The sequence below is a fragment of the Papaver somniferum genome, chromosome 1 (genome assembly GCF_003573695.1).
Source record: "Papaver somniferum cultivar HN1 chromosome 1, ASM357369v1, whole genome shotgun sequence".
Lineage (NCBI taxonomy): Eukaryota > Viridiplantae > Streptophyta > Magnoliopsida > Ranunculales > Papaveraceae > Papaver > Papaver somniferum.
This window is the reverse complement of record NC_039358.1, coordinates 6126551-6198639: the sequence shown is the minus strand read 5'-3', so window position 1 is coordinate 6198639 and position 72089 is coordinate 6126551. Positions and strand designations below refer to the sequence as shown.

Here is a 72089-nt window from a genome sequence, read left to right as displayed (position 1 = left end):
TATTGATGATATGATGGGCCATTGTGCATTACAACATTTCAACTGTTCTTTTTCTTTCTTCTTATTTGTGGCATTTATATTTCTCTTTCTTGAAGTCAGCCAATATTGGAGTATTTCTATACATGAAATGCGTCTATTAATTCTTGAAGTCTTGGCACTTATGTTTCAAAGGTAGCTTTGATGGGTCTATTAATTTGTGGTTCACATATACTAGGTTGAGCTGTACATAATCTTGTCATTCTGTTTTCTCAGAACGAAATACTCGGAGGTCTGGGTTCTAAAGACCCTGAACAGCAGCATGTACACGTGCATATCACCCACACATTGCTAATTCAGCAACAGAATCATGCTTCACTAGGTCGCTTCCATTTGGATCATGGAAACTTAGTAAGTAGAAAGAAGTGTCTAAATGAGAGCCTAGATTTACTGTCCATTCTGTGTTCTAAATACTTAGATATGAGTACGTGAACATTCACTTGATGAACTTCCTTAACAAGACTCAATCCTTCAGCAAAAATGGAAGGCATGAGCAAAACTGTTCCTTTTTATTGTACAGGAGTTCTCTTGTTATCTTAAACCACTAGGCCTTTAATGTCTGTTTTATGTTATTCTTTTTCTGAAGGTGCTTTTGCTTCACTTGTACAATATAGGTCATATTGGTCTGATGAATAAGTTGAATCCACGATTGAGATTGGTGGAAATTCTTCTGCTAATTCAACCTACGACGCTTTTATACCGATATGAATATTTTCACGCTTTCGTTGGATCTGCTTTTGCTTTCTCCATCTTCGGCAGTCAAAAACAGTGTGCTTTCAGTGGCAGCGAAGTAAGTTGATGAATTTGATGCGGTATTTTTTGTTGGTGTGGTTGTTCTGGTGGCAGTGGACAAAGAGATGTAAAAAGGGTGTGGCTGGAACTATGGGATAACTGGTAATTCACCTACAAAATTGCCTGAAAGTGCTTCTACTACTCATTTCATGGTGGGTTGCAGTTGTGGGGGGAATTTAGTGAGCATAACATACCAAGATGCACAAGCCTCTCAATATCAGAACCCCTGTAAGATCCTGTTGGTGAATTGCTTATTAGGCCTTGTCAGTCTGTTCCCATGTTCTGATAGAATTACAGTTGTTCGCTGTTTTTAGGCATACCTAAATCTTTCTAGGCATACAAAACAATATTTCCATCTTGGGTGACTTTAGAAGGGATATCCTACGGGTAGTTCAATTACCCATATACCCTTAATACAAAAATCTAAAATCATTTTTCTAAAAAATCAAAATCAGTTTTCAAAAAAATCAAAATCTAAAATTAGTTTTCTATCCACTTTTGTTGTTTTTCATCGATTAAATGACGGTTACGGTGTTAGGTTCGGTTCAAAATTGAGTTGTGTTTTTAGCCGAACTGTTCTTTACAAAAGCTTCCTTTAAGAGTATATGAACAGATCGGCATGAAATTTCAAGCCGAACCTAGTCACGGATACAGATGCATATGGGTTCGGCGTATTCGATAATCATAATATAAGCCTAAGGGCAACTGCAGTGGTGCGAGTATAACCAAAGATCAAAGAGGAAAAAAGACCAAAATTTGGGTTTAGTCTGGTGTATGACGCTACGGGTGGAAGACTAAATTTGGTCGAGCGTGCAATATACGTCCGCCTGGTGCGGGGAGTGCAATATCCGTTCGCCTGGTGCAGGGGAGATTCGAAAAAAAAGAAAAAATGGGGCGGAGGTATTAAGCCCGCCCCATTATTAAGTGAATTGAGAAAAGAGTGGGGCGGAGGTATAAACCACGCCCCACATTAAAGAAAAAAAAAGACCAGGCATGCACTATACGTTCGCCTGGTGTGGGACATGGACTATACGTTTACCTGGTGGTGGGGCGTGGACTATACGACCACTCGATTATATTTGGGTTTAGTCTTGGTCCCAGACCAAATATAGTCTGGGATTTAGTCGATGGTCAGGATTTAGTCGGTAGTACGTCCCACTACATCTCGTTAATTTACCAAATATTTGGGTTTAGTCACCCACTGTGGTTGCTCTAACCTCACATAATTTTTCTTCCAGATCACACAGGATTAGGTTCGGTTCATTATGACATTTTTAAACAAGCCGAACTAGCTGGTTCGGCTCATAATAATAACACTTTCAGCTTGCCGAACTGTTCATTAGTTGTCAATATCCAGGTTGGTTCGGCTGATATATTAAGCCAAACATATTCCAGACTCGCCAAACCTTAGTGAAAAAACACAAACTCTTTATGATTTTAAGCTACAAAAGTGAGATTAAACATAAGATAGAAGTGTACCCTCCTCATCCATTGAATCAAATACAAGCTTTTTTCTCATTTTCCCCTTCTTCTTCTTCCCTCATCATCCATTGACAAAAACTTTTTTTTAAATGATCAGGTTCGGCTATTGTGTAGAAAAAAAATTCATCGTCGTGATTAATCGTCGATTCACGAAAATAAGTAAGTTCCATAGGATAAGAAAGCAAGTCCTACAAACCCAATCTCTTATTTAATGTTTTTAATCGATTCAATAGGGTTAATTCCATAAAACTTAAGGTTTTAGACGGTTTCAGATCAAGGTTCGGCACATAATTTAGATGCGTTTTGAGCCGAACCTAGGTTCGACGCATAATTAGGTGCGTTTTGAGCCGAATCTAGGTTCGGCGCATAATGTTGTTGTTATTTAAGCCGAATTGTTCTTCAAATTTTCAGCCTGAAAGTGTATATGAACAGTTCGGCTTGTTGTAAAATATTGAATTTAAGCCGAACCATGCTCTGTTAGTCTGCAAAATAAACTAGGTGTAGGTTCGGCTCACATTGTGTTTTACGGGTTAGCCGAACCCTTAACTTAATGTGTTCGGCTTGTTATCAATTTCCATTATAAGCCGAACTAGGGTCTAAAAAGTGGGTTCGGCTCATATTATGTTTTACGGGTTAGCCGAACTGTTCATTAGTTTTCAATAACCAGGTGGGTTCAGCTGATAAATTAAGCGGAACATATTCCAGACTCGCCGAATCTTAGTGAAAAACACAAACCTTTTATGATTTTAAACTACAAAAATGAGACTAATCCAGATTATTATGAAAATTATCTTAATCACTAAACAAAAATTTTAATCACTAATCCAGATTATTAACACTAATACATAAAGGACAGATTTGTCATTATAAAAAAATTTGGTTAAGGGGCTTGCTGATTTTATTATTTGACATCCCTTTTTGTCTTCACTTGGTATGCCCAGAAAGTTTTTGGTATGCCTAAAAACAGTCTTCTTGCGGTATACAGTACAAGTTGATAAAAGAAATCAGTCACTCTGAACTTACAGTATTCATTGAGATCTCAACTAACTGCAAATTTTAACAGACAGTTTTTGATTTCCATTCAATTTGGCGACAAAAATTCTACCTCAGCAACTCCTGTATCACACTTCTTCATATCCACCACCTCTCTTAAAAAAACCTACCCTGCCCTTATCCACGGGCTACTTATAAATATTATAACAACAGCATGGGCGGAGGTTACCACACAATTTCCTAACCCTACATATAAAAAGAAAGAGATTGAGAGAGAGAAGATGAGACGATTCGATCTAGTCTCTTTTCCCTCTTCCATCTTACAAGATCAAAGATCTGAGTGAGTATATGGAAGGTGTTAGAAGAAAAGGTAGTAAAGAGTCTGGGTTGTTTCTTAAGACTCGGAAAAGGAAGAAAAAGAAATGATTTATCTACTGATCTTTATAATTTTGGTATATGCGGAGTCGGAAATATTAACAATTTTGGTGCCCTCCGGTGCATCCTGAAATGATATGTGCAGAGGTAAGGGTTTGATTTTAACTGCCATTAAAACTGAGTACTTAGTTTTCTAACAATGCCCCAAGTCCCGTAACCATGATTTGAATTAGCTGCTTTACTAGTTATTTTATGTAGAAAATTACCAAAGTTGTCCACTCAGTTCCTGCCAGTTTTGAAATTTGCTTACACCCCAAGAGACTCTCTCTCCTTTTGTTGTATTGAGCTAGTGGTCAATTAGCTTACCTATAACAATGATGGTGTTAACTGAGGAAACGTTTTATACAGGATCAAGAAAATGGGGAGCAAGGTGCGCACTCGAAGTCTCCATCTACCAACCATGTGATCCTAAAACATGGTAAAACATCAACCATTTCTTTAATTATGTTTGCTTGTTTTGTGTGCCATATGATTTGTTTGTGGAACTTATGCTCTGAATGACAAGTTCATTGTTTTTATCTATTTCAGGATTTCTTCATCTACCATGTCTATCGCCTGTGGAGCATTTACGACAAGAAAGCTATATGGAAAAGACATCACTATACACCCCACAAAGCAAATGAAAAGCGTTTTGCAGATAAAACGTTTTTTTGGACTATGGAAGAGCATCAGGTAAATTCATAACTATGTTATATGTTCTCCTTGTTGTATTCTTCTTTGAATTCGTTTCTAATTAATTCTGATTTGTGTATTCATAATGTACTTCCCCGTACCAATATCAAGAGTATACAAGTCACCAGAAAACCGAAAAAACTTTGTTTTTGTCCTATGTCAATGAACTATCTAGTTCCTGAGAGACATCTTCAGTTGCCATAGGTAAAACTAGGATTAGTATTTAGTTCCTCACTTTGTCCCAGTGGAAACCATTGACTAAAGAACAAAATTTGGACAGAGTTCCTCACTTTGTCTACCTTGTGGAGGAGGTAAAGAAGCCAAGGATTTGGGTCCTAGCAATGACTCTTTTGGGCAGAGGGAAAAGAATCCCCACACCCAAGAAGAAGTTCCAAACATTGGATATATGCGTTGTTTAGCTTGTCTAATCTGTTGTTGAGCAGTTGTTCTCCCATTTGTTTTCTCGTGCAGCTTTGTGTTGGATCGGCTTTTTCACCTTCCCTTGTTGCACTTAGGCATCCCTCAAAAAAAAAACAAACAAACTATGATTAGTATTTAAAAATCTTATAATTGGCCCTTTCCGTCTACTTTTTGTGTGTGTTAAATCGAGTATGAAATTTGCAAACCTTATGAACTTTATGGGTCTAATAATCTGTTACTGTAGAGTATTTTAGGTACTTCTCTTCATGTATCTTTTGTAACGTCTTCTGTTTTTTCTTTAGAATCTTGTATCCTGCTTACTAAACTCACAGCTTCACTTCTGGTCTCGGTGTACATTGATTCTTTGTTGATTTCATTGTAGGTCAACGGCAAAACTGCGTTTAATATAAATGGTTATGGAAAGTGAGAAGAGAAATATTTCAACAGTTCGGTTTAACATAGTTTAAGATTCCTGCCTCGATAGAGAAAAGTGAAATGAAAATTAAAACAGTTCGGTTTCATCCTATTTTCTGAACTGGAAGTCTGATACTACAGAACTTCTTGGAAGTCTTGAAGTGATGTATGAGAACATTCCTGAAGCACAGGGTAAGAATATAAACTTAATTTCTAGAGAAAGTTTTCCTTATTGCACTTCAAATTTTAGGGACGTGTTTGTTCTTATGCCCAAGATTTTATTTTGTTGGCTCCCAAATCTTATTGGTTCTTTGTTTGTGCTATTGACAGAAAGTTCGGTGAACTTATCATCATATCTCAAATTTCGGGAGGATGTGTGTTGTGTTTGGAGCACCATTAACTATTGGAAATTTTATGAACAGCAAGAGGTATTTTTTATTGAGTTTTTGTTAGTCAAGCCTTCTTCTTTTATTCTTCTACAACAGTTTTTCCTGTAAATGCTGCACTGGTAACAGCAATGCAGCAGAACCAAGACTTACTCAGGCTGATGTTTCTGCAGGTTCCGTCGGCTGAAACCAAACATGTGGGGAATTGGGTTCTAATTACATTCCTCCAAGGGTTCAGGTCAATAATGTTGACTATCTGCGTTCTGCATTGTACGACGAGGAAGAGGGGACAAGATCTTTTGAAGCTCATACAAACTACTGCTACAGGCTTTTTCCAATTTGTGCTGCTGAAGCTGACTATATGCGGAATGCTTGAGTTTGAGGAGCAGTTAGAAAGTAATATTGATTGAATCCAAAAGCCCCAAAACCTACCTGCTATGCCAAATTTAGGTGCGTTATCACCAGAAGATAATGACTAGGCCCTTGAACTTTTAAATTACAAGCCTAATGTAGTTGAGGAATCGCAACTGTACATGGATGAATAAGGATGTAGGTTCTGTCTTAGGCTCAGGTTAACTACTGCTACATCTAATCATCTATACCCTTGGTAGTAATAAACAGAAGACGTATGATTGAATGTCTACTGTCCACAGCCTTGTTAATAGAGTGGGCTGTTACAGAGGGTTTTAACAAACACATTTGACAAAACACAGCGACCATTGGATTACATATATCCAACGGTTGCCATCTTTCATGACATGGCAACATTTTTTTTAAAGATTGTGTTTGTTCGGAGTTAAAGGATTAGCCTTCTCAATTCTCATCAAGAAAATAAAAGTCATCAATCGATCAACAATTAACACAATAAGATATCATCAAGTTCAAAATTCTTCTTTATCTCTTTTAATGATCTGACCTTTTTAGTTCTTTGATTGTGTTATTGTTTCCTTCGTATGATAACTATTTTTATTTTGAGCATTTTTTTATTTTTTTTGATGAGAATTGAGAAGGCTAATCCTTTAACACCATTAGTAACCCTTAGATTTATCAAATCCCATTTTTTTTAAGATGGTTACTACGTTACTAGCTAGTAACCCTTAGATTTATCAAATCCCATGGTTACTACGTTTTGTCGGCCGATCCTGACCCTTTATATAGACCGATCTGAATCAGCTCAGTCCAATTTTAAGGAACGATTTTTTGGGGACAATGATTTTTTGTTGGGGAACCATGGTTTTATTTTGGGCAAGAAATTAGAAGTAAATCTAAGTCACCCTTGATCTAAATATTTATATTAATACCTAAATTACCCTTCCGATTAATTTTGGGTGATGATTAGTAAGATGATTAAGTTAAAGATAATTAGTGAGATTAAAAAACCAAATGAGTTTTTTTTTTAAAAAGAAGTAGAATTATTGAGAGAATAAAGTTAGAGAAGATGAAGAAGGAAAACATGAAAAACGACGGATTTTACTAACCACAACCAGAGGAAGGGTATTTGGATACCCAGGTATGTTTCAAACTTAGATAATATTGGTTGAATTGCTCCAAATTTTCAAAAAACTGTAAATTTTTAGAGTAGATTTGGGCTTGTTCGGTTACCTTATGTGAAGAACAGGCTACCAAACTCATCTGAAAGTGTAGTTCGGTTACTTTTTCCAAACACACAGGTTACCGAACTCACTCTTTAATGGAGGTTTTTAGTCGTTCGGTTAACAGACATGTTACCAAACTTTGTTTTAGATTTACAGAGTCATGTTCGGTTGGTTCGCAAACTTTAACGCAACATCATATCTAACCGAATTCCACGTGTATGCAATTAGTGAAGAGTTCGGTTCATCAAGATTTTTTGCGAACAAACCGAACATAGTGGGATAAGTTCGGTTAAATTGAAACTCTACATAGTAGGAAAAATAACACAGTTCAGTTAAATTGATTTTTTTTCTTTTTTTAATATGGGTAGAGTTCGGTTACTAGATAGTTTCAGAAATTTTTGCGAACCAACCGAACAGAGTATGAATAGTTCGGTTAAATCATAACTCAACATAATGGGACACAGTTCGGTTACATTGTTCTTTTTTTTTTGTATTATGGGTACAGTTCGGTTACTTACTAGTTTTAGAAATTTTTGCGAGCCAACCGAACACAATATATTGGTTTTCAATGAGGAGTTCGATTAAAACTATTTTTCCAAAAAAAAAATTAAATTCGTGATAACTGAAGTGTTCTTCGTATTCTTGGTTTCAGAATGTTCGGTTACAAAACTAGTTTTCTAAAAACTATTCCTAACCGAACATGCCACTTTAACTTCCATTTAAACCATATTTTGATGATTTCTACTCAATTTTCCCAATCAAAAAATGAATTAAAAAAATTGATGGGTTTTTCAATCGAATGAGGAACGTCAAGCAAAGAGAGAAGAAGAGAATTTTTTTTTGTTTTAAATTAAGCTATATATATAGAGGTGGTGGTGGTAATCAGAGGTGGTGTTGGTAACCGGTGGTTGGTGGTGGTGATAATCGGAGGTGGTGGTGGTGGTAATCGGCGGTGGTGGTGGAGGAGCTGGTGGTGATAATCGGTGGGTGGTGGTGGTAGTAATTGACGGTGGTGATGGTGGTAATCGACGGTGGTGGTTATATATATAGGTAGTTTTTAGGTTGGTTTTAAATTAAATTAAGTTAAGGATAGGTTAGTCATATCAATGCTTTAGGACACCCCTTATAACTATAGGAAAGGTGGCCTAATAAAACCACGGTCCCCTCAAAGAAACCATGGTTCTAAAAAATCATCCATTTTAAGAGTCAGGTAGGGGTGTGCACAAAAACCGAAACCGCCGATTTCACACGTAACTGTCCGTAAAATTGCGGGTGAAAATCAATCCGCAAGAGCCTATAAACCGGTCACGGTTGAGTTTTCAAATCTGTAAGGTTTAGCGGTTCGGTTGAGGTTGATTTTGTAAATCCGTGGATTCACCCGTACCATAGGGTAGTAAGGTTTCCTTCTTAAGTCATGCTGAAAAATGTTCACACTTTGATCACTTGGTTACTGGTTACATGAAGCTTACAATGGGATTAACTATAATCAATATCTATTGTTGTATAGACTTGAAAAAAATAAGTTGATTTAATTTTAATCAACACACAAACCAAAGACATAGACTGTAAGTTGAACAAAATTACCTCAACAGAGCTAGAACTAAGTTGGATTAGATTAAAGGCGTAATTCCTTGGTGTTAACAAAAATATTTCGCTTACTTACTGCCTACATATATACTATTATGAGAGTTATATATGGGCTTAAGACTGTTGGCTTGAGACCCAACTTCACAGTCTAATGTCTAAACTGTTATGGACAGTCCAATGTCAGGTCGAACACTAGGGTTTAAAACTAGGGTTGTGCGTCTTGTATAAAGTGGAAGTTGAATGAATGAAAGAGGCACGAACTCATTATTGTACGTGTTTGAGATTATACAAAATCTAACATGGCATCAAGAGCCAGAGTTGATTAACAAGAATAAGAGAACCCTAGACCAGTAAACATGGCGGATGATACAGAATCATCTAAAAGAGGAAAAGAGGTAGAAAACAGTATGCAAAAGAAGAAACCAGAATATCATCTGGGATCAAGTGATGGACCAGGGATTGTCATCACACCGATTGTGTTAAAGGGAACAAACTATGATGAATGGGCTAGAGCAGTGAGAAGATCATTAATAGCCAAAAGAAAATTTGGTTTTGTTGATGGAACCGTCAAAGAACCAAAGGAACCCGAGGAGTTGGAGGAGTGGATTGTAGTGCATTCAATGCTGGTTTCTTGGATCAGCAATACATAGGAGACATCTATTAGATCAACGTTGGGGGATTATGATGACGCGAGCTTGTTATGGACGCACTTGAAGAGAAGATTTTATGTTGTAAGTGGAACTCGGATCTGCCAGTTGAAAGCTGCCTTAAGCGAGTGCAAACAGAAGAAAACTGAGGAAGTTGCCGTGTACTATGGGAGATTGAAAAAGATATGGGATGAGATAGTGACGTACATGAAGATACCGAAGTGTAGCTGTGGCCAGTGCACGTGTAACATTGCGACACAGGTTAGTACGTTGAGAGAAGAAGATTTCTTACACTATTTTTTGATTGGTTTGGATACTGTGTATAGATCCCTGCGTGAACAATTACTGGCAAGAGATCCACTGCCATCTATAGATGTGGCTTATCAAGCATTGGTTAATTTGGAACGTCTAAAATTGGGGGACGGAGTTGTGGCGTCTCAGACACATGACAATGTTATGGCGTTCAAGGTTCAGTCGGATCAGCGTCCATACAATAATATGTATGATCCTAACAAATATTGCAAGCACTGTAGCCGAGAAGGGCACTCATACGAAGGGTGTTTTCAGCTTATTGGATACCCGGAATGGTGGGGTGACAGACAAAGAGGTGGAAGAGGATATGGTCGAGGAGGAAGAACTGGTGGTCGAGGACGTGCTGGTGCCGGGTTTGTGAACAACATAGGATGTAGAGGACAAGGCAATATACATGTGCATAATTTGAACATCTCGGCAGAAACAGCATCTCATCATGCCACTGGGTCTTCAGGAGATGCATCAGGACTGACAGGCGTGACTGCAAGTCAAGTTCAGCAGGTTCTTGAATATTTAAATTCAAGAAAATTCAGTACCCATCTCCAAGGTAAGACAAATCAAACACCCTGGATTATAGACACAGGAGCTACAAATCATGTCACGTGTAAAAGAGATGATATGATAAATGTGAAAGATATTAGAGCATGTTCTGTGGGACTGCCGGACGGAAATATGCTCACTCTGAGAAAATAGGAACAATTATTCTTCCTGGTGGTCTGAGATTGGACAATGTGCTTTATGTGCCACAGATAACTTGTAACTTGATTTCAGTTACACAACTCATTGATGAGGTAGTATGCAATGTTCAATGTACTAACAATTTATGTCTTATACAGGACCGGTTGACGAGGAAGGTGATTGGAGTGGGTGAGCGACGAGGTGGACTATATATGTTCTGTGGTGTGCCTCCAGTTAAAGTGCTTGCGGTGAGTGATGATACGTATGAGCTGTGGCATCAGCGATTGGGACATCCATCAGAGAAAGTGTTACAACAGTTACCGGGTGTGGGTAGATTATTGAAGAAGAATAATGATGCGTGTGATATTTGTCCGCGTGCAAAACATCGTAGAAGTAGTTTTGCTAGTAGTTTGAGCAAATCCAGTTGTAGTTTTGATTTGGTTCATATAGATTTGTGGGGTCCTTATAAGACGCGTTCGTCTTCTGGAGCACAATATTTTCTGACAATAGTAGATGATTTTTCCAGAGGTGTGTGGATTTATTTAATTCAAAGCAAAACTGAGGTTGAAACAATATTTCTTAACTTTATTGCGCTTGTGAAACGTCAATTTGGTAAAGAATCAAAATTGTTAGAAGTGATAATGGAACTGAATTTAATGCATTGCGTGGCTATTTTAAGACTAATGGAATAGTTTTTGAGACATCCTGTGTAGGAACACCTCAACAAAATGGAAGAGTTGAGAGAAAACATCAGCACATAATGAATGTGGCAAGAGCTTTGAGATTTCAAGCAAATTTACCGATCCGATTTTGGGGAGAATGTGCTTTGACAGCAGCGTATTTGATTAATCGTACGCCTACACCGGTTCTAAACAACAAAACTCCATATGAAGTTCTATTTGGGAAACCGACACCATATAATCAGTTGAAAGTATTTGGTTGCTTGTGTTATGCACATGATCAAAGTAGTAAAGGGGATAAGTTTGCAAGTCGAGGAAGAAGGTGTGTATTTCTTGGTTTGCCTTTTGGGAAAAAGGCATGGCAAGTATATGACTTAGACAAAAGACAATTTTTGGTTTCAAGGGATGTAGAGTTTCATGAAAATCAGTTTCCTTACATATCTAGGGTACCTGATAAGCCAACTGAGATAGTTCGGGCTAATAATGACGTGTGTTGGAGTGATGATGAAGAAATAGTGGAGAAAGAGAACCCAGAAAGCGTTACTGAGAATCCAGAATATGTTTCTGAGAACCCAGAAGACATTACTGAGAACCCAAAATACATTACTGAGAACCCGGAAGACAGTACTGAGAACCCAGAATATATTACTGAGAACCCGAAAGGTATTACTGCGAACCCAGAAAACATTACTGCGAACCCGGAAGACATTACTGAGAACCCGGAAGATGATACTAAGAACCCAGAATATATTACTGAGAACCCTGTGGTCTCGAAGGAAGAAGTGACGGAAGCTAGTATGGGTAAAGGAAGGCGACAGAAGACTCCGTCTAGTCGGCTCAAAGGTTTTGTAACGCACACTGTACGAGAAAATAGTCCATCTCATGCTCACTCTCCACAGTCATCATCCTCAGGTACGCCGTATCCTTTGACATATTATGTTAGTTGTGATAGATTCTCTACAGTTCATAAAAAGTTTCTTTCAGCAATTACAGTTGGGTCTGCGCCTAAAAATTTCAAAGAAGCCATGAAGCATCCAGGATGGCGTAAAGCAATGGCAGAAGAAATACGAGCTTTGGAAGAACAAGGAACATGGGAACTAGAATAATTACCGCCGGGAAAGAAAGCTCTTGGCAGTAAATGGATTTACACAGAGAAGTATGATGAGAATGGACAGTTGGTGCGGCTCAAAGCTAGACTTGTGATCTTTGGGAATCATCAATTAGAAGGGTTGGATTACAATGAGACATTTGCACCAGTGGCGAAAATGACGACAGTGCGGACTTTCCTAGCTGTGGCAGCAATTAAGAATTGGGAAGTGCATCAGATGGATGTACATAATGCATTTCTTCATGGAGACTTGGAAGAAGAAGTGTATATGAATATACCACCCGGATTTGCTCAAGGTAAGTCTAATATGGTGTGTAGGATGAAAAAATCATTATATGGTTTAAAGTAGGCTCCTCGGTGTTGGTTTGCAAAATTGTCAGCAGCTTTGAAGAATTATGGGTTTCAGAAATCATATTCCGATTATTCTCTTTTTACTATGACTAAGGAAAAAATCCAACTTAACGTTGTGGTCTATGTGGATGATTTGATTGTTGCGGGTAATGATTTAGTTGCGCTTGATCAATTCAAACTTTACTTGGGACAATGTTTCAAGATGAAAGATTTGGGGAAGTTGAAGTATTTTCTGGGTTTGGAGGTGGCCCAGAGTGCACAAGGTTTTTATATATGTCAACGCAAATATGCGTTGGATATCATCATGGAAACAAGTTTATTAGGTGCAAAACCTGCAGAATTTCCAATGGAAACGAATCATCGTCTTTCTTTGGACAAAGGAGATTTGTTCACGGATGTGGAAAAATATCGAAGACTGATTGGGAGTTTAATCTATTTGTCCGTGACTAGGCCGGACCTAGCGTATTCCGTTCATATTTTGTCTCAATTCATGCAACTGCCGAGAATAGCACATTGGGAAGCGGCTCTTCGTGTGGTTCGATATTTGAAGAAGAATCCTGGGCAGGGAATTCTGTCGCGCTCTGATAGTGGTCTTAATTTGAAAGGATGGTGTGACTCAGATTGGGCTGGTTGTCCCTTAACTAGACGCTCATTGACAGGATGGTTTGTTCTTCTTGGGTATTCTCCAATATCCTGGAAAACTAAGAAGAAACATACCGTTTCTCGTTCGTCAGTTGAAGCGGAATATATATCTATGGCGGCGGCTACGTGTGAATTAAAATGGCTGAAAAAATTACTGGGTGATTTGGGAGTTCATCATCCACATGGTATGCATCTTCTATGTGATAGTCAATCGGCTTTGTATATTGCTCAGAATCCAGTTTTTCATGAACGAACAAAGCATATTGAAGTTGATTGTCATCTGGTTAGAGATGCTATCATGCAGAAGATTATTACTCCTTCTTACACTCCTACAACAGTGCAATTGGTGGATATTTTTACTAAATCTTTAGGGAAAGCTCAGTTTCAGTATCTTATTTCCAAGATGGGAATGTGTGATCTCCATGCTCCGTCTTGAGGGAGGGTACTATGAGAGTTATATATGGGCTCAAGACTGTTGGCTTGAGACCCAGTCTTGAGACCCAACTTCACAGTCCAATGTCTAAACTGTTATGGACAGTCCAATGTCAGGTCGAACACTAGGGTTTAAAACTAGGGTTGTGCGTCTTGTATAAAGTGGAAGTTGAATGAATGAAAGAGACACGAACTCATTATTATACGTGTTTGAGATTATACAAAATATAACATATACTCAAAACACTCTCACTCACACAGGTATATATATATACACACACCTCAGAGAGATTTGATCAACCATGTAAAATTTGTTATAGTTTTCTCGGTTTTAATCTTTTCTCTCTTCATTCTGGGTGAAACTTCTACTGGTAAATGGAAGCTATTAAAGAAAAGTATTGGAATTTCAGCAATGTATACTGTATTGTTTCCAAATGATCGAGTTATTACGTTTGACAGAACAGAATTAAGTCAATCAAATATTTCGCTGCCTCAGGAAAGATGTAAAAAACTTGCTAATGATGTGAAATCCGCGGATGATTAAAACAGACACTGCTTGATTTCCCAAATCCACAACTTAGACGGTTTGGACACGGGTGATTTCTAATCCGCAACCATCCAACCGTTGCACACCCCTAGAGTCAGGTGAATCAGCTTACAAGACCAGGCCCAATTTCAAACACAACGGATCAAGCTAAGGCTCATTAATACGTCTTCTTCTTCATTTTTGTTTTTCCAGGGTTTGTTCTGTATTTCTTTTTCTTTCTCTGTGACTTCTCTCTCTCAAAAAAAGATGAATCAGTTGATTAGGAGATCATGGAGTTTAATGGGTTCTTCTTCATCTTCTTCAATTGTGTTGAAGCAGCAGACACTGAATGCTTTGATGAAATCACTTCATTTGTTTCAATCATCTCAAACTAGTAGTAGTAATGGTTATTGGGGCTGGTTAGAGGATTTCAGTTTCAACTCCATTACAAATCAAGTCTTCTCCTACTGTTACAGAGGGTTTTAACAAACACATTTGGCAAAACACAGCGACCTTTGGATTACATATATCCAACGGTTGCCATCTTTCATGACATGGCAACATTTTTTTTAAAGATTGTGTTTGTCCGGAGTTAAAGGATTAGCCTTCTCAATTCTCATCAAGAAAATAAAAGTCATCAATCGATCAACAATTAACACAATAAGATATCATCAAGTTCAAAATTCTCTTTATCTCTTTTAATGATCTGACCCTTTTAGTTCTTTGATTGTGTTATTGTTTCCTTCGTATGATAACTATTTTTTATTTTGAGCTTTTTTTATTTTTTTTGATGAGAGAATTGAGAAGGCTAATCCTTTAACTCCATTAGTAACCCTTAGATTTATCAAATCCCATTTTTTTTTTAAGATGGTTACTACGTTACTAGCTAGTAACCTTAGATTTATCAAATCCCATGGTTTACTACGTTTTGTCGGCCGATCCTGACCCTTTATATAGACCGATCTGAATCAGCTCAGTCCAATTTAAGGAACGATTTTTGGGGACAATGGTTTTTTTGTTGGGGAACCATGGTTTTATTTTGGCAAGATATTAGAAGTAAATCTAAGTCACCCTTGATCTAAATATTTATATTAATACCTAAATTACCCTTCCGATTAATTTTGGGGATGATTAGAAGATGATTAAGTTAAAGATAATATGTGAGATTAAAAAACCAAATGAGTTTTTTTTTTTTAAAAAGAAGTAGAATATTGAGAGAATAAAGTTAGAGAGATGAGAAGGGAAAACATGAAAAACGACGGATTTTACTAACCACACCCAGAGGAGGGTATTTGGGTACCCAGGTATGTTTCAAACTTAGATTATATTGGTTGAATTGCTCCAATTTTCAAAAACTGTAAATTTTTTTAAAGTAGATTGGGCTTGTTCGGTTACCTTATGTGAAGAACAGGTTACCAAACTCATCTGAAAGTGTAGTTCGGTTACTTTTTCCACAACACACAGGTTACCGAACTCACTCTTTAATGGAGGTTTTTAGTCGTTCGGTTAACAGACAATTTACCGAACTTTGTTTTAGATTTACATAGTCATGTTCGGTTGGTTCGCAACTTTAACGCAACATCACACCATATTAACCCAACTCCACGTGTATGCAATTAGTGAAGAGTTCGGTTCGTCAAGATTTTTTGCGAACAAACCGAACATAGTGGGATAAGTTCGGTTAAATTGAAACTCTACATAGTAGGAAAAATAACACAGTTCAGTTACATTGGAATTTTTTTTCTTTTTTTAATATGGGTAGAGTTCGGTTACTAGATAGTTTCAGAAATTTTTGCGAACAACCGAACAAAGTATGAATAGTTCGGTTAAATCATAACTCAACATAATGGGACACAGTTCGGTTACATTGTTTTTTTTTTTTTTTTTGTATTATGGGTACAGTTCGGTTACTTACTATTTTTTTTTTGCGAGCCAACCGAACACAATATATTGGTTTTCAATGAGGAGTTCGATTAAAACTATTTTTGCAAACAAAAAATTAAATTCGTGATAACTGAAGTGTTCTTCGTGTTCTTGGTTTCAAAATGTTCGGTTACAAAACTAGTTTTTTAAAAACTATTCCTAACCGAACATGCCACTTTAACTTCCATTTAAACCATATTTTGATGATTTCTACTTAATTTTCCCAATAAAAAAATGAATTAAAAAAATTAATGGGTTTTTCAATCGAACAAGGAACGTCAAGCAAAGAGAGAAGAAGAGAATTTTTTTTTTGTTTTAAATTAAGCTATATATATAGAGGTGGTGGTGGTAATCATAGGTGGTGTTGGTAACCGGTGGTTGGTGGTGGTGATAATCGGAGGTAGTGGTGGTAATCGGCGGTGGTGGTGGAGGAGCTGGTGGTGGTAGTAATCGGCGGTGGTTATGGTGGTAATCGACGGTGGTGGTTATATATATAAGTAGTTTTTAGGTTGGTTTTAAATTAAATTAAGTTAAGGATAGGTTAGCCATATCAATGCTTTAGGACACCCCTTATAACTATAGGAAAGGTGGCTTAATAAAACCACGGTCCCCTCAAAGAAACCATGGTTCTAAAAAATCATCCATTTTAAGAATCAGGTAGGAGTGTACACAAAAACCGAAACCGCCGATTTCACACGTAACTGTCCGTAAAATTGTGGGTGAAAATCAATCCGCAAGAGCCTATAAACCGGTCACGGTTGAGTTTTCAAATCTGCAAGGTTTAGCGGTTCGGTTGAGGTTGGATTTGTAAATCCGTGGATTCACCCGTACCGTAGGATAGTAAGGTTTCCTTCTTAAGTCATGCTGAAAAATGTTCACACTTTGATCACTTGGTTACTGGTTACATGAAGCTTACAATGGGATTAACTTTAATCAATATCTATTTCTGTATAGACTTGAAAAAAAATAAGTTGATTTAATTTTAATCAACACACAAACCAGAGACACAGACTGTAAGTTGAACAAAATTACCTCAACAGAGCTAGAACTAAGTTGGATTAGATTAAAGGCGTAATTCCTTGCCGTTAACAAAAATACTTCGCTTACTTACTGCCTACATATATAATATTATGAGAGTTATATATGGGCTCAAGACTGTTGGCTTGAGACCCAGGATTGAGACCCAACTTCACATTCCAATGTCTATACTGTAATGGACAGTCCAATGTCAGGTCGAACACTAGGGTTTAAAACTAGGGTGTGCGTCTTGTATAAAGTGGAAGTTGAATGAATGAAAGAGACACGAACTCATTATTATACGTGTCTGAGATTATACAAAATCTAACATATACTCAAAACACTCTCACTCACACAGGTATATATATATATATACACACACCTCAGAGAGAGTTGATCAACCATGTAAAATCTGTTATAGTTTTCTCGGTTTTAATCTTTTCTCTCTTCATTCTGGGTGAAACTTCTACTGGTAAATGGAAGCTATTAAAGAAAAGTATTGTAATTTCAACAATGTATACTGTATTGTTTCCAAATGATCGAGTTATTACGTTTGAAGAACAGAATTAAGTCAATCAAATATTTCGCTGCCTCAGGAAAGATGTAGAAAACTTGCTAATGATGTGAAATCCGCGGATGATTGAAACAGACACGCTTGATTTCCCAAATCCACAACTTAGACGGTTTGGACCCGGGTGATCTCTAATCCGCAACCATCCAACCGTTGCACACCCCTAGAGTCAGGTGAATCAGCTTACAAGACCAGGCCCAATTTCAAACACAACGGATCAAGCTAAGGCCCATTAATACGTCTTCTTCTTCATTTTTGTTTTTCCAGGGCTTGTTCTGTATTTCTTTTTCTTTCTCTGTGACTTCTCTCTCAAAAAAAAAGATGAATCAGTTGATTAGGAGATCATGGAGTTTAATGGGTTCTTCTTCATCTTTTTCAATTGTATTGAAGCAGCAGACACTGAATGCTTTGATGAAATCACTTCATTTGTTTCAATCATCTCAAACTAGTAGTAGTAATGGTTATTGGGGCCGGTTAGAGGATTTCAGTTTCAACTCCATTACAAATCAAGTCTTCTCCTACTGTTACAGAGGGTTTTAACAAACACTTTGGCAAAACACAACGACCATTGGATTACATATATCCAACGGTTGCCATCTTTCATGACATGGCAACATTTTTTTTAAAGATTGTGTTTGTCCGGAGTTAAAGGATTAGCCTTCTCAATTCTCATCAAGAAAATAAAAGTCATCAATCGATCAACAATTAACACAATAAGATATCATCAAGTTCAAAATTCTTCTTTATCTCTTTTAATGATCTGACCTTTTTAGTTCTTTGATTGTGTTATTGTTTCCTTCGTATGATAACTATTTTTATTTTGAGCATTTTGTTATTTTTTTTGATGAGAATTGAGAAGGCTAATCCTTTAACACCATTAGTAACCCTTAGATTTATCAAATCCCATTTTTTTAAGATGGTTACTACGTTAATAGCTAGTAACCCTTAGATTTATCAAATCCCATGGTTACTACGTTTTGTCGGCCGATCCTGACCCTTTATATAGACCGATCTGAATCAGCTCAGTCCAATTTTAAGGAACGATTTTTTGGGGACAATGGTTTTTTGTTGGGGAACCATGGTTTTATTTTGGGCAAGAAATTAGAAGTAAATCTAAGTCACCCTTGATCTAAATATTTATATTAATACCTAAATTACCCTTCCGATTAATTTTGGGTGATGATTAGTAAGATGATTAAGTTAAAGATAATTAGTGAGATTAAAAAACCAAATGAGTTTTTTTTTTAAAAGAAGTAGAATTATTGAGAGAATAAAGTTAGAGAAGATGAAGAAGGAAAACATGAAAAACGACGGATTTTACTAACCACAACCAGAGGAAGGGTATTTGGGTACCCAGGTATGTTTCAAACTTAGATAATATTGGTTGAATTGCTCCAAATTTTCAAAAAACTGTAAATTTTTAGAGTAGATTTGGGGCTTGTTCGGTTACCTTATGTGAAGAACAGGTTACCAAACTCATCTGAAAGTGTAGTTCGGTTACTTTTTCCAAACACACAGGTTACCGAACTCACTCTTTAATGGAGGTTTTTAGTCGTTCGGTTAACAGACATGTTACCGAACTTTGTTTTAGATTTACAGAGTCATGTTCGGTTGGTTCGCAAACTTTAACGCAACATCATATCTAACCCAACTCCACGTGTATGCAATTAGTGAAGAGTTCGGTTCGTCAAGATTTTTTGCGAACAAACCGAACATAGTGGGATAAGTTCGGTTAAATTGAAACTCTACATAGTAGGAAAAATAACACAGTTCAGTTACATTGGATTTTTTTTTTCTTTTTTTAATATGGGTAGAGTTCGGTTACTAGATAGTTTCAGAAATTTTTGCGAACCAACCGAACAAAGTATGAATAGTTCGGTTAAATCATAACTCAACATAATGGGACACAGTTCGGTTACATTGTTTTTTTTTTTTGTATTATGGGTACAGTTCGATTACTTACTAGTTTTAGAAATTTTTGCGAACCAACCGAACACAATATATTGGTTTTCAATGAGGAGTTCGATTAAAACTACTTTTGCAAACAAAAAATTAAATTCGTGATAACTGAAGTGTTCTTCGTGTTCTTGGTTTCAAAATGTTCGGTTACAAAACTAGTTTTCTAAAAATATTCCTAACCGAACATGGCACTTTAACTTCCATTTAAACCATATTTTGATGATTTCTACTCAATTTTCCCAATAAAAAATGAATTAAAAAAATTAATGGGTTTTTCAATCGAACGAGGAACGTCAAGCAAAGAGAGAAGAAGAATTTTTTTTTTGTTTTAAATTAAGCTATATATATAGAGGTGGTGGTGGTAATCAGAGGTGGTGTTGGTAACCGGTGGTTGGTGGTGGTGATAATCGGAGGTAGTGGTGGTAATCGGCGGTGGTGGTGGAGGAGCTGGTGGTGGTAGTAATCGGCGGTGGTGATGGTGGTAATCGACGGTGGTGGTTATATATATAAGTAGTTTTTAGGTTGGTTTTAAATTAAATTAAGTTAAGGATAGGTTAGCCATATCAATGTTTAGGACACCCCTTATAACTATAGGAAAGGTGGCCTAATAAAACCACGGTCCCCTCAAAGAAACCATGGTTCTAAAAAATCATCCATTTTAAGAGTCAGGTAGGGGTGTACACAAAAACCGAAACCGCCGATTTCACACGTAACTGTCCGTAAAATTGTGGGTGAAAATCAATCCGCAAGAGCCTATAAACCGGTCACGGTTGAGTTTTCAAATCTGCAAGGTTTAGCGGTTTGGTTGAGGTTGGTTTTGTAAATCCGTGGATTCACCCGTACCGTAGGATAGTAAGGTTTCCTTCTTAAGTCATGGTGAAAAATGTTCACACTTTGATCACTTGGTTACTGGTTACATGAAGCTTACAATGGGATTAACTTTAATCAATATCTATTGCTGTATAGACTTGAAAAAAAATAAGTTGATTTAATTTTAATCAACACAAAAACCAGAGACACAGACTGTAAGTTGAGCAAAATTACCTCAACAGAGCTAGATCTAAGTTGGATTAGATTAAAGGCGTAATTCCTTGTCGTTAACAAAATTACTTCGCTTACTTACTGCCTACATATATACTCAAAACACTCTCACTCACACAGGTATATATATACACACACCTCAGAGAGAGTTGATCAACCATGTAAAATCTGTTATAGTTTTCTCGGTTTTAATCTTTTCTCTCTTCATTCTGGGTGAAACTTCTACTGGTAAATGGAAGCTATTAAAGAAAAGTATTGGAATTTCAGCAATGTATACTGTATTGTTTCCGAATGATCGAGTTATTACGTTTTACAGAACAGAATTAAGTCAATCAAATATTTCACTGCCTCAGGAAAGATGTAGAAAACTTGCTAATGATGTGAAATCCGCGGATGATTGAAACAGACACTGCTTGATTTCCCAAATCCACAACTTAAACGGTTTGGACACGGGTGATCTCTAATCCGCAACCATCCAACTGTTGCACACCCCCAGAGTCAGGTGAATCAGCTTACAAGACCAAGCCCAATTTCAAACACAACGGATCAAGCTAAGGCCCATTAATACGTCTTCTTCTTCATTTTTGTTTTTCCAGGGTTTGTTCTGTATTTCTTTTTCTTTCTCCGTGACTTCTCTCAAAAAAAAAAAGATGAATCAGTTGATTAGGAGATCATGGAGTTTAATGGGTTCTTCTTCATCTTCTTCAATTGTATCGAAGCAGCAGACACTGAATGCTTTGATGAAATCACTTCATTTGTTTCAATCATCTCAAACTAGTAGTAGTAATGGTTATTGGGGCCGGTTAGAGGATTTCAGTTTCAACTCCATTACAAATCAAGTCTTCTCCTAATGGTAAAGTAATCGAATCAATCAATCCTTTTTTTTTTCCTTTTTTTTTTTCTTCTCTCCCTAGAGTTTTGTTTGTTTGCTCGATTTAGCCTTAAATGTTTAATTCAGGAGTAATCCAAGTAATATATTCTGCTCAATCACTTGTCTAGAATGTTAATCACAGACATTTCATCATCATGAACTGTATTCTACATTCAACTGTTTCAATTTACAAGAATTTCTTTTTGAAACGGAGGTAGTAATAAGTTAGATTATCTCTGGTTACTGTATTGACTAAGTATATGCTTTGCCTTTCATTTAATTATCTCTGGTTACCTTTTATGTTACTAAGGCCTACTATCCTTCTCCTTCTCCTGATTTATCGATCATCTCCCGCTTTCACCTTGTTGTTCTGATAGAGTAACTTAACTTTCGTACTTTAATTCGAAGAGAGAAATTTACTTTGTCCGAATTTTACTTCACTGTTGTCAGATTAACACTGTTGTTGCAGAGAACGTGAATCTGAGAAATCTCCCACCTGCAGTAGAGGATGTGATAGATAGGCTTTCATTATGCTTTCATTTAATTATGTCATTCCTGAGCTTGTGCATTATGATAGCACACTGGTTAGAATAGGAATGGAAACATCTTTGAAATTTATCTCAACTCTGCATTTGTGTAAATTAGGAGCCTCCTGCTGAATTCTATAATTTTTCTACTAAATTAAAATTCATGTGATTGCCTCATTCGCGTGTTCGCCTTCTGTGTGAACTTCTTCTCAAATTGTTTGAAATTGATTTGTTCATTGTGAGATTAACTGATGTCCTTAGTGGAGTAACGTATCAGCCAGGCCTCGACTACTTATATGCAAACACATGCAGCTCTACCTTACAGTAGTATTAAAGAATTGATCTTCTCTTGTCTTGCATAAAGTAAACAAATTTTACATGTGATTATGTATCAACACTTTTGTAACTCGTACTGAATATGTGTCAGAGCTAGGCTTAGCTCTTGGATGCTGCCACTATACTGTCAGATAACAAAATTGTTAAGTTTTTAATTTTTTTGGTGAATCAGGAAATAATTAGATGGGGGAATGTCTTTGTTTGCTTAGTGTCCGTATCCATGGCATCCTAAATTGTTTTATTAGTGTTCTTGATTCAGCGTGCATAGTCGCATTACCGTCCTGCAAGATGAATCTTCACTATCTTTTCTGATATTTCAGGCATCATTAGCATACATATAAAAACACATGCATCACTCTTGGATCCCAGCTTAATAGAATGCGCTACTAACTCAGATTTTTTTATATGAATGCAGGGGACAACCAGATACCGAAAACATTTTAAAGGAACAATGAAAGGAATATCTCATCAAGGCAATCATGTCAGTTTCGGTAGTTATGCTCTTCAGGCACTTGATCACTCTTGGATCACAGCTAAACAAATAGAAGCAGGGAGACGAGTAATGACACGGTATACTAAAGCTGGTGCAAAACTATGCATATGCTGAAAAACCTGTTACACAAAAACCTGCATAAGTGTGTATGGGTAGGGGAAAAGGAAATCCAGCATTTCGAGTAGCTGTGTTCAACCATGTAGGATAATCTATGAAATTGGTGGAGTTACAGAAAATGTAGCCAGAGAAGCTATTAAAATAGCTGCATCTAAAATGCCTATAAAGACTCCATTTCTTATCGGAGACAAACGCCCCAACATCTGATGATCCCTTGGCAGTTTTAGTCGCAATTCTGTATGTCATTAGCTGCCATGTCTAGAAGGAAACAAATGCCCCGAAAGAATAAAACTACAGATAATTTCATAGATAATCTCTTGTGGCGCACCTTTTTTTGTACAAGCATTTTTGTATATTTCATTGCTTCTTTTGTGCAACTCTAGGGGGAACAGCTTTGCCTTTAAGGCAATGTATTTACTATCTGGTAATCCATTTCAGATAGATTTTTGGGTTTTATGCTCCTCATAAATTTAGCTTGAGAAAGTATAAAAGAAGCAATGAAAGAAAAGTATAGATTTTTGGGTTTTATCCATTTTTCTTCTGAAAATGTGGTTCCTCAGGTATAAGACAATGACTCATGTTTCCATCATTTTATAAATGTGCACTGATCCTTGCAACGACGAAACACGGAATTGGTTTCAGGTATGCTGGTTTCTCCTTTTAGTTTAGTTCATTGTCAGGATAGATAATAGTCTTGGTGTATACTGGTATTATGTATGTTCAGTAAGATCCCATAGATCCGACCTGTAAATTTTTAACTGTCTAAAGGTTGAACTTAAATGAGTGTTATTGTTGTAGGCTTCCAAATAATATTAAAGTAGGTGATCCTGCTGAATAAAATGCGTAATTCTATGATTACATTCTCGTATATGTCCAGTTGCGCCCAAAAATCTACTGATAATTATTGCAATAGTTCTTGACTTCGTAACTTGCAGGCATGGTTGAATTTATTGGATTATTACCAAAAGTCAAAGTGCTATAGGCACAAACTTAGAAGATCAGAATTATGTTATCATGTGATAGTTTTGGGTATGGATCTCCAGTCTCCCCGCAGTTAGATCATTCTGGCCGAAATCAGCTGTTTCGTTCTACATAGAATAAATGAAAACTAGGTCGGACATTCAGATGTAGAAATAATATGTTCACATTTTTGTAATATGCCGACTTATTGAACTTTCCAACTGAAGGAAGAATTTACTCGGTTGTTTAGCTTGACTGCAGCTCTGTGTTGGTTTACTCAATTAACTGACTTTTTGCAGGAAAGATCAGTTGCTGAAGCTGCGGCTGCTTTACCTTTATTCTCTTTGCTGTTGTGTGACTGAAGACTGTTTTCCATTTTCAGGACTGGTCAATATTCCCTGTTAAAGCTGTATCTGATCAAAATTACTGCATTTTGAGTCCCCAACCCCAACTACCATTATTTTTGTACTGAAGCAACAATGATGGCTAGCTCAATCACATGGTCTGGCAGATTTGAAGTTTGGGCATGTAACACGTTTATCCATAAAATAATTGAGAGTTGACTATTTTTCTCAATAAATAATGGATTGCTAGTCTATAAATCTGCACACCAGTCCTATGCAGATTCACCATCACGAGAGAGCATTTTCACTGTAATCAATCGAAGAGAATGAACACCCATCAGTCAGTTTTGACTCCGGTTAAGCGGTCATGGTGCAATGGAATGACAATTTTGAATATCATGGTTGTAGTAATAATACTAGTGGTACAAATCTCTTCAACCTGTTGTTTAGCTTCTTCACAGCACCAGAATCTGGTGAGATGGAATCATCCAAAGCGTGAATTGCTCGACAGAATCAATCGGAAAGGACCTTATATCGGGGTGGTGATGGCTTACTCTACTGAAGAAATGGCTCTTCAAGCTTCTGGTGTGTTCATCCCCAACTGTCACAACCCTTCCGTTGACTTGTCTGGTAGGCGGCATCCTTTCTATCTCCATTATTATTGGATCTTACAGTTGCCACGTCACCTTTTTCTTTTCTTTCTTTTATCTTTGATTTTTCTTTTTTCTTAGCAAAAAACAATAGATTAAAAAAAAATCACTTTATTCAAGTTCCAAACTCGTTTATTCATTTTCAGCGTGCAATAACAAAATCCAGAATTGATGATCCAAAAATATGTTTATTACCATCTCATGAATCATGCAACTGTTGGTAGGTAGAAAATTCAACATTGGAAGCATTAAAGGGACAAAGGTTATTTACGTCATGTCGGGGCAGCGCAGGGTAAAATCTCAATTCCCCGCCAAAAAAATAAAGGCAAAATGGTTCTAGTTGTCTTGCTTATTTAATAATCATGGTTCTTCTGAACTGTGTGTCATGTATCACCGATTCAGGCAAAGGGGTTTCCTGTATACTTATTAAAAGAAAAAAAAAAGTCTTGCTTATTCAATACGATTCATGTTTGTAGTTAAATGCCGGAATCACTGTACAAATCCTTCTGGACGTATTCGATATACGAGGAATTGTTCATTACGGTATAGCAGGGAGTGCTAATAACTCCTTATCTTATGGGGATGTTAGCATTCCAAAATATGTTGCCTTTACGGGTTCCTGGAATTGGGAGGTAAATTCTGAATTAACTTGTTCATAGTTTCGTTTAGTATTTGCTTTCGGATTCTTCTGAAGTGACTTGTTGATTATAAATTAGTATAAAAAATCTAGCTAGCCGATGTCGGTGTAGTACAGTGATAAAATCTATAATGACACGTAATGTGTTGGTAACTCGTTATCAATCAAACGTAAAAAGAGTCTAGTGAAATAAATCGACAATAATATTTTCAAAACTTATCTGTATTCATATTATGTTGCAGAATTTGGGATCAAAAAATGTGGATAAATTTACAGAAATGAAGATTGGAAATTACAATCTTCCGAAAGAGGGACAAAACCTATTGGGGGAAATTGCATTTAAACCGGAGGAATTTTTTTCTGTTGGGCAACCCATGAAAGAAGTGTTTTGGCTTGAAGTAGACAAAACTTGGTTCAACCTTGCAGCACAGCTGAAGGTGAGAAAACTTCACAATTATGCCTGGAAAATCTATTACAGATACTGTTCAATTGAAACAGTTGCTTGCATACGACAGTGTTTGGAATTTCAACGATGTGAGAACGCTACCTCGTGTTTGCCAAGAGTTCCAAAGGTAGAATATGGATTGAGAGGTGCTACAGCTGATATATTCTTAGACAATGCTGCTTATAGAAATTTTCTTTTCAAAGAATTCCAAGTCTCAACTGTTGATGAAGAGAGTTCTGCCATAGTAATGGTGAGTTTAAAAATATAGTAATTTTTTTTCTTCTTACTAATAATCTTTTATTATTGATTGATGAAATGACTGACGGATATTACAAATACAGACGGCCATGTCAAGTAACGTTCCATCTATCGTTATTAGAGGGGTATCAGATTTGGCAGGTGGAGAAGGAACACCAGTATCTACATTCCTCAGTTCTTTGGCAGCTGTTAATACTCTTAATGTTACGATCAAGTTCATCGAATTGATTGGAGCATCAAGAAATACTCTTGCAAAATGAGAAATCATCATAGGTGATCAGTCAAAGCGGTTGATGATCAGTCAAGTTTTATAATTTTCTTAAGTTGTAGCTTCCTAAGGTGTTAATCTTTTATTACCGAATTTACTGCATGTTTCAAAATTTCCAAGGTTTTAGAATTTACTGATGCTACAAAAATATGTTTATTTCCATCTCATGAATTATGGAACTGTTGTTAGGTCGAAAATTCAACATTGGAAGCATTAAAGGGACAAAGGTTATTTACGTCATGTCAGGGCAGCGCTGGGTAAAATCTCATTTTAATGCCAAAAAAAAAAATGAAGGCAAAATGGTTAAAACCAAATCCCTTGCTTAATACAATGCATTCTTTGTAGTTAAATGATGGGATCACTGTACAAATCCTTCTGGACGTATTCGATATAGGAGGAAGTGTTCATCACTTGATAGCAGGGAGTGCCAATAACTCCTTATCTTATGGGGATGCTAGCATTCCTAAGTATGTCGCCTTTACAGGTGCCTGGAATTGGGAGGTAAATTCAGAATTAACTTGTTCATAATCACGTTTGGTATTTGCTTTCGGATTCTCCATAAGTGTTTTCTTGGCTATAAATTGGTATAAAACAGTCCAGTTAGCCGACGTTAGTGTAGCGCAGTGGTAAAATCTATGGGTGGCGGTACTAATGACCTGTTTGACACTCGTTATCAATCAAATATGAAAAAAAAAGTCTGGTGGAATAAATTGACAATGATAATTTCAACATCTATCATAAAAGTAACTTGTTCATAAACTTGTTTTTTATTTTTACTTTTCTTAAACAAGGGCTTTCAAAAAGGCAAACAGTCTACCTTAACTGCTGGGGATAGCCAAGCAGGATAACAAAACTGGTACAGATAGACAAACCAAAAGGCAAGGACAACATAAGAAAGTATAAAAGACAACAAATGGAAATAAATAGATAGGTGCTACTATTCCAGACTGCAACTAAACAACAGAAAATATCATCAAGGACTAAAGAGGCTTCATCCACGACTAAACAAGTATTCAGCATTACAAACCAACAGTAGAAGAACAAACCAAAACCACACGATAATTCTATCAAGATAGGTAAATTCCGCACGACTTGTGGGTAACAAGAACTTGCACACCACATAAGAAACAAAGCACAATACACAGGTTCGAAGAACCCCCGAGGAGTTCTGGCTTAAAGGAAATTTATCATGTTTCTCCACGGAAGAATGATAGTAATAATAATATAGGCAATAATAATGTTGTAAATCCGAAAAATTGCAGCTAAGAACAAAAACATCAACAACAGAGTCAGCTCCGAGAGAAGTTTATGGACGAACCACAACGTTACTGTTACCAAAGAACAAGTAGCTAAGATAAGAGCCAATAACTTTAAACACACACTCTTTCCACGTCCAAACAATATCTTTGTGACCATCAATAGAATACATCCTACACTTGCCCCAAATTATATGTACTTATTTCTCAGGCCTTTGTCGAAGGAGTCAAATGTCTTAAAGGTCCTGTGTCGAGGTATTTTCAGAACATGTGCACACTGAAATCCAGCCAATCATCCCAAATGTTGAAAATAATACTGTTTTAAGAGAAAGAATATAATCATAAGATCCTCTAGAACCTTCCGATAAGGGAGAAAATTTTCTGTATACATCAAACTAGACCACTTGTACCCAGCAAAAGAAGCCGCCTTATACCCATACCAAACATAAATACTGACATCCCAACCCCCGATGGTATAAACTGTCTTAAAGATCTTCCAGCAAGGAATATCCAACAAGAATGTAAATCGAATTCCATCGTAAGATCCCAATTGCTCAAGCGAGGAAAACGCATATAAGGATAAACTTCAGAAGCATTCAGCACAAAAAAAATAAAGCATAAACCACCGAATTTCCACCTGGTTCCAGAAACCCATCTTAAATCTTGGCAAAATGATCTCACTAACATGCCGAAATGAAATGACAACATTGCCTTCAGGATTTATTTCAGAAACGGTCCGCGAGTTATAACCCCAAAGGTGTCACTATCCATATACAAAAACTCCAACAAAACAAATTGTTCACAAAAACCCCATTTAATATAAAATGTCTATATTACCCTTCTAGTTTAAATCACCCCAACAAAAACAAAAATCAACCACACTTTAATTAATTCTTATTATATTGTCACCCCCAACAAGAAATAAACAACCACCAATAAGCAGCGCCGCCATCGATAACCACCGCCACCACTTCCGACCACCGCCGCCACCGCCACCACCTCCGACCACCGCCACCGACCGCCGCCGCCACCGACCGCCGCCGCCACCGACCACCACCGACGCCACCATCGACCACCACCGCCGCCACCGACACCACCGCTCCCCCGCCGCCGCCGCCGCCGCCACCGATACTGCGCAATTGCACCACCACTGCCAGCCACCCTACCATCCAGCACCACCATTGTCGACCACCACCGCCACCAGCTCCGACCACCACCACCACCGCCGATACTACGTAATTGCACCACCAATACCAGCCACCCTACCATCCAGCACCACCACTGTCGACCACCGCCGACCAAAACCAGCACCACGACCGTCCACCACCACCACCTCCCAAAAGTACGATGAAAACGATTTTGGTTTCATCATAAATACGATGAAACCGATTTTGGTTTCATCTTGGTTTCGTGAGAAATCACTGGCAAGAAATTTTTTAAGAGGTATTATACATCTTCATGGATAGAAATACATTGTTGAAATACGATGAAACCGATTTTGGTTTCATCATAAATAAGATGAAACCATAATTGGTTTCTGCGCTTCAACAGCAATACCACCAGTTATGTCTCAAGACCCATTACTCAGCTTCACCTGGTATATCTTTCCATCTAGGTTTACATGCAATTCCTCATTGTATTGCAGCACTTCATTGCACCTGCAACTACAAATTCACTTCAAATCCCATACCCACTGCATTACTGCCTTCCATTTCAGTTCAAGCTCATACCTGAACACCACAAATGCTCCATCTCAGGCTCAGTTTGATCTTCAACTGGACCTGCAATATCCATATTAATTCAACCAGAGCAACACCAGTTCCTCCATGGATTCTGATTATCACCAGCTGTAGTTCATAATCACCACCAACATAGGCATCTCAGTTCTTCTCTACACTCTCAACCTGCAACTGTACTTAAAAACCATTCTCAAGCATCAGCTCAAACCATTCTTCATAGAGAACCAACTCAAAGCCAATACCAATACCACCTTCTCTATAATATTAACTTCAGCTGCAACCGGAGCTTACTAGCAGCATCAAATGAAACTCGTCACAAGACCCTGTCACTGCAATAACCATATCAAACCCATCACTGCAATAACCATATCAACAATACCAGCAACTACACTTGCACACTGCCAATCTAAAAACAGCGGCAGCAACATCTCCTAGCTGAATCTACTCAGCTCCACAATCCAATTCACCACCTGCAATTGCTTCTCATTTCAACTGTAAGAAAAATTATAAGAGATATTATACATGTTCATTGATAGATGGAACCAATTTTGGTTTCATCATAAATATGATGAAACCATAATTGGTTTCATCATAAATAAGATGAAACCATAATTGGTTTCGTCATAATTCAACTGCACATGTACATGAACCTGCATGTTATTGATTCATTGACCTCCACATGTACATGAACCTGCATTTCATACTTTTATGACATAAATAAGCAATTTCTTATTACTTAGCACATGGTTAATGAACAAGCTGTAGACAAGTTCGAAGTCTCTGATATGAGTTTTGTGACTATCAACACAAATCAAACATCCATTGTTGATTACATCGCATTTTACTAGCTACGAACATAGGTCAACATATACAGAGTTGATAACCAAACAAGAACAAAGATATCAGGACACCTAGGAGAGTATAATCGGGCGAAAGTCATGCATATTGTGACAAATGAAATTCTTAAGCATGAGATTTATTTAATTTCAAGGTTGGATAGGCTACAAACACTAAACAATTAAGATGCAAGCAACTTCCTGACACTGGCAGCATGTAGATTAAAGAAAAAATTGAACAAGGAGAATTGAGTTACCCGTGGCATATTCAACTAGTTGAATAAGCTCAGTGTCCCTAACTTGGACGATAACATATGAAGTAGTGGACACAGCTGTGATGTTACCAAAATCATTGACTGCAGCTTCTTTACAGATGCTTTTTGTCTTGTCCAATTTAGCTTCTCCAATTTCCCTATATTCCAAAGATTGCAATATTGATAACTTCTTCTCATGCTCAATATTTTCCCCTTCAAGAACCTAAAAATCAAGCAACATATAACACATATAAGCAATCATTAAGACTAAGACTAATGCTCCACGTTACATTGAAACTCAACAAGACACCTAATGGCTTCACAAGCAAATTAAAATCTGAATTATCAAAGGTCAAATTTCCAATATATAATGAATTCAATGTTCAATATCCTAGTTTAGTGGTTCTCAATTTTGTGTCACAAACAAGCAGTACAATTCTGCATACCTTAACTTCCTGGTGTAGCTTCTTCTCCCATGCCAAGAGTTGCTCCAATGTGGAAAAGTGACTCTTCGGACCTTGTTCCACAAGCGCGCCGGTATCCAATCGATATTAATTATACAAAGGAGGTTTTGATATCTAGCTTGAACTCAAATTTGTCAAAAGACAGTTTCTGGTCAGTCAAAATGTGAAACCCCAATCAATCCTAAACCCAAATAAACTTAATTTTCATTCAAAAACAAAACTACAAACTTTTCATTTAGATGGGCACGACTAATTTCAAGCAGATTAGAGACAGGCTCACCAGCAACAACAGCTTTCTCAAGATAGTATTTGATACAAGCAACAATTTGAGCAAGATCTTGATGTCTTACCACCAATTTCATATTTGCTATCTCACCACCACCTCCGCCGCCACTGCCGCCATGATTATGAACAAACTTATTACCCAGTTCCATATGCATCCTAATCCATCACCTGCAGTTCAGTTTAGCTTACAGTCACCACTGCCATCAACAAATCCATCTCAGTCATAACCTAGGAACAAAACAAACAATCAAATCTATTAAAACCCAACACCACAAAACCCATTTCAGTTCAACATCTCTTCTTGTCGATCGACAACTCAATCCACCGCAAAATCATCTCAACCAATCACTACCACCATCAAACAACAACCAAAAGACTCATCCTAGTTTTGTGAAATTAGCATTTCCATTTCAATTTCACATTTGGTTCCTTGATTATAATGTTATCTACCATTTCAAATAAATGCTTCCACCTTAAAATTTTCATTCTCCTCTGTATCCACATCTAATCCTTGGCTTAAATGTAACCAACCAAATTTGATTCAGAAAAATTTCAGTATAGATCCATGTACACATTCAATAATATACAGATCCTTGTCAAACTTCAAATGAAAAATTAGTTCAAAAATCATAAAGTCTTCGACCAAAAATAGATCATCAAATTAGATCCCTCACAGACTAATTCCACCAACAAATTTGAAAAAAATTTAACAAAAAATTACAAGAAATTTGTGATTTCTTACCGCTATCGCCGATGAGACAAATTAGGTTATCAAATTTGACATCACCACTCCGTCATCTCTTCCTTGAAAATCGATCTCAATCATCAATTCGTCACCAACCCATCCCTGTTCTTCTTGTTCTTCAATTGAAGTTACAATCGCAACCCTAATTTCAACAATTTGTTCATCTAATCTTACAGAAATATCAAAACATCACCAGATCCACCTGTGTTTTCTTCTGAATTTGAAAATGAAACTATGGTTAGGGTTTTAATTAAGGTTGGGGTGGTGGTGGTAATGGTGTCGATGGTTAAGGAATTGAAGGAGGCGGAGGAGGGTGGTGGTAACGTCTCTCGAATTCTTCACCTCTTGAATCAGCGCTGTTCTTCTCGTGCAGTTCCATTGTTGCTGCTGGTGATGATGATGGTGGGAGAAGGAGACGGAAGAAAGAAGAAATCAGAGAAGAAGTAGAAAAGGTCGAAGGGTATGTTTGGCTTTTTTAAAAGTAACAAAAACTAAATTTACACATTATTATTTGGTTTGGGGTTTTTGTCCCAGTTTTATTTGAAACGATTTTTATTTGGTAGAAATAATATGACCGGTTTTTTCTTATCACTAGTTTGTTCATCTAGGGGTTTTGTCACTAGTTTTGTTAAATTAAAATGACACGGACTAGTACAACAAGCCAGAACATACTAATATCTTTACTAAACCTTTCCCCGAAGAAACCATCCCACCAACAAGCCTTATTGTTCCAGTCAGCCAAACCAATCAAACAAACCACCTCATACTCCATAAAGACCAGGGTAATGATGCCTTTCAACTCGCGAGAGAACAAGTGGAGATCAAGTATGATCTGTCTAGAGGAGTTAATTATCATGACTGCTAGCTTATACAAATTATATAGTTGAGATTAAGAAAAAAACTATCATCCATTGCTTGGTTAAGGCCACAGTTATCTATAACGTCATGATTAGTAATTATCTCAGTAGACACCAAAAATTCTCTAAAGTTGACATACCCCTGACATGCAAACACATACATACGGGACATCAAAAACTTACCATCAAACTCATTGGAATAGAAATCCATTCGAAATTGTCTAAGGATAGTAAGAAACGGAATCACAGTAACAGTAAAGGATACAACATCGTATAACAATATACCTATTACACCGTGGGAGCTGGAGAGGAAGTACTGATGACTAATATCCCTGAGCCATTGAAACCAGATACGATACCACGGGCAGTAACCCTTTCTTTATGAACTAGGCACCCACGATATTTAGTTTCCTCGGTAGTAATCTCCTTCATAAACTTATTTTTTATCCAAAGAATAGCACAAAACAAGACCTGGAGATAGATACAAATCCAAAGGAAAGTTGCAAAGTTAACCACAACCCCATAATCCTCATAATATAAGTCTCCAGAAAAATTTAGGTCAAAATAAATGACTTTGTCATCATATAGGTCACCTGAATCGTCATCCTCGCCAGAGAAATTGAGACTGTTTAAGAAAGTCAACATGTTGACTCGGTTAGACCTTACGCTGACTTGACCCGGACCTAAGTCATCAGAGAAGTTGACTTCAGTAAGCACATAAAAAATTATTCAATGGCAAGATGAACAACTGTATAACCTGTCTATCTGTTTTGTAATCAGACAGGTGTTGTCATTTATACAGTTGATAAGAAACACACAGCTTATTAATTTCTTTGGTTTGTGGTTTCTACTTTGTTAAAGATTCAAATATACACATACCTCTTTGCAGAACCAAATCCAATTTATACTAGAACTAGTGAGTGAACATGATTAAAAAACCATTATCATGATATATTATTCATATTCCTTACTGGATATACTAAATTATGCCCCTTCTATATTCACAAGTTGACATTCATTCTGAGGCAGTCATATGTTGGAGAGATACTATATCCAGATTCAATATGTTATTTTTCACACTTTACGAACACAGAACACATCAACAAATTAAGATCCTTAAAGTAAAAACCTAGCATGGAAAATGCTAACCTCAGCAAGACCTTTAAGAACAAATACTAGAAGAGCAACTAGTTATCTAGTCCAATAACAAAGCTTCAGCAGCTTGGGAAGCTTAAAAACCTTCCCTTCTACATTTCACTTCTAGGTTACTAAAGTGAATGCAAATGGGCAAAACACCAAATCAAGGTTGTAATTCTATAAAACATTCTGTGACTGAAGTCTGACTAAACGTCACCAAAAACCTTGTAACAGAACAAAGAGGTTAAGAATTTGAAAATAGATAGATTCTTCTATTGTTCAGCTTATAATATCAAAAGAAAGGAGTACACTACAAATCGCTGCTAGACACTAATAAATGGAAGCCCAAACTAGAACCTCTAGTTCTTGCAGAGTCTCGACTAGTTCCTTTAGTTAAGAAAGCTCTGACATTGACCTTTAATAATAAAACCGTTGTCGATGATAATGGGTCAATTAGTCATGATATCATTATTCCGTTGAGTCCTTATTCCTCGGATCCAATTAATGATTTTCTAAAAGCTTATGTGATCCAAACCATAACCGTCACTTGGGCCATAACTTGCAATCTTTTGCGCATTACTGAACTTGGCCTTCTTTAAATACTCAACCATCATCCCCATATACTCTTCTTGGCCTAAGATAATGCACGGGCAACATTGTGCTACGATAATCTCAGCCATTTCCTTAGATCATTCTGGTTATTCATGCATCATATGCTTCACTTATCCAATTTGTTCAATAATAACAATGCTACTCTTGCATTACTAGTTCCTTGGACTGTTCAAGCTTTGGCTGGCCTTGAACTAATGCATAGGCCAAACCTTAGCATATTCTACACACTTGCATCATCCTTAAGAGTTTGGGACAACTCAATTCCATGGATATGCCTTAATGCCAACATCGCACGTTGCATTTGTCAACTTGGTCTTGTCTTGTCTTTCCCTCGATGAAGCTTCATTAATCGGCCAATGTCTTTACAGTGTAGCGCCACCTTCACGCTTCATTGGGATTATAGGGTATCTCTATCTCGACGCTTAACAATCAATGCAATGCAGTGCCATATTGGCTAAACAATGACTAAGACGACTACGATGTATAGCACCATCTTGGCGCTTCACTAGCCTGACCGGTCATAAAAATCCTATATAAGAAGTCTTTCCCTACTTGTATGAATACACAAAAATCTTAACCAAGTTTTCTTTTCCATTCTCCACTACATTGCTCTTATTTAGTTTCCTGTCTAGTTTATATCAAAAAATAAATATATCCATGCTTCAAAAGGAAAAGTAGAAACAAATACACATTTAGCTATCCCCATTACTATATAAAATTAAATAATTCATCTACATGATAATCGGTCAACCGAAGGGAGACCTTCTATATAGTGGGTTAAACCGTAATATAAGTCAACTTTTCTCCATGCGACATGTTATTTCAATTTTTTTTATTTTTGTTTCCAATTCATTCCGGATAGCTCTTTTCAAATTGAGTTGATAATCGAATATTGGCAGTTCCAAAATGTTGCTAGAAAACATAAAATCGACCAGAAAAGATCGATTTCACCTTCGTTTGTATCGAATTAAGATCGAATAACGAAATTGAATAATAACGCTTATATCCGTTGCTAAAAACCATTGCGAATTTTAAGATTTCGGTCGACACCCACCGTTCACCCACGACAATCTAGTTTTATAACTATAACTTGTCATATCATCTCATTAAACTAAACCAAAAGAAAAAGAAAGAAGCATATGTTTTTTTTACTACTTTTATTAAATAAAATAGTTTACAATATTTTTTAAAGTACATAAAATAAAACTAAAATATACACTCATCTTATTCTCTTAATCTTTTATGATAATATATAATAATATGGTTTTAATTTTTCAGTATTTATCTTTTCCGTTTTTGATAGGTAAATAATGTTTTTGGTAGGTAAATAATAAAAATGTTCGCTATCCCATTTTCTTCCTCATGACGTGGTACCAATCTAAATCCTTCATTAAGAATGATAAACTTGTTGAAGTCCAAAATAAAATCAATCAGTGCTTTTGCAATACATCCCGGTTGGAGGGTATAAAGCATTTTCGGGTGAGCAGACTTAATTTTGGTGGCGATTCACATATGTATAAGAATGTCAATTAGCTATGTATAAGCCAACGGTATGACCATCATTTGCAAGGTTAGGAATTAACTTCCAAGCCTTCACCAACAACACTCGTTAGTTATAACCTGTTTGGATGCACACTTAGAAATAGTTTTTCGATTCCGGAAAATCGAAAAGCAAAAAATTAGTTTAAACGTGTAGAACATCAGTACGACTTCCGTAAAGAAAACAGTCAATTTTTTTTTACCGATTTTTGCTTCTGCTATTAGCATCAACAAGGGTACGATAGTCTGCCAGCTTGTAAAATGTATAGAGAATTCTGATGCCTAAAGCCAGTGAAATGATTAGGGTTGACCCCATAGCTTAGAGAGCCGTTGTCTTATAAGGAAATGAACAGATCAAAAGAAGAAAGAAAAGAAAAAGTCGATAGGGATTCGGAAATCAGAAGAAGAAAATAAAGTTAAAGCCTAAAGGCAAAAGATGAATAAGCATCACTATCTTCATAACCGAACTCTTTAAACTTTTGTTTTCTTCATGTGATCCCTCTCCTTTCTAGTGAGTGCTCAGTTGCTCACTCCACCACCACCACCACCGTCCCATAAGAGTCCTACTCCCCTTCCACCAAAAAATGATACATTAATCTTTGTTAAGTACAAGGTACTGGCCATTAAACTCATCTTTAAGGACTAGGAGTACAAATTCTCAATTCTCCCGTGTCATAAAACACAGTTTTCAGCAGCAGCTTCACGGGTTAAGTAAATCTAGTCAAACGAGAAACCAAAACATGGAAATTGTGATAAACACAGGCCTAATTCATGCATAACCAGGTAAATCCAGAGATGTTTATACATTTTTTGCGCGTGATAATATAAAAAGCCCTGTTGCTGGGTACAAAAGCAAAGATAAAACCCAAAACCTGTGATTTAAAAAATTAAGAACGTTGGAGGAAAAGACCACGCAGAGTTCTGACATGACACTTAACTTAACCTGCTGGACATATCATGGTTCCACCACCACCACACCCCTAATATGCCAGATATCTTCTTGGTTGTGAGCTTGTCAACTTATAGTAACGGTAGGCAATACAATTTGAATACCTTGCAGCGACAAGAAGCTATTTTGGAACCGTCTATGATGGTTAAATTCCAAATGGTCGAGGGAATGTTATCGAAATATGTCGACTGCTCTGGAGATATCAGAAGTGAGAACGTTGAAATGAGCAACGATAAATCCTATAAATAACACGCCCAACACAATTAAACTGTTAAGAAGTTACTTACTTGCGGATCAAAAAAATTACCTGCTCTGATACCATGTTACTAAATTGTAATCCCTTTTTTAAAAAAGTTGGTATAAATGCCCTGAAGCATTTCCTGCCTTGACACTAACAAATGATCTTGGCAAGAATGTTGAAGTGAGCAAGGAAAAATCCTATGAAAAATACGCGCAACGTAATTGCACTGTATTAAATTACCCTACTCTGATACCATAGTTGTAGGCCTAAGTTGAAGACTTGGCTTGCAAGATTTTTCTAAGATTTTCCTTTTGGTGTAGCATGTTGAAAAGTTTCTTACTTAGTTTCTCTCTGCAGCATGGTTTGCCAGTCCGTCTGTTGCTGGTTTCCTTATATGTAATTGTGAATTAGTTGTTAATTTACACCTACAAATCCTCGTATTAACCGATTTGATCCTGTATCTAATCACCACCATATTACTCAACTAGAATCTGGACAAACAAATAAATGTTTTTGTTTGATGGAATCTTTTATATTTATCGCACAAAGGGAACAAAGGGCAACCAACGTTCGGAAAAAGAACAAATGACAACAGAATAAAGCATACAACACCATCTCTCCAGTCCAGTCTCCATTGTTGCTTTCTCCTTTTCTCTTCGTATAAAAAACCCTCTTCACACTTCACTCCCAGTCATCCCCACAAACACACCAATCAAGAAAAGTTGCACGTTCCCTATCTTTTCCTCTCTAGTCTCTACTGATGTATGTATCTTCTCTTACACCCCTCCACCACCGATATCAGACCCGTTTACACAGAACCCGAGATTCTCCCTGTTCATTTTTCCAAGTATTTGTCTTAGCATTTATGGCGTCTATCATCAATGGGTTGAAAAGCTTTTCCATCTTCTTCTTCTACTTCTTCTAAGAAAAGGGTCTTGGGGTTTATGAGATTTTACTTGAAAAACTTGAGAGAAAAAAAAGTAGTACTGAAAAAAGGTTGAAGCTTTATAAATGGAGATGGATAGAGGAACAAGTTTTTGTTGTTGAAGGAAGAACCCCAAGATTTTTTTAGTTGAAAAGGAAAAATGGGTGGTACTAGTATTAATTTGGTGGTGGTGGTGGTGGAATTAGCGGTGGTTGTTTCTTTGTTGAGTATGAGAATGGGTTTTTGTCAAGAAGATGAGAATTCAACTACATCAATTTATATTGTTTCACTGAAACAAACACCTACAGTTCTTCTGAATTTTAATAATCAAGGGTTGAATTTAGAGAAGAGGACTAAGGGTTTTATGCATAGAAACGGTTCTTACAGTAGACTCATTACCAAACATCACAGACCTAGGTACTTTTTGCTCTATTTTTCTACTGAATTTTCATTTTTTTGGGTCTTAGATATGCAAATTTACCTTCTATTTTTTTTTTCATTTAGTGTAAATTTTAGTATGGTTAGTTAGTTTTACTATAGTAAAATTGTTATCATGGATAGATTTTGGTTCCTGAATTACAATGCCACTTGTTGGAATTGCTGTTAATTTTGTGCTATTTTGAAGTGGGGTTAATTTCTTGTTGTTATGTGATCTCATGATTATTTTTTGTTCTATATGTGGGAACTGATGTTAATTGGTAAGTAATCATATAATCCGTACCGTATATTGGTGACCAGACACTTAATGAATTGTTTGGAATTTGGGATTCAATTGTGTTTGTTGAATTAATTAGTTCATTGATTTTACAAATGTAGGAATTATTCAAGATCTGATCGGCGTTATGCTGCTCATATAAGCCGGGTTCATGATTCTTTGTTGAAAAGGGCCTTGAGGGGAGAGAACTATTTGAAGTTGTATAGCTATCATTATTTGATTAATGGGTTCGCCGTGCTTGTAACACCTGAGCAGGTTAGTTGTAAGGTTTCTCTTTTGTTTTACTAAATAATTTTCGTTTCATTTCTATCCTATGTAGACACGTACACTGCATTTAGAAAACGCTATTTATGATGGCCAAACGTGGAACTTTTTGTTGACGGAGATTCCTTACCAGGATCATCTTTGTCCTTGTACCATGACTTGGACTAACCTTTCTTGCCGATTCTGAAACTAAAATATGTCTTTGGTTTTTGTTTTACTAATGAAGTGTTTAATTTAATTAAGTGGTTTCGTTAAAGGCAGAGAAGCTTTCGAGTAGAGAGGAGGTAGCTAATGTGATCCTGGATTATAGAGTTAGAACTGAAACAACTCATACTCCGGAATTCTTGGGGCTGCCTCGAGGTGCATGGGTTCAAGAAGGTGGACCTGAATCTGCAGGCGAAGGAATTGTAATTGGTTTGGTTGATACTGGAATTGATCCAACACATCCTAGCTTCTCAGATAACCTTTCCGGAAATCGTTTTTCAGTTCCCACCCACTTCACCGGAATGTGTGAAGTTACAATGGATTTCCCATCTGGTTCATGTAATAGGAAGCTGATTGGGGCGCGTCATTTTGCGGCATCAGCTATAACCAGGGGAATATTCAATGCTTCTCAGGATTATGCTTCCCCTTTTGATGCCGATGGCCATGGAACGTGAGTTGTTTTCCTGCTTTCATTTATAAAAAGTTAATTCATTATGAGTGTACAAAGCATACTTTTGTTATTTTCTTGATCCTTCGCCAAAAACTTCAAGCATCAAAATTTCTAGGCTTCTATTGCATACTTTTCTTTGTCAATAGTCCTGTAATGATTGATGAAACCATACTCTAATTTATAAAGGTGACACGCAAAATGATGATGATTCATCATGGCTCTCAGAGTCAAAATAGATTTGACCCCACAGTTTCCTCTTTGGGGTTAAAATTAAAAGAGTTATGCGAATTTTGTGGGCGTCCGATTATCCTATGTTGGTGGTATCCAGGATAGAACTCACACTAAGTTGCATGTTCATTCACAGATTCTTAACCATCTAATAGTGACTCAATTTTAATTATTTTTGACTTTCATAGATTATCATCATACAATGATGACTACAGATTCTTCCTCTTGTTTTTCAATTTTCCATTCAAAATTTATGTCTGACAGAAATGCTTGAAATGCAGGCACACGGCTTCCATTGCGGCAGGGAACCATGGTATTCCCGTCATTGTGGCTGGGCATCACTTTGGCAATGCAAGTGGAATGGCACCTCGCGCACAGTAATTGTTTCTTATTTCACTTAGCTTCATATTTTAGTTGCTTTGTGATAAACATGTATCTCCATTTACATGTCTATCTGTATTATTCAGTTGATAGACTCTAATGAGCATAAAATCCTACTGTGATAAAAATTTGAGTCCAATTCTGGGGAAACCGAGGGTCAAACTTGCCTAACAGTAACACAACTTGAGTTGAGGGATCACTCTGAAACCATCTGATTTAAATGCATTTACGTATTAACCTTTTGATGTAGGACGTGTTTACAGCCAGAACAGCAAGTTTGTTTTAGGCCCATATTGAAATGGGTATGATTACAAATAAGCTTGATTGTTTTTATCTTAGAAAATATCATGAATTGCCTGAACTGACTTTTTAACCTTAAGACAGATTATTCCTTGTGTGTTAGGGAACAATTTGTGCTATACACTCCACATTGAACGGACAGTAAACTTGTGCCACAAATACAGATGGCTATGTTCCACTTGCGTTCTCTTTACACTTAGATTGAATTTTCCTACAAGGTTCCTTGGAAATGATCCAAGGGATTATTTTTGAGAGTTGATCTTCACACATAGGTCAAATTAGCATGTATGATTATCTTCATGAGCTCCCAGCAGGTGGGCAGAATAGAAACACAAATTGTTCCTCGGAAGGAAATTGAGAAAAATACTCCAAGAGCATGTACAAACTTTATTGATATAGGGGCTTCGTGATGTCAATTGGAAGCTTTGGTTTTCCAGTATTTTATTAATTTTCTCATGGAAGTTACTTAACTTTGTTATTATTGTTGAGAGAATTATATTAATCATTTTTCTGTTAGCACCTTTTGCTTTATGTCCCCATGAGAGTTGCTGCCTTTTTCTTTATAAGATTTTGATATATTTATTGTTCCCTATGTTTCAGCATTTCCGTTTATAAGGCCTTGTATAAAAGTTTTGGAGGCTTCGCTGCAGATGTTGTTGCGGCAATAGATCAGGTACATGGTAATGTTGATTCGACATTTCTTTATGTCAAGGTTATTATTTCATCATGTATGGTAAAAAAATTTCCTTATGGTGAAAAAAGACTATCTATAATGAGGTGTCTTTCACGTACCTTCACATATTTTGTAAAACGCAAAATGGGTTGTTGGATGTATTCATTTTCTCATACATTATATCCGTATTAAATGTCGATCACTGCATTTGCAGGCGGCTCAAGATGGAGTAGACATAATAAGCCTGTCAATCACTCCTAACAGGCGTCCTCCTGGGATTGCAACTTTCTTTAACCCCATAGACATGGCTTTGCTTTCGGCCGTGAAAGCTGGAATTTTTGTTGTACAAGCAGCAGGAAATACCGGACCCTCACCCAAGAGCATGTCTTCTTTCAGTCCTTGGATTTTCACAGTTGGTGCCGCTGCTCATGACAGGACCTACAGTAATTCTTTAGTACTTGGGAACAATGTAACCATCACTGGAGTTGGACTTGCACGTAAGTATGCTATTATTTTATAAACACTATCCTAAAATGGTCAAGGAAAATTAGGTGGCTTAGATGTCATCAAATTTTTCCTTGAACATAGATATGAAACTCTTGATATGTACATTTTTTAGATCAACATCCATAGGATTATACTGTTCTGGCAGTAGCTTAATGCACTAGTTTCAGATTTAATATTGGATGCAGAAACCAAAGTATAGCTTAAACTAATGTTATTAAGAGATATTCCCTTAGAATTAGCAAGAAATCACGATATACCGAAATAAAACAACTCCATCTAATGATTTGCATTTTCAGTACAAAACCATTACGAGGGAGACGAGACATTCTTACAGGGGTTTCTTAGCTTTGAGTTGTGTCTTTATCAGGTTTTCTTCCTCTTTTATGGTTTCGTCACTTTCGTGTGTGAGAATGCCAATGGTCCAATTAGTAAAAATAAAATAAAACTATTTTTACATTTTCACACAATTCGTAGTAGGGTGTAATGCCTTTTTCACGTGAAGCAGTGAAATTTTTTTCTTTGGGTAGGGCTGTATTCACCACTAAATACAATCGCATTTACCTAATTGCCTTGATACTGTTTAATTTAAGCATTTCCTAATTTTTCTTTCTTCAATTTATCTTCAGCTGGAACCGATGAGAGTACAATGTACACACTGGTTTCTGCTCTTCATGCATTGAACAATGACACGAAAGATGCAACTAACATGTACGTCAGTGAATGCCAAGATCCCAGCAGTCTAAGCACTGACGTGGTCCAAGGAAACCTCTTGTTGTGTAGCTACTCTATCCGCTTTGTGCTTGGTCTCTCTACCATAAAACAAGCCTTGGAGACAGCAAAGAATCTCACTGCAGTAGGTGTTGTATTTTATATGGATCCTTACGTTATAGGATTTCAACTTAATCCAACTCCAATGGATATGCCTGGCGTGATAATTCCATCTGCAAGTGATTCCAAGGTGTGTATGCTGTCAAATCTATTCAACTATTTTAAAGTAGTAATTTCTTAAAATTATAAGTAATCTGGCTTTTTGTTGATATTTTCTTAGATTATTTTTGCTTAAAAGAATTAGTCGCCTATCTAATGTGATCCCGTCGTTATCCCTTCTGCAGATTTTACTCAAGTATTACAACTCTTCCTTGGAGCAAGATCCGCTCACAGATAAATTTAAATTTGGGGCCACTGCAACAATATTAGGAGGTTTAAAGGCAAACTATAGCAACTCCGCACCAAAGGTTATGTATTATTCTGCAAGAGGACCTGACCCTGAAGATAGTTTTCTTGATGATGCTGACATATTGAAACCCAATTTGATAGCTCCTGGAAATTTCATCTGGGGTGCTTGGAGTTCTGTGGGCACTGACTCGCTTGAATTTCAAGGTAAATAACTGAAGCCATTATTGCACACAAATGGCTTGCTCTTACTTGCACATATGGACAACTGCTAGCATTTTTTAGACCAACACCAACTTTTTATTGTTCATCAAAAAACTAGATGAATAACTTTTTATGAGAAAAATAAAGTTAACAAAATGGATTGGGACATAATAGGAAGCAAAAGACTAAGAAAATATGTATTTGGGAAGACCCAATCTATCCTAACCCAGATGCATGAGCACTAACCAAGCAAATGCAAATTACATCAAGGGTCATCTTTTATTGTTTTGCTAATGAACAACGTTGGACACACTTTTGGCGCACTCATCGCACCAAGATATCACAACTAGTTGTGGTTGGAGCCTAAATGTGGGGTTTTCCCTTAAAAGGCGACACTGCTATGTAAATCCTGGTTTAGGAATGTCCATGTGGCTATACATCTGGTCTGCAGCATTTTTTTTTACCTCAGTGTATGTAATTTTATGGTTTTCCACTTTATGTATTTTCTGATCAAATTCTACTTTTTTGGCAGATGAGAGCTTTGCAATGATGTCAGGGACAAGCATGGCTGCACCACATGTTGCTGGTCTTGCTGCTTTGGTTAAACAGAAGTTTCCAAGTTTTAGTCCTTCAGCTATCGGATCTGCGCTCTCCACAACAGCTTCAATGCATAACAAGAAGGGTGAACCAATAATGGCCCAGCGTGCTTATGCAAATCCAGATTTAAATCAATCTCCTGCGACCCCCTTTGACATGGGAAGTGGCTTTGTCGATGTAACTTCTGCGTTAGACCCTGGACTGATTTTTGATTCAAGTAAGTTACTTGGTCACTTGATACTTCTAACATTTTAGAGTTGCTGTTCTCTCGGCTACTATATGATTCCTAATACATACGTCTTTTCTTGGGCAGGTTTTGATGATTACTTCTCATTTTTATGCGGCATTAATGGATCCGGTCCTGTTGTTCTAAACTACACTAACCAGAACTGTGGAAATTCAACAATCAACGGCCGTGACCTAAACTTACCATCAATCACAATAGCAAAACTAAACCAAACCACGACTGTTGAAAGAGTGGTTACCAACACTGCTGGAAATGAAACATACAATCTATCTTGGTTTGCTCCTTACGGGGTTTCAGTTTTGGTAACACCGAAACGCTTCTTCATTGAAAGCGGACAAAAGCAAGTTATAACCGTTACCTTGAATGCTACCATGAACAGTTCGGCAGCAAGCTTCGGAAGAATCAGTCTGTATGGAAGTCAGCGCCATATAATTAGTGTTCCATTATCAGTGATCTATAAAATCTCTTACAACGTAACTGAGAACAGCTAATTATACAGGTCTGGGCCATTTCTGTACCATCTTTTGTTCATTCTGACGTGCAAATTGTGTTTACCCATTTTTTCATTCATTGTGTAAAACTGTAAATGTGGAAACACTGATAAAGAAGAAAATGTAGATTATGCGCTTTACTGTTGGTTCTGTCCAGTCTGTAGTGTAACAAATGTGCTTCATGCCAAGTGAGCTTTGTTGGTGTGATTCATGCCAAGTGACCAGAAGTTTGAGACTAAAATTGGATTCATTAAACGACTAAATCTAATGCAAAATCATAGATATCGATTCTGTGTTTTTATTTCTTCAGTATCTTTGATAGATTTAGTCGTGTCTCTTTTTGATGAAAATTTAATTTGTGCACATAATAAAAATCTTCTTTATAAATAGATTTGGAGGAAGGAACTCTTGAGCACTGCGGTTTTTTGGTTTGTATGCTCATTCGCTCTCGCAATTCCCGAATTGCTGCTACACATGTTTTTATGCCTTCAGGTTCATGCGAAAAATCAGTGTTCAACTTTATCCCGCAATAGGCATAGCCAAGAAAATCTTGGAAGTGACTAAAGCGACTAGTGATAATAACATAATACATGACCATGAGGTCACAGGTTTGATCCCAATCTACCGGTGTCTGATGTCGATGCTTCAATTGTACTATTATCATACCAGTTCGGATCAGTAGGAGACTCAGTGGTTGTGGTAGTCAGTGCATTCGACACCACATTATCTTCTTGTTTGCAAGGAAAAACGAAATGATGCGGACAATTCTTTGCAGTGTGTCCAAAACGATCACACAGTTGACTTGTGGGCTTATAGTCCATAGAACATCCTACAAATAAAGAACCCTGTTTTAGGGCATACGTGAATCTTTCAGGGCATACAAATCAAAAAATCCATCTAGGGTGTCCTTATAAGGGGTAACTCTTGGGTAGTTCAATTACCTATATGCCCTCAAATCATTTTAATTACTAATATGCCCTCATCCCTAATATAAAAACCTAAAATCGGTTTTAAAGGAAATCAAAATCAGTTTATCATCCCTTCCTCTTCTCTTGAAGTCAAACTCTTCATCTTCCCCACGAGAAAAAAAAATTTCATCGCCGTGATTAATTGTCGATTCGCCAAAATTTGATCGACGATTAAACAAGACTATATAAAGGGTCGAACAAAGGAAAAGGCAACTGGGAGGCGTTCAAAATCGTCTTCAAATCCCTTAATTGAGCAACAAGAACCCATTGAAGAAGAAGGACCCACTGAAGCTGAAATTGAACCACCGAATCAACCAATCGAAGCACCAACTCCTCAAATGAGGATAAGAAAGTAAGTTCTACAAACCCAATGTCTTATTTGGTGTTTTTAATCTATTGAATATGGAAAATTCAAAAAAAATTAGGGTTTTTGTCGGTTTCAGTGTAGGGTTCGGCGCATAGTTAAACTTCTTTTTATGCCGAAGTGTTCGTCAAAATTGCAACCTGAAAGTGTAGAAGAACAGTTCGGCGTGTAATGTTTTGTATATTTTGTGCTGAACCTAAACACTGCAACCTTGTTTTTATGAGTATACTTTGGGTTCGGCTTGTTCGATAGTGTTGGTTTTGTGCCGAACCATGTGCTAATAGTTTGCATCGAGCGTAGACTAGGTGTAGGTTCGAATCAAAAAGGATTTATCGGGCATGCCGAACCCTAAAGTTGATGTGTTCGGCTTGTTATGATCATTGAATTACAAGCCGAACCTTGCCCTGTATTACAAAATCAAGTGATATTTGATGGGTTCGTCTAATAATATGTGTTACGGGGTAGCCGAACCGTGTGATTGGCTATCTCTTAGAAACCTAGACTTGAGTTAGTTCACCAACTTTCAATATGTTAATAAAATTTTAAATTTGTTTTAGGAATAACGAAGCTAAAAAGAGGAGGAGGACGGAGGTTACGCCTTCATCTTCTAAAACACCCAATCCTCGAGGAGGAGGTAACAAAAAATTGGAAGCTGGAGGAAGAGGAGCTGACAAAGCCGCAGCATTAGTAATTCGTGAAGCACTTCCAGAGATACGAAGAGAAGAACAAGAAGTTGATGGTGGTCATGTTAATGAAGAACCTCAACATCAACTGAAAGATAAGCATGTTGCTGAACGTCGGGTTAAAGGTTTGCACATTCTGATGAGAATAACGTAATCGAATCTCGAGATGATGGTTTGCCCCATGGAATTACGGAAGATGGAGGAAGGGTGTTGATCGATTACGCCGAATATTGGGCAAAGAGAATATATGAGACTCCCGATCATGATGATGCAGTCTGAGTGTTGAGACACCAGAGGGCGGCGGAATGGAAGTTGTCTAAATAGGTTCCCGAGGTAATTGCTTACGTCCAATCCTCTGATTTATGGCCTGTCATTCAATATGGACATAAGGAATATGATAGTGTGACGTCCTCCGCTTTCTCCGAGTGATTTTTTCCAGAGACTTATATGTTTCATCTACCCTTTGGGGAGATGACAATCACTCCTGATGACGCAAACAAGATTTCAGGGCTTAAAGTGCGGGGTACAAGCGTGGATGCTGACTATTATGATATGAGTTGGGAGGAGCTATATAATTTGTACAAGGAATGTCTTGGTTGGGATAATTATAAGACCGAACTCGAGTTTTGTCGTTCCGTTAAAGATGTAAATTCTGTTCACTTTGAAGGTGATTCAAATAAGAAGCTCAAGAAGGTGAAGCTTACTAATTTGAAAAAGGAATTTGAGAATACAGCTGAGAAAGTAAAGAATGGGCAGTTGGTAATGGACGAGATCAAAGTAAAGCAAACCGCAACCTCCTATTTGCTTTATACTCTTGGCAGAGATGTCTTCCCAGACCTATCTGGAAACAAGGTGAATGCCAATTATTTAACATTGTTAAAGGATCTTGAAACCATTAACAAATACGCTTGGGGTACCACCACTCTAGCTTACCTTCTCGATCAAATTGCGACCGCCTCTAGGTTGACAAGTACAAACATTGGAGGGAACTTCACTTTGTTTCAGGTAATTCTCGACTAAATTCCATTATTTGTTTTTTCAACAATGCAATTGTTTCTTTATTCAGTGTATGGTTCGGCACATATGGGATAGCCATTATAAGCCGAACCTTGAGTTATTTTAACTTTCTTATTTTAAATTTCAAGCTGAACTTTAAGTAATTTTAACTTTCTTATTTTAATTTTGGATGTAGGTGTGGGTATATGACCATGTCTCGACTTTGAAGTTGTGCAAAACACTTGTAAAGGATGTCGATTGGGTTGATACACTTCCAACAGCGGCAGAGTACAAGTTTGAGGAGGAGATGGCAAGGAATAAAGAGCAGTTGGTGGCAAACTTGAGAGAGAGGTTAGACTCTTTGGAGCTCAAAGACGTCGATTTTGATTCATATGCCAAGCCGGTGGAAATTGAATTTGATGAAGTTTCTGATGGTATCATCCCGGTGGGTATGTACTATGGACCATTGTTTTATCCCGGTGGTTGTGTAATTTTTGATCCTCGTCGAGTACTACGTCAAGGAGGAGCCGTCCAAAAGGTCCCATTGTTTGACGATAAATTCACGTTGATGCCAAAGAGTTCTACTGGAACTAAAAGCAACACTTCTTCATGGACTCCAAAGTATGATCCCGAGCCGAGTAATGAGCATTGGAAGAATTTAGATGCCAACATATTAAATATGAATTTGATAACACTCGTGCCGGATGATCCTCGTGAAGCTGATCCGGGCTACATGGATTGGTACAACCAAATTTCTCATCCTTTTATTATCAATAAGGAAAGTCAGAAGATGGTTGATAAGTCGAAGGGGAAGAAAAAGGCGACCATCTCCAAAAATCCCACTTATGAAAAACTATTAAAGGCTTACAAAACAATGGTAATAATTCATTATTCTTTACTATTGAATTTGTTATAACATAATTAAGATATTATATAATTTACTCATAATTAGAAGTTGTTGACAAATGAAATTAGGTTGCGGCGCTAAGGAGATGATGAAGAAAATGAAGAAGAAAGCTAGTTGCAAAGAAGCGTTGACGGTTCAGGAACAACATCATTTCATCGACGAGTAGAATGCTATTATAACCCAAGGACGAGGACCCCAGGTACCAGCCAAAAGGCCGAAGAAGAAGGGGGATCGAGCAGCTGGCGAAGGCACAAGCGGAGGTAGTAGCAGCGGACCAACCGGTGATGACATCGCGGCGGAAGATGAACGTGGAGGTCCCAGAACAAGAGGTCGTGGAAAAGGCCGTGATTATTGAACTTTTATGTTTTCTATGTTTACTTAAGTACACTTTTATCTTGGATTTGTTAACTTTGTTATCGACGACTCGACTTTGTTGGTTTTTGCTAGTTTATTTTGTGTTATCGACAATTTCGATTTCGATCCTATTAATCGTGTTATAGACAGTTTCAGTGTTCACACGTTCAGTGTCAGGTTGGACTGGTAATGTAACTATAAATACAAGCCTAACCTGACAAAAGTTTCCTAGTTCGTATGGTTTTGACACTATCATTACAAGCCGAACGTGTAAAAATTTTCAAACTTTTGAAAATTCTAGCCGTTACTTATCAAAGTTCGGTTTATGTTCAAAACGTAATATTAGCCGAACCCTGACAAAATTTCACATATTCCTAGGAACGACTGTTTTTTTTTTTTGAAAAATATAACCGTTGAAAAACTGTATTCTATATATAGCTACCTGTTGTTTCATATTCTAAAGCACATATGATCAGAAAATGGCATCCCCAACTCCGAAGTTTACTCTAGAAGAAGATTTGTCTCTTTGCACTAATTAAGTAGCATATTATCCGAAGAAGGGTGAAGAACGACGAGCGAACGATCTGATGAATATGTACTACTTGGTTAGAATTCATGAAGCTTTCAGCACGGAAATAGGTAATCCTCATAACTGGAATGGTGCATCTTTGTTTTGCCGAATTCAAACTATAAAAAAAGTCGGAGATTTTATAGCTTTAGTTCGGATAGTTAGCCGATATCGACTCAAGGGTGAAACATACTCTGAGATTGTAGTGCGAGCTCTAGAGGAATGGCGAAGATGGAAAGGAAATAATTTCAAGTACGAAGATCACTACAACATCCTTAGGAGGTTTCTCATTACCCGTTTGGGATATTAGAATATTTATTATAAGGATGTTATGTAGAAGCTTGTATGTAACAAGGATGTAATCAACAATTTCTTTGAATGAAAAAACTCTATTTTGAACGATAGTTGGGTGAAATTTCAGTACCAGGTTCGTCTCCTTTTAAAACCAAGATTATAAGCCGAACCTGGCAAAAGACTCTGAAATTTTATTTTTCCAGGTTCGGCTCATGTTAAACCAAGGTTATAAGCCGAACCTGGCAAAAAACCCTGGATTTTTTTAATTTTCCAGGTTCGGCACATATAAAACCCAGATTACAATATGAACCCGTCAACTCCTCTGTGTTCGGCTGGTATATTGTTAGCCGAACATTATCCTGTGTTATTGGTTACTAACATTGTAAAAAACGATACATTTCATTATAAAAAGTAAACCACTCAAATATTGTGTTTTGAGGGTAATTGCAATTCTAATGTTGTATCATCCTCATCATACACTAAAACCAAAAGAGAAAAGATAGATTGAATACGCTATTAAATACAAAGAACATTTTTATGGAGATCCTAAACGAATCTCATCCTCTTCACTAACATATTTCTCATCATCTTCACTAACCTGTTTTTCGTCATCTTCATCACTTGAAAACTCCATTACTTGTCCACTTGGGGGCTGCACATTCAGAGAATTCCAAAGATCTATTTCTGTCGCATAATTTTCACACCAATCCATCGAATAATTATTTTCAAATCTAGGCCAAAAGGATGCACTCATCAAGGGTGGTAACGGGCAACCGGGTTTAAGTTTGAAGCCGATAAAATGACAATTTTGAACAAATACAAAAACAAGTCTTCTATCCTTTACACCATCATGGCAAGGTTTTGTTGGAGGCTCGTAAGTAAAACTACTACCCGTCCATGCGAAATAATATACGACGCAATCGAATGTCTCCGCTATTAAAAACCCACAAATGGGCATTGACATCCAATGTTCTTCGGTAATGATTAGATCCCCATGCAAACGACGTTCGAATGGAATGTACTCCGCTGCCACCCCTTTATCTCCTCTTGGACCTGTTCTCATCATTGTCTTATAGAATTCTTTGTTTTTACGCAGGGTTTGTAACAATCGTTTACGAATATAGTTCACTTCATTTTGAGGGGGCACCAGATTATTCCCTTCCTTAAAAGGACCAAGTTGTTCCACCGTGACGTAGTATCCACAATTTCCATCACCTTGTACGTCGTCCATTTCTACAATATGCTCATGAATTGTTGGTGATAGCTCTTACAAGTAGTTATCATATATAAAATTGACAGGCCTCAAATATTTACCGGACTTATCTCTTTTGGGTCCTCTCATCCTACCAATTTCATGTACGGTCCTTTTCTCCTTTATCTTGGTTTGTGAAGGATACACATTTCTCTTTCCCTTGACATCCTCTTTATTATCCTTTGCTTGTGACGGACAATCATTCTCATTGACCTCGTTGTTACTTGTTTCAGATTTTTGAATACTCGAACGACCACGTTTTCTTGAAACTTTCACTTCTTTCTCATTCGTCAACTTCTCTATTTCCTTCTTTGCATTTTCATACCTTGCATCATGGTATTCAACGTCGGATGGATCCCTATAGGTAGCCAAAAGTTCCTTGTTTGCTTGTCTAGCTTGGAAATTATTCATTTTCTTACTCTTCCTACCTTTAGGGACCCCCTTCTCCGGTTCCAAAATATTCTCTTGGGTGAAAGGATACATGAACTGCATCATGTTGTGCCAAAATATTTGTTTTTGATCTGGGAACATCTTCTTATACATCTCCGCCAACTTTTCCCTTTTGTCGTGTCCCAAATCTCTAGATCATTCTCGTCGTCTTCGATTGGGAGAGGATCGAAGCTTAATTGTTTCAAAAAATGATCAATATCCTCTAATGGTATGATACCATCCTTGTACCGAAGAATATCGTGGCGGCACGGAAGTCCCATAGATGTCTTCGACTTACAAACACACTCTTCCTCCAAGTTGGCGCCAAATTTCTCAATCAACTCTACTTCTATCATCAATAAGTCAATGCATAGATACGAGAGATTTTAAATTAATCCCCATAGCCATTTACTCTTGTGATCTTTGTATTTGAACATAAAGCTATGTTCGAACGCCGCCTTAATTCTCACAATATCACTTTTAAAATATTCATCAATTGCATCAAATACCGTGGAAAAAGTGTCAACACATCCAAAAAGGTTCTTCTTCAACCGATAATGTGCCGACTCTACCATGCTTGTGGCTTGGTTGTCTAAGTGTTTGTGTCGATTAGTGAAACAAGACACGAACCTTTCTTTATTAGGTTCCAACACATCTTTGACCAAATAAGTAATGATTTCGGGGTAGTCGGTCCTCCAATGACGAATAAGCATTTTAACATTTTCTTCGTATACATCCTTGGTGATTGACCATACCAAAACTTCCCATTCTCTATGTAAAGAAGCCCACAACATCTCATTATATTCATATTTTTTCAAGAATTCCTTCTTTTTCACTACTCGTTTTTCCTCCGGTAGTTTATCAATATTCTCTAATTCTTTCATCTTAAGTGGTTGAATTATTGGTTGGCATTTTTCCTCACATTGCACCATATATGAAACGTACAAAGAAAGTTGAAAGCATCCGGAAATACCTTATTAATAGCATACATCAACGATGAATCTTGATCGGATACGAACACTTTAGGAAGAGCACCCTCCTGGAAGATTAACTTCAATTGTTCTAACCCCCAAACATAACTCTCTTTCTTATCGTTTTTCATGAAACAAAAAGCCACGGTGAACGGTGCCTTTATCGACGTATGCGCAATAATGTTCATCAACGACATCTCATATTTGTTAGTTTTGTACATGCAATCCAATATAATAACTTGTGGGAAGCAGAGAGCCAATTGGACGCATTCCGGGTGGGCAAGAAAAAGGTGTGTCACTTGACCAAATTCATCCAACTTCTTTTGGAAAGCGTAGTTATGCTTCACACCAAACCACATCACTTGTTGCATCACCATCCTACCTTGAAAATTGAGTCTTGTAATCTTATTTCTTGCGTTGTAGATAGTTTGCATAGTCGACTTGTTATTTTTTTCGTCCTCCTTCAATTTACTAAGAATCCTAGACGGTGACATACGTGCTCGTGTCATTTTGTCCACTTCTAGCATTTCGTTGGGTTTGAGTCGCGCTAATTTCGCATGTCCATGAAGGTCACGTGGACGTGTGTGGTTATGACGACAATCCATATCTTTAATCATAACCTAATATTCATCATCTTTGTTCAAAGACTATTCTTGTTCTTGAGGTTGAAAACGATCATGAAAGGGCAATTTTGTTTCTTCATCTTTGTCCTATTCTTTCTCCCGGTTTTTCCAACATATACAGAACTCTTTTTATCCTTGCTATCGCCGGTTCCACTTCGCTCACAAACCAATTCAAACCGATCCCCACGGTTTTGTCTTCCTTTAACTAGTACGCAATTTATCTTCATCGCGTGTTCCTCAGCCCAAGCCAGTACTTCGGGTTTAGTTTTCCATCTCTGCGTTCATTCGAACATAAATAATTAGTAAGCAAAACTTCGAAATATTCCAACAACATTAAGGTAAACAACATTTCTTACATACCAAATCATTTTGAAAGTGATCCTTAGTATCTTCGTGAATTATGTCTACAAGATCAGGTTGATTTTCCATCGGTACAGGTCCAAGCACGATCTACAAAAAATAACACAAGGTAAGATAATACAATGCAAAATTAATGGTCAGGTTCGCTAGTACGATAATCTAAATACGTGCCGAACAAAACACATTTACAAAGTTCGGCTGGTACGATAATCTGAAAACGTGTCGAACCTATCCCACTCACTAAGTTCGGATGGTACGATATTCATTATATGTGCCGAACCTATTCAAATTTTTAAACGAAGGAATTCAAGTGTATGGTTCGGCATATTATAACTATTCAAAACAAGCTGAACTAAGGTCTTTAAACTAGGTTCGGATCATAATCATAACAATTTCAGCTAGCCGAACTGTTCATCCAGACTCGCCGAACCTTAGTGAAAAAACCCAAACTTTTGATGATTTTAAGCTACAAAAGTGAGATTGTTTAAGATAGAAGCGTACCTGTGTATTAGAAGCATTGGGTTCCTCATATAAGTATTCATCATCTAGATTTGGCTCATAAAAATCATCATCTTGAGTTTGAGTTTGAGTTTGTGTAAAATCATTCTCATAATCTAAGAAATCAGCCATTTGGGAATCATTGTTGTAGTTGATGTGTATTTTCCTAGGGTTTTTTTGGTGAAGATTGACCCTCCTCATCCATTGAATCAAAATACAAGCTTTTTTCTCACTTTCCCATTCCCCCTCCAAAAACAAAAAACCTAACTTTTTTTTTCTTCCTCAAAAGTTTTCATCTACTCAAACATATATAACTAAATTATCTTAATCACTAATCACTAATCATTACTCACTAATCAGAATTATTATAACTAATCATTAATTAACACTAATCCTAAAAAGGCAGATTTGCCATTACAAAAAATATTTGGCTAAGGGGTTATTGAATTTGATATTTACATCCCTATTTTGTCTTCATTCAGTATGCCCTAAAAGATTTATGTATGCCCTAAAACAGAATTCCAAATAAATACGGATTTTTGAGATTAGTTAGGCCCATAAACTTTAATAGTACTGGTACATAATACCTTACTCGTAAATTTGGACATTATTACACTCTCGAATATAGATAGACATAAGGATATGATTATGAAATGCTTATGTTGACTCACAATTTGTACTATTAGACGATTCCAACAAGTGAATTTGGTGGGAAATTCTTGGTGTCGGCCTGGTGCCCTTGACCAGTACAAGTCTTAATGGGATGTATATCTAAGTCAAACCCACAAGTTTTGAGGTATGAGCAATGTAGTTGATTCTGGATCACGGTCCGTCTCGGTCGAGACTAAGACATTGGTACGACTTTGTCGAAGAGATTCTCAGGTGGAATCTAACTTCAATGTAATCAGAACCACCTCTGGCAATCATATCAATCTTTTATATTCTATGATCGATTATGAGAAAGAGTTTCATAAAATGACACAAACTTATGCAGACACAAAGTTAGAGGTTATGATGTTGAAGCGTTCTCTTGAGAAATCTCAACTTGTTCAAGATCATCTTGTCAAGCAACAAGAAGTACTTCTTAAAAGAGTAGACTAAGGAGAATCTAACCTACTCAAGGTTCAGGAGTTATTCTTCGATCAAGGATCTCTTCAAGGAATTCGGAGAATTATTCTTATCAAGCGGAAGAGATCTCAATATCATGAACGGATTTGATTTTGTCTCAGAAATAGGATTTATCTCGATATTTTTGTGTAAGGTCTATTTTGAATAAAACTATCAATTATTTATGAATAAAATTATTATTTTATAACTTTTATGTGATAGTTATCGATTACATAACATGTGAATGAATGCTTATATTTTTGCTATGTATTTTCGGTTTATGAGATGTCTGATTTCTGTTTTTATTAACCTTAATATTCGATCTCATATGGTTAAACCCTTATGATTTGTGTGGCTTTTTGATTTAGCGGGATTAAGTTCTATCCCATGTTGATAGGCTTTATCAAAGGATCATGAAGTGTTCCGATTGAAACTCATATGTGAAAAGTCACAATACATTGAATCAATTTGTGTTTACATGAATTATGTGTAGAATATAACATATGTGTTTTGGGTTTTCAACTTTGCTATTGGCACACATTTGTTAAAACCGATTCAACTTTTCCTGGTAAAGGTTGCTCTTGTTGTTGTTGTTCTTTTGTTCTTGCGAGAGGATGACAACACACTGTGAGAGAGTTCTTATTTGAACTTGCGCTTAATGATATATATTCTTGGGAGTAGTGGATGAGGTAAGGAATTTATTAGTTAATCATTTTCCTGTTTAAGAAAAACCAATTTATATTGCATATATTTTGCTTTTGCTTAACAAAATTTTGGTAAATTGATATGTTCCATTATATTGTGTATAGATTGTGTATGTGTTTCAATTGTTTCCGGTTAAGAAAAACTGTGTCAATTTATTTGGCTTATTATTTGGTATCTTCTTTATTATTGGGTATCAAGTGTTTTTTGCTTAATGAAATTCGGTGGAATTGCGGTGTTGTAATGTTTATATTTGTTCAATTGCTTCCGGTTAAGAAAATAATTGTGCAAGTCAAGTTATTTTGGTTTGTATCTTTTGTTTGTGGCTTAACAAAAATACAGGATTATTTGTTTAGTCCAATTGATTTTGGATAAGAGAATCTAAGTTAATTATGATCTTAGTTAGACTAATCAATTGGAGGATTCGGTTGTTCAAGTCTAATCGAATGCCTTGACAAGAAAAACTAGTTAATTAACCTAGTGTTTGTCTTATCTAAAGGGAAAGGTCTAAGTTATTATCTGAATAATTAGAGCCTGATGAGAAAAATAAAGTTAATTTTGATCTTTATTTTGGTCCTATCGAAACAAACGATTGTACATATACAATCGGTCCAACAAGGGAAATGAGTGATAAGCACGTATGTGCTACATTTTATACCCATATTTATATCAGTTGGGACTCGATATTTTGGCTAACAACATTTATTTTAGTGCTTTTGTAGAAAGTACAAGTGAATTCAATCACGGAGAACTAAACGGCTAAAAATGAAGTAAAATGGGCGTTCACGGGCATCACTGATGACACCCACCTAGTGACACGGTCAGAAGGCTTGAAGCTTACAGTGCAAAGATTTTCATTTCCTTTAATAATGCTTACCGCATGGTGATTCAATTGAATGAAATACGCCAACTCCAGTATCCGCATCGGCTGATTAGGAATTTGGTTAAATGAATATTTATTGGTTGGATTTAGGGTCAGTAAGAGATCATCTATGTGGCGGTAAAAGAAGGGTGCAGTATGATGTAAGTCTAGTTTGGTACTGTTGTGAGTTTTAGAAAAGTGTTTTTCTGTTGTGTTGTGTTGTGCGTTGTTGTGCTGTGTTGTGAAAATAAAGCGGCATAACATTTGGTAAACTATAATTTGAAAGCGCTGTGAAATTAACAAACTGTAAATTCTGTTTGGTAAATTGGTATTTTAAAGTGCAGGTGATGTAGCTAATGACAAAAATAGACATATTTTAAAAATACACTGCAATTATGATTATTTTAAAATTGGTATGAAATAAATATTACTTATTAGCAATATTTATTTATTTTGATTTTTTTGTTTTATTTTCCTTATTTTATCATTATTTTATAATTATGATTATGATTTGCTTCAAAAAAAATATTATTATGGTAATTATTATTTATTATTTCAAAATAAAAAATAAAAGAGCAAAATAAAAGTTAGAAATATGATGATAATTGTACAATATTCAAGGTGAAATTTGTCTTTATAATAAAATAACAAGGTTAAAATAGAGAACCAATTAAATAAGATTATATGGGTCCACAGCCTCTGCTTTTCAGCTTTTAAAAGCTAGTGCTGAGTAGCTTTTAAAAGCAGGCCTAAAATGAAGTGCTTCTCTCCCAAAGCACTTTGAAATCTTTTTACCAAACACAATATTTGGTAAAAGTTTGTTACAAGTTTGTTACAAAGTGCTTTTGGTAGAAAGAAAGCAATCCCAAACGAGGTTGTAAGGCTAAGTCTTATGGGGGTGCTAATCTAGCAGCTAGATTGGTAATCCACGTCATCTAGAACAACCACCTAAGTCTTATGGGAGTGTTAATCTAGGAGCTAGATTAGCAGTCCATGTCAGGTGGGACCAGGCCCAACTATGAACCATTCGGCGCCCAGCGATGAACGATTCAGCACTTTAAATCTCAGCTGTCAGATCAAAAAGTAGCCAAGCACTGAACCATTCCGCGAAAATGTGTTTTTTTTAGCGCTGAATCATTCAGCGAGACTATCTAGCTGCTAGTTCACATGCTAGCAACTGGTAGGAAAGAGAACTAATGTTAACTTTTAGGCCACACTTTTTTTTTTGAATTCCAACACTGAACTGCTAATCTAACACCTTAAATCTAGCCCATAAGACTTAGCCTAAATGGATTCCAACTATCTGACTTGTTTGAGTCTTGGATTTGAAAATGAAAGAAACCTATTTTGAGGCATACTGAATTTTTTTGAGGCATACTAAATAATGCCAAAATAAGGTCATTAAATAAAAAACAACATCATCCCTTATCCATCCTTTTTGATAATGGCATAACTACCCTTACACAGTTAGTTTTAATGATTATGATTTCATTTGATTAGCTAGAAATTTTAAGGATTGATTAAAAATTAAATTATTAGTAGTGAATTAGTAGAAAATCAAATTTATGTGAGAGAGTTGGGGTTTTTGAGAGGAGGAAGAAGAAGAAGTGAAAAAAAAACTTGGATTTTGAATTTTGAGGTTTTAGTGATTAGAAGTGACCAAAATGTGTGATTCAAATCAGAGGTAGACTTCTATACGAGGTTTAATTTCTTTTATAAGTTGAATCTGTCAAAAAATTGAAGTTTTAAAACCCAGATCTACTGACCATATGAACAGTTCGACTGATAACTTTTTAGCCGAACCATATTTTTTTGAAAATTTACCTAGGTTCGGCTGACAAGTTATCAGCCGAACCTAGGTATATTTTAAAAAAACTGAGGTTCGGCTGAAAATTTATCAGCCGAACTTCACTCTGTAACTGAAGAATTTAGGTTCGGATAATTCGAACAAAATCTTGCAAAGTCGCATTAGCTGAACATAGTGTTTCTCTAAATCATACACTAGGTTCGGCTCAAAATTGATACTCCAAGATCAGCCAAACTGATCTTCTGAAAACTCTAATTTCATTTTTGAAATCATATTCTATCGATCAAACAAAACAAAATCAATCAAAAACAAGATGGGTTTATTACACATACATTCTAAAATATATCTAAGAGCAATTGAGATTTGGATTTCGCACTCCAACATCGCTCACTTCAATTCGTGTTTGCTTTTCTTGATCAATTTCTTGATTGAATTGGAGTCCAAGATGTTTAAGTTTAAAGTTTATTTTGATTTTTGATTTTAGGTTTTTGAGGATAAGGGCACTCTAGAAATTTAAATTGTTTAAGGATGTATATGTAATTGTACTACCTTTAGACAACCCTTATAAACCCATCCTAGATGGTATAATGAATGAGTATGTCTCAAAAAAATTGAGTATGCATCAAAACAGGTTTTAAATGAAAGGAGTGAACATTTAGTGTCTGACGTGAAAGAATGGGTAGAGGCAGCTGGCGGAATTGGACTTGGTGGGCCTGATTACATGAGTTCAAAGCTGCACACGGAACAGGAGGTTTTAAGGGTTGAGTATCGAGTTCTTTAGGGGGAGTTCGGTCGGGGGTTCTCTTGGAGAGTAGGGTTTGACTGGAAGATGCATCTCGAGAGTTCTCTTCTCTTGGTGGACTATAACGATAGGGAGAGGAGGTTGGAGGCCAACGGCCATCGGAGGAGCAGAAAACAAGAGGGAAAGAAGACGATTGAATTTATTTTTTATGGTCTCTTAGTCTTTTAATTTATTTTTATGGATTTTGAGAAATCCATCTCCATATTTTGCTAAGCTTTGTAATTAAGGTCTATGGAGAAAACTACTTTGAGCATTAGGCCATTTAAATTGTTTTGAAACCATTTTGGTATTAGGTGATGTAGTTTTTTAAGTGGTAAATAAAGTTCGTTCAACTCGGACTTGTGTAGACTCAATTTCAGACTTAATAATAGAAAACAATAAAATAAAAAAAATATATACACAAGGTTTGTCGCAATATCGAGAGATTACTGAGACTCAGGATTCCACCAAACCTCATACCATGTGATTCAAAAATCAATTCTTAGACAATTATAGCTCTTGTTTATTGACTCTAATTCTTTGCCAGGGTAGATTTTAAAAAGATTAACTGTAAATCACTAGCATGATGCATCAAAAGCACTTAGACCAAGCATACATCATCATACGACTTCACAACTAATTAGAAAAATCATAAAACGGTTAAATTAATGCAAAAAGTCATAAAAAGAATTAAATATAATTACCACACGTATGAAATATGGATTCCTCCGTCATCCCAGTGTTAGGGTTTAGCTCCTCATATTAATCATGATCTCAAAATATGTGTTTGTTGCTCAAAAGATGATTAAAAGAGTGAAAAGTAATAACACAGACTGTTTGCAACAGTGTATTGGTGTTGCAAAACAGCTGTTACAATGGAACTGTTACAAAAAACTGTTGCTTTGTCGCTGATTTTAAAACCCTAGAATAAGACTGCCCTGAACAGCTTAATGTTCTTCAGCTGTTAAACAACGACACTTTTCTGCGACTGTCTACCGAGGGTCAATGTTCTTCAGTTGTTCTTCTTCTTCAACAGCAGCAGCAGCAGAAACAGAGTTTGATAAAGCTCTGATTTTTTCTTCTCTGGCTCTCCTTAGATTCCCAAACTCTCGACACCTCTTCTATATGACCCAAGACATCTATTTATATCAAAAATACCGATTAAATCTCTCCCAAATCTTCCAAAATCTCTTTCCTTCTCTTCACGGCCAAGTTGCGACAATTTCTTGTTTTAGGATTTATACGCGTTTCTGAGCTTTCCTTTTTATTCTAAACTCTTCCTTAGATAGATACAAATCTTTGGGAAGGTTTACAGCGTTTTAATCACTCTAAAATTCCATAAAACAAGTCACACACGTGACTTTCCATATTTTCACGTTGTGAGAAAAATCCGTCGTTTGAGCCCATTCTAATCGATTTGAACACCCATATCAGATTCCTAGACCCATAAGGAGTCTATCCTATTAAAATCATAGGTTTAATCGACCTCAAACTCCTTCAAATCACGATTGCAAAAACTGCTCTTTAACTGCATTTTTTTCCCGCCAAAATCCTTTTTTTTTAATGTTGAAGATGGTTGCCCCTTATCCAGAGTAGGGGTGCGATTAGCAACTGCCTGGAAATGGGATTCCCCTTAGTAATTAGGTTACCCCTTATCCAAAGTGAGAGTCCGAATAACAAATGTCCTCCGGGTGCTTTCCGACAACTTTTCGAGCCAATTTTTTTCCAAAAATGTTTATTAGCCCTAACAATATATAGAATCGAGAAAACTCGGACACAAAAACGTATCTATCAAATACCCCCAAACCTATTATTTGCTAGTCCTCGAGCAAAAATAAAATATAAATAAAATCCTAACTCACTGTCGCAGGCATCGTCGATTGCATTTAGCGTATGCAATAAGCCTTTAAACCCCTAGGTGTCCCTATTGGAGGAGTGTTGTCTCCGGAGGGCTTACCTGAGGTCTACCTACAAAACCTTTTTACTCCAGACCCTAGCTATCTACGCAGAACCTTGGAAGGCACTAAAGAATCTCCTTGGTTGGCATACTTATTGACTACAGGAGGAAGTACCCTGATGCGAAATTCCAATTGTTGTACACGAGTTTGCACTCAAGCATACTAAAATTCATATGAAGTGACAGAGCTCTACTCAGATAGTTGCACTATGGACATCAATATCCGGAGTCGAAACTAATCACATGGATAGATCAAGAAGATGGATATAGAAAAACATAGATGGTTTTGATGTTTACTAGGTGAACGGTGTTTCTCATATCTGTCTGAAGGCCTCCGCCAAAATGAACCTATCCTAATGGACTGAGATACTGGTCTGACTAATATCAACACACTGGCATATACAAGGGAACCAGTGATTGATAATCCTAACTCTAGGTCAACACAACTGGCATATACAAGGGTTCCATTGGTCGACTTTATTGAATTTATTCCAGTTAGTGTGATGGTCTGGTCTCAATTTCTTTTTTTTTTTTGTATCTCAATCACTCTAATTCACCCTAGCATTGGTAACAACTTGAATCGTGAGCCCCACCTAATCACTTAGAGAAACATAGTTTAAAAAAAAAACAAAATAAAAACAGAAGTGAAAATGACTCAATGATATATGGTGAAACTATCATGTTATTTCTAACACCTGAGATCTGTGCTTTTATGAATAGACTCTTTAGATGTTGCCATCTAGTCAGATTGGTTCCTCAACTCCTACAACCAAAATACTTCCATCCACTTAGATTGGTTAGTGCCATCCTTAATAAGCATAAATTTCTAGGCTCCGGAGTTTAATTGTGCAATTAAAAAGTTTCTCCTATACCCCAAAACTTAAATCTAACATTGTCCTCAATGTTCTAAAGATCAAATTAAAAGCATGAACAAGGAGAAACTGTTACCATTTGAAGCAAAAGAGATAAGGAAAGATATTACCGTGTTGCATGAGAATGGGTTACCTCCCAAGAAGTGCTAAGTTTAATGTCTTCAGCCAGACTAAGAAATGATTAGTCACCTTATAAAATCATAAAGTAATAGCCGAAATATCTGTGGGTCATCAAAACCAAATAGAGCTATCACAAGTAAAAGGAATCTGCAACATGCCAAGAAAATGAACAAATAAAGCACACCCTTGTCTAGTTTCCTGTTTAAGACAGCTACATCTAGTTGTGGTTCAGGTTCAGGATCTATAACTGGGTCCAAATAAAATATTTTCATGGGTTGCATTTCCTCATTGGTTAGATCCAAATGATCAGGTTCTAGAGACTGGAAAAACTCAAATAAAAACTTAGAAGCACATAATAATAACCTGAATAATTGAGGATCCTCTAAGTCAGTCAGATTTGACTTACACAGTTGACCATAATGAGAGTGGTGATCTTCCTTAAACAAGTATGTCGTCTCTAATATCCTAAAGTAATTAGGTTTAGCCTCAAAACTTAATATTCGACACATTTGAAAATCAAACATACCCACATTTGAAAAAAAAATATTTGGTGGGAAAGCAAAGTCAATCTGGGTATCATAGCCTGGGTAAACCACATCAACCAGAGGATGGGTTTCTAATAACTGAAATTTCTTGTGGACATCACTAGGTTCAGGAAAACGTGTATGAAGATAATCTTGTAAAATGGTTGAGGCACATATGTCAAGTCCCAAGTGAGGGATCTCTGTAAGATCTAAAGCTAAGGCACAAGGAGAATGATAATCACCCCCAAACTTAGAGTTTTGGGTGTCTCTAGATAGACTAGCTACAATTTCCCTAATTTATAGATCAACAGAATCCGGAAAATGGTCAATTTCTACGTGTATATTATACTCAGGTGATACATCCTCACTCATATTTAAAATTTGTACGAGTTCATCTTCTTCATCTAAGACTAATGTTTCTAAGTCTTGGGACTCTAAAACAGTATTCTAAGAATAAACTCGTTCCTCTAAACCATTATCGACTTCGTAAACAGAAAATACTACATCGTCTAAAACGGGGGTATTTCTAGTCAAATCCTCGTCCTTTTGAATAGGTGAATAATTATTAAAATTATTTGGATTTGAACTAGAAATAATATTATTATTAAGCTCAGTTGGAGTAGCAAATTCCTGATCACTATGCCTATTTATTTCAAATTCTTCATCAACACTATCCTCATCATAATCATTATAATAACATGAAAATGGTTGAACCTCATCTAAACAAGTAGTGTAACCAATTTTATCCTCGTCACCCTGTTTATGCAAATAACTATCCTCATTTTCAAGGGTATTATTGGAGACACTATATTGAAAATTAAGATTATTTCGAGCAATTCTTTCGTTCGTCTCAGCTATCAGCTTGAGGGATTCCTCTAAAGAAAGTTTTCTTTTGTCATAAACTAAGTTATTCATCTCAGCTATCCTACGTGTCGACTCTTCTAACTTCCTGAGAGACTCTTCTAAAGGAGAAATATAAGAATTTTTCTCATATGACCGGTGCGTATGTGGATAGTAATTGGGCTCACCATGGTATGGACCATAATCTTCAAAAGGCTGATGTTCCCAACCACTATTCACACTATGGTCAAAGTAATAACGTCCATTTTGAAACTCAGTCGGATATTCGTTGTATTGGCTATTCTAATACTAGTTCGACATTCTACTGCAGGGGTGTGAGTTGTCACACAAAATAAAACCCACTGACAGGGGATTCGTGGGTGGATAGAGTCTTACCTCCCGTACCAGACGGGCGATGAACCGTTGAAGTCGACTCAGGCCACCGACTCCAATGTCAGTGTACGAACCCGAGAGGCCGAGACAGTATCGTAATTGTCGTCCTTCCCTACAAACAGTTTATATTTAATTTTTAACCCTTCCTTAGGGTTTCAAAATAATAATAATGTCCAGTCCAAAAATAAAGTCAAAATAAAAATGTCCAAAAAGGAAAAGAAAAATTACAAAAATAAAATGCTATTTACAGTTTCTAAAAATAAACAAAATAACTATATACAAAATCTTTTTCTTCACTCCTTTCAGATTCCTCTTTTCTTTCCTTCTTTGGCGATGCTTTCCTTTTATAGTACTTTTCTTTCCTTGTAGCTTCGCTCCAAATCTGAAAAGAATCGAAAAATACCAAAACGCGTAAAAAAGAACAAAAAAAATAATAAAAATAAACCTAAAAAAAATCTAAATATAAATCCCCGGCAGCGGCGCCAAAAATTGATGTAGTTTTTTAAGTGGTAAATAAAGTTCGTTCAACTCGGACTTGTGTAGACTCAATTTCAGACTTAATAATAGAAAACAATAAAAATAAAGAAAATATATACACAAGGTTTGTCACAATGTCGAGAGATTACTCAGACTCAGGATTCCACCAAACCTCATAACATGTGGTTCAAAAATCAATTCTTAGACAATTATATCTCTTGTTTATTGACTCTAGTTCTTTTCCAGGGTAGATTTTAAAAAGATTAACTGTAAATTACTAGCATGATGCATCAAAAGCACTTAGACCAAGCATACATCATCATACGACTTCACAACTAATTAAGAAAAATCATAAAACGATTAAATTAATGCAAAAAGTCATAAAAAGAATTAAATATAATTACCACACGTATGAAATATGGCTTCCTACGTCATCCCAATGTTGGGGTTTAGCTCCTCATATTAATCATGATCCCAAAATATGTGTTTGTTGCTCAAAAGATGATTAAAAGAGTGAAAAGTGATAACACAGACTGTTTGCAACAGTGTATTGGTGTTGCAAAACAGCTGTTACAATGGAACTGTTACAGAAAAACTGTTGCTTTGTCACTGATTTTAAAACCCTAGAATAAGACTGCCCTGAACATCTTAATGTTCTTCAGCTGTTAAACAACGACACTTTTCTGCGACTGTCTACCGAGGGTCAATGTTCTTCAGTTGTTCTTCTTCTTCAACAGCAGCAGCAGCAGAAACAGAGTTTGATAAAGCTCTGATTTTTTCTTCTCTGGCTCTCCTTAGATTCCCAAACTCTCGACACCTCTTCTATATGACCCAAGACATCTATTTATATCAAAAATACCGATTAAATCTCTCCCAAATCTTCCAAAATCTCTTTCCTTCTCTTCACGGCCAAGTTGCGACAATTTCTTGTTTTAGGATTTATACGCGTTTCTGAGCTTTCCTTTTTATTCTAAACTCTTCCTTAGATAGATACAAATCTTTGGGAAGGTTTACAGCGTTTTAATCACTCTAAAATTCCCTAAAACAAGTCACACACGTGACTTTCCATATTTTCTTGTTGTGAGAAAAATCCGTCGTTTGAGCCCATTCTAATCGACTTGAACACCCATATCAGATTCCTATACCCATAAGGAGTCTATCCTATGAAAATCAGAGGTTTAATCGACCTCAAACTCCTTCAAATCACGATTGCCAAAACTGCTCTTTAACTGCATTTTTTTCCCGCCAAAATCCTTTTTTTTGAATGTTTAAGATGGTTGCCCCTTATCAGTAGGGGTGCGATTAGCAACTGCCTGGAAATGGGATGCCCCTTAGTAATTAGGTTACCCCTTATCCAAAGTGAGAGTCCGAATAACAAATGTCCTCCGGGTGCTTTCCGACAACTTTTCGTGCCAATTTTTTCTAAAAATGTTTATTAGCAAAAAATACCTAGAAATAAATAAAACACCATAATAAGTACAAAAATGAGCCCTAAGAATATATAGAATCGAGACAAATCGGACAGAAAAATGTGTCTATCATTATACTATAAGAAATGGATCATCAATTCCCTAATTATTTTTATTGATTCTATTACATTATATGTTGTTGCTCCACCGGCTTTGTAAAGCCTAAATGCGTAACTATTTTTGGTTTCGCAATTTTATTTGTTATAGTATTTGATAATCCATGTTTAGGTTAAATCATTTGATGGGTTATGTCTAGATGATACAAATAGTAATTGTGAACCTATAATTATTTTTCAATATATATATGTAGTTTTTTTTTTTGGTAAAGATTTTTCAACAATTTTCTTGCCATTATAATTTGATAGGCCATGCTTAGTAAATTTTGATGGGTTATACTTAGCAGATGGGAGTTCACTATTGAAAATTATACCCAGATCTTCAGCACCATGTGACAACGTGCACTAAGTCTAAAGAAGCCTGGGATATCTTAGAAACCGTATTTGAAGGAAATACCAATGAGAAAGAAGCTAGTCTTCAGAACCTAAATTCTGATTGGGAAAACCTTCGTATGGCAGATGAAGAAACATTTGATGAGTTTAATCACAAAGTGTCTGAAATTGTTAATGCATCTTTTGCATTGGGTAAGACTATTCCTGAAAAGGACATTGTGATGAAAATTCTCAGACCGTTGCCATCTAGATACGATTCTAAGAAGCATGTCATCGTTGAGGGAAATAACCGTGATACTCTTTCCAGAAATACTTTTGTTGGAATAATAAAAAATCTTGATCAAAATTCTGTTCGAACATCTTTCTTACCAAGGGGTGCTCTTCCGTACCTTCCCATATGATGAATCAGTCATTGAGTAGAGGGAGAGAATAACTCCTCAATAATAGGTGTTGCAATAGAACAAAGATATAAACATAGATTTGGAGTTTGAATTCTTTTTGGTGCATAATTATAAATAGTAGTGGAATACATAGGCCCTGGTTACAGACTCTTTCTCATTACATTTAATTAATTTCTTTTTGTTTTATATTCTTTGAAATTCTTAATTCTAAAAATCCCAAGAACACCATTGTTGGTTAGTCGATTGAGAATATTGATTATTGGTATTTCCACCGCTCCCTGTGGGTTTGATGTAATTTTGTAGTGGTAAGTAAAGTGTTCGTTTCTCGGACTTGTTGAGACTGGTTTCAGATTCAAAAATAGAAAAGAATAAAAATAAAGAAAATATATACACAAGGTTTGTCATAATGTCGAGAGATTACTGAGACTCAGGATTCCACCAAACCTCATATCGTGTGGTTCAAAAATCAATTCTTAGACAATTATAGCTCTTGTTTATTGACTCTAATTCTTTGCCAGGGTAGATTTTAAAAAGATTAACTGTAAATCACTAGCATGATGCATCAAAATCACTTAGACCAAGCATACATCATCACACGACTTCACAACTAATTAAGAAAAATCATAAAATGATTAAATTAATGCAAAAAGTCATATAAAGAATTAAACATAATTACCACAAGCATGAAATATGGCTTTCTACGTCATCCCAGTGTTGGGGTTTAGCTCCTCATATTAATCACTTGCTCAAAATACATGTTTGTTGCTCAAAAGTTGATTAAAAGAGTTAAAGGTGTAAAGCAGCTGATTTGCAACAACGTAAAAGTGTTACAGATCTCTGGTACAAAAAGGAACAATGATTAACTGCTGTATATGAATGTTACTGATCTCCTGCTGTTTAACAACGATACTGTTCTGCGACTGTTTTTCGTGCGTCAATATTCTTCGCGTTCTTGAGCTGTGCAGCAGCAGCAGAAACAGAGTTTGATAAAACTATGATTTCTTCTTCTCTGGCCCTCCTCAGGTCCCCAAACTCTAGACTCCCCCTTGTTGAGTCCCAAAGGTTCTATTTATACACAACAGGTGAAACATATCACGAGAATATCTTCAATAATTTTTCTTTTCCTCCCTCGTAAGTTTCAGACTTCTCTTTTCTTTTTTACGCGTATGCAGCCGTCGATACACTCCCAAAATGGATAAAATCATTTATACATCTTGTACAAACTCTTCTTTGATATCACGGGATCGAATCCCTAAAATCCAGAGGAGATATTCTTTCCTAAACTTCCACGAATTTACCAGAAACAAACCAAAACTTACTCAGCGTCCCTGGCTTCTCGAGATGTATCAAAATCTTCCTATATTTACTTCTTTTGTTTCTACACATCTGCTGAGTTGTTAAAACTCTTACCAAACTCGTTCCTCACGGTAGGATAGGACCCTTGCCATCGATACACTCTTAATACTTCGCGTAACTCCTCCACGCCAATCAACAGAACCCGACTATAGATCCTTTTATTCTGTTTTCATGAGAACCAATTAAGCACTCCAATTTAATCGAATCTGAACCACATATCAGTCCTGGTTTATCTTTACACGTCGTTCCCAGTCCACTTCCGATTCAAACTCCAACAAAATCTCATCAATCTCCAATTCAGAAACAACGTTGTTGACTAACCATTTTTCCCGTCAAATATAGTTGCTTCATATGAAAAATCTAGCCCAAGTTGGTCGACTATATCACGCATATCAAGCATGTTTTAGCCTAGCAGATCAATCCCAATCAAAATCAGCAGTTGAGTCTCATTAAAAACCATCCAAATCTCGAACCCTAAAATCTGTTCGGCTGCAAAGACATTTCCGGCCAAAACTTGGTTTTTGAAATGTTGAAGATGGTTGCCCCTTATCCAGGGTAGGGGTGCCATTAGCCGTGGAGTGGAAATAGAATGTCTGGGGTGCAAATAGCGGTGGAATGCCCCTTATCATCTGGTTGCCCCTTATCCACAACGGGGGTCCTTATGGCATATGTCCTCCGGGGTGCCTTTAACAACTTTTCAAGCCGATTTCTCCAAGAATGTTTATTCCTCCAGAAACACCTACAAAGACATAAAAATCCATAATAAATACAAAATCGAGCGCTAACAATGCACATAATTGAGACCAAAATAGCCACATAAATGCGTCTATCAAATACCCCCAAACTTATTATTTGCTCGTCCTCGAGTAAATCAAATCTAGAAAATAAAATCCTAACTCACTGTCGCAGGCATCGTCGGTTGCATTTAGCGTATGCAACAAGCCTTTAAACTCCTAGGTGTCCCTAGTGGCCGAGTTATAGCCTCGGGAGGGCTTACCAGAGGTATACCCGCAAAACCTTTATACTCCAGACCCTATCTATCTACACAGAACCTTGGAAGGAACTAAAGAATCTCCTTGGTTAGCATACTTATTGACTACAGGAGGAAGTACCCTGATACGAAATTCCATTTTTTGTACACGAGTTCGCACTCAAGCATACTAAAATTCATATAAAGTGACAGAGCTCTACTCAGATAGTCGCACTATGGACATCAATATCCGGAGTCAAAACTAATCACATGGATAGATCAAGAAGATGTATATAGAGAAAAACATAGATGGTTTTGATGTTTACTAGGGGAACGGTGTTTCTCATATCTGTCTGAAGGCCTCCGCCAAAATGAACCTATCCTAATGGACTGAGATACTAGTCTGGCTAATATCAACACACTGACATATACAAGGGTACCAGTGGTTGATAATCCTAAATCTAGGTCAACACAACTGGCACATACAAGGGTTCTAGTGGTCGACTTTATTGAATTTATTCCAGTTGGCCCGGTCTCAATTTCTCTTTTTTTTTTCTTTTTTTTTTTTGTATCTCAATCACTGTAATTCACCCTAGCATTGGTAACAACTTGAATCGTGAGCCCCACCTAATCACTTAGAGAAACATAGTTTAAAAAACAAAACAAAATAAAAACAGAAGTGAAAAGGACTCAACGAGATATGGTGAAACTATCATGTTATTTCTAACACATGAGCTCTGTGCTTTTATGAATAGACTCTTTAGATGTTTCCATCTAGTCAGATTGGTTCCTCAACTCCTACAACCAAAATGCTTCCATCCACTTAGATTGGTTAGTGCCATCCTTAATAAGCATAAATTTCTAGGCTCCGGAGTTTAATAATGCAACTAAAAAGTTTCTCCCATACCCCCAAACTTAAATCTAACATCGTCCTCAATGTTCCAAAGGTGAAATTAAAAGCATGAACAAGGAGAAACTGTTACCATTTGAAGCAAAAGAGATAAGGAAAGATATTACCGTGTCGCATGAATATTGGGTTACCTACCAAGAAGTGCTAAGTTTAATGTCTTCAGCCAGACTAAGAAAGGACTAGTCACCTTATAAAATCATAAAGTAATAGCCGAAATATCTGTGGGTCATCAAAACCAAATAGAGCTATCACAAGTAAAAGGAATCTGCAACATGCCAAGAAAATGAAAAAATATAGCACACCCTTGTCTAGTTTCCTGTTTAAGACAGCTACATCTAGTTGTGGTTCAGGTTCAGGATCTATAACTGGGTCCAAATAAAATATTTTCATGGGTTGCATTTCCTCATAGGTTAGATCCAACTGTTCAGGTTCTAGAGTATGGAAAAACTCAAATAAAAACTTAGAAGCACATATTAACCTGAATAATTGAGGATCCTTTAAGTCAGTCAGATTTGACTTACAGAGATGACCACAATGAGAGTGGTGATCTTTCTTAAACAAGTATGTCGACTCTAATCTCCTAAAGTAATTAGGTTTAGTCTCAAAACTTAATATTCGACACATTTGAAAATCAAACATTCCCACATTTGGAAGAAAAATATTTGGTGGGAAAGCAAAGTCAATCTGGGTATCATAGCCTGGGTAAACCACATCAACCAGAGGATGGGTTTCTAATAACTGAAATTTCTTGTGGACATCACTAGGTTCAGGAAAACGTGTATGAAGATAATCTTGTAAAATGGTTGAGGCACATATGTCAAGTCCCAAGTGAGGGATATATGTAAGAGCTAAAGATAAGGCACAAGGACAATGATAATCACCCCCAAAATTAGAGTTTTCAGTGTCTCTAGAAAGACTAGTCACAACTTCTCTAATTTCAAGGTCATCTAATTCATGAAAATGGTTAATTGATTCTTCTAAGTCGGGTACATCCTCACTCATATCGACGAGTTCATTTTCTTTTTCTAAGTCTATTGTTTCTAAATCTCTAAACTTAAAATATACTCGTTCATCTAAACCATTATTAACTTCGTAATCAAAAGGAAATACTACATCGTCTAAAATGGGGGTATCTCTAGTCAAATCCTCGTCCTTTTGAATAGGTGAATAATTATTCAAATTATTTGGATTTGAATTAGAAATAATATTATTATTAAGCTCAGTTGGAGTAGCAAATTCCTGATCACTATGCCTATTTATTTCAAATTCTTCATCAACACTATCCTCATCATAATCATTATAATAACATGAAAATGGTTGAACCTCATCGAAACAAAAAGTAGCGTTACCAATTATATCCTCGTCATCTTGATGATGCAAATAACTATCCTCATTTTCAAGGGTACTATTGGAAACACTATATTGGAAATTAAGACTATCTTGAGCAGTTCTTTCCTGGGCCTCTAACAACATTTTCTGAGTCGACTCACATGACTTCCTGATTTTATCTAGGAAAGAAGGTTCACACGTTGCATTGCTTTTATTCATAACTAAGTTATTCATCTCAGCTGAACTATGTGTCGACTCAAGTAACTTTTGTGTCGACTCAGCTAACTTACATACGGACTCTAGTAGACAAGAATCGTACGACCGGTGGGCGTATGAATAGTAATTGGGCTCACCATGGTATGGACCATAACCTTCAAAAGGCTGATGTTCCCAAACACTATTCACACTATGGTCAAAGTAGTAACGTCCATTTTGAAACTCAGTCGGATATTCTTTGTATTGGCTATTGTAATACCAGTTCGGCATTCTATTGCAGGGGTGTGAGTTGTCACACAAAATAAAAACCCACTGACAGGGGATTCATGGGTGGATAGAGTCTTTACCTCCCGTACCAGACGGGCGATGAACCGTTGAAGTCGATTCAGGCCACCGACTTC

The 72089-nt window shown here is 36.7% G+C and overlaps 3 protein-coding genes, 1 long non-coding RNA gene and 1 pseudogene across 6 annotated transcripts; 4 read left to right on the top strand and 1 right to left on the bottom strand.

The window, feature by feature from the left end:
* Nucleotides 1-3575: 3575 nt before the first annotated feature.
* LOC113278486 lies at nucleotides 3576-6431 on the top strand. Its single transcript, XR_003325545.1, has 6 exons — nucleotides 3576-3825; nucleotides 4087-4156; nucleotides 4267-4410; nucleotides 5213-5436; nucleotides 5575-5672; nucleotides 5804-6431. It is a non-coding gene; the product is annotated as an uncharacterized LOC113278486 (long non-coding RNA).
* A 6242-nt stretch (nucleotides 6432-12673) lies between these two features.
* Nucleotides 12674-13666, top strand: LOC113289229 (uncharacterized mitochondrial protein AtMg00810-like). Its single transcript, XM_026538761.1, has one exon. The coding sequence runs from the start codon at nucleotides 12674-12676 to the stop codon at nucleotides 13664-13666; it is 993 nt and encodes a 330-aa protein (XP_026394546.1).
* Nucleotides 13667-21323: 7657 nt separating this feature from the next.
* Nucleotides 21324-27198, top strand: LOC113278467 (bark storage protein A-like). Of its 3 annotated transcripts, none has more exons than XR_003325538.1 (8): nucleotides 21324-21552; nucleotides 22849-23685; nucleotides 24386-24977; nucleotides 25222-25289; nucleotides 25474-25629; nucleotides 25877-26329; nucleotides 26421-26676; nucleotides 26795-27198. XR_003325538.1 is itself a non-coding variant. In XM_026527303.1 (8 exons), exons 3-8 carry the CDS (start codon nucleotides 24674-24676, stop codon nucleotides 26595-26597), a joined length of 1080 nt encoding a protein of 359 aa, XP_026383088.1. In that variant the 5' UTR covers nucleotides 21325-21552; nucleotides 22849-23685; nucleotides 24386-24673; the 3' UTR covers nucleotides 26598-26845. The 3 variants fall into 3 exon arrangements, 2 of the variants coding, with proteins under 2 accessions (XP_026383082.1, XP_026383088.1); XM_026527303.1 differs by having other exon boundaries at nucleotides 21325-21552; nucleotides 25877-26071; nucleotides 26150-26329; nucleotides 26421-26845; XM_026527297.1 differs by having other exon boundaries at nucleotides 26421-26845.
* LOC113288386 lies at nucleotides 21886-31588 on the bottom strand (annotated as a pseudogene).
* A 6564-nt stretch (nucleotides 31589-38152) lies between these two features.
* On the top strand, nucleotides 38153-45025 carry LOC113278457 (subtilisin-like protease SBT2.2). The gene is made up of 10 exons (XM_026527290.1): nucleotides 38153-38861; nucleotides 39261-39414; nucleotides 39681-40078; nucleotides 40588-40683; nucleotides 41588-41660; nucleotides 41875-42157; nucleotides 42794-43125; nucleotides 43280-43547; nucleotides 44077-44358; nucleotides 44455-45025. The coding sequence occupies exons 1-10, from the start codon at nucleotides 38605-38607 to the stop codon at nucleotides 44877-44879; spliced, it is 2568 nt and encodes an 855-aa protein (XP_026383075.1). The 5' UTR covers nucleotides 38153-38604; the 3' UTR covers nucleotides 44880-45025.
* Nucleotides 45026-72089: the final 27064 nt, after the last annotated feature.

Coding starts and splice junctions, on each gene's coding strand:
- LOC113278457 (XM_026527290.1), top strand. CDS start 38,605: ATGGGTGGTACTAGTATTAATTTGGTGGTGGTGGTGGTGGAATTAGCG. Junction 38,862..39,260: donor ACCAAACATCACAGACCTAG/GTACTTTTTGCT, acceptor TTACAAATGTAG/GAATTATTCAAGATCTGATC. Junction 39,415..39,680: donor TGCTTGTAACACCTGAGCAG/GTTAGTTGTAAG, acceptor GTTTCGTTAAAG/GCAGAGAAGCTTTCGAGTAG.
- LOC113278467 (XM_026527297.1), top strand. CDS start 24,674: ATGAACACCCATCAGTCAGTTTTGACTCCGGTTAAGCGGTCATGGTGC. Junction 25,290..25,473: donor TCATGTCGGGGCAGCGCAGG/GTAAAATCTCAA, acceptor TCATGTTTGTAG/TTAAATGCCGGAATCACTGT. Junction 25,630..25,876: donor CGGGTTCCTGGAATTGGGAG/GTAAATTCTGAA, acceptor ATTATGTTGCAG/AATTTGGGATCAAAAAATGT.
- LOC113289229 (XM_026538761.1), top strand. CDS start 12,674: ATGACTAAGGAAAAAATCCAACTTAACGTTGTGGTCTATGTGGATGAT.